This window comes from Hippopotamus amphibius, chromosome 5 (assembly GCF_030028045.1).
Source record: "Hippopotamus amphibius kiboko isolate mHipAmp2 chromosome 5, mHipAmp2.hap2, whole genome shotgun sequence".
Taxonomy (NCBI): Eukaryota; Metazoa; Chordata; class Mammalia; order Artiodactyla; family Hippopotamidae; genus Hippopotamus; species Hippopotamus amphibius.
Window position 1 is genome coordinate 154,770,895 of NC_080190.1, and position 72,089 is coordinate 154,842,983.

A 72,089-nucleotide genomic window follows, 5' to 3' on the forward strand; every position below is an offset into this window, starting at 1 on the left:
TAGCTAAAAGTAGAGCAGTCCTCTCTAGTCTATGAAAGTCTTCTTCTTTGAATATCCACCTATTTATAAGCTCCCATATTTATCAGTGAGGGAAAAGGTGAACTATAATTTCTAAGCCAGATGAGAAAAAAAATCAACTCTTGAGACCATAGTCTCCATGAGAAAGGAAAGCACAATATGATTATAATATATGAGTTATTTTTTAAAAATTTCTCTTTATCTGTTGCTCTCAACATTCATTGAGTTACCAAGCCCTATACATTTGTTTTCTTCAAGATCAAAAGGAATGGGAACACAGATTGAGCTCTAAAGATGTTTATCACAGTGTTATAATATTAGAAATTTTAAATTCCCAACAATAGAGCATTGACTAAATCACATTTTACATATAAAATATGTGATGAGTAATCTGCACTAATTTAAATTTTGGTATAATAGTCTGTTCATTAGTACGGAAAATATTATATGCATCGTTGAGTTTTTAAAAAATGTTGGAAAGAACAGGAATAGGACATCCAAGGAAAAATACTAAGGACTAATGCTTCAAACTGTTACCAGTAGATTTCTGTATTTAAATGTAAAGAATGTATTTTCATTATGCACCAGGCAATGCTTAAAAAAGAAATAAAAGAGGTGAAATAGATTTAGAGTAGTCTAAATAGCTTAAAGAACACCCATTTTCAAAGAATCCTAGAATCCAGAAAGTACATTAAATATCAAGTCCAAACTCACTTTATATGCCTGTGGCAATTGAAGTTGCGTGATTTGCTCTGTGTCATACATCCGGTTATGACAAATGCGGAATTTGAGGCTTCTAAAGCCATTCTATTAATTCCCACTATTTTCCTATCACTGTTAACATGACAAATGTATCCACTTTGGACATTTTAAGCATGTGCGAAAATGAATGCACCTTCAAAGCTTGAGAATATTCAGCTTTATGGAATCCAAATAGCATTTTAAAGCAGTAATTTTTAGACATAATTTGTATTTGAATTTCTTTTGTCCCCTTTTCAGTGGGTGACTATTAGTCAGGGTTCTCCACAGAAACAGAGCCAACAGGGTATATAGCTCTCTCTCTATCTATATCTCTATCTATCTGTATATATCCATATCTAGAAAGAGAAAGATTTATTATAAGGAACTGGCTTACATAATTGTGGAGGAAGAGAAGTCCCACAATCTGCCATCTGCAATCTGGAGGCTCAGGAAAGCTGGTGGTATAGCTTCAGTCCAAGCCCAAAGGCCTTGAGAATCAAGGGAGACAATGGTGTAAAACCCAGTCGCAGTTCAAAGGCCTGAGAACAAGGATAAATGATGCTGTAAGTTCTGGTCCAAGTGCAGGAGAAAACCAGTCCCGGTTCAAGTGCTCAGGCAGAGAGCAAATTCTTGCTTTCTCTGTCTTTTTGTTGGCTGAGGCCCACACACTTCGGGGAGGCCAACCTGCTTTACTCAGTTTACCCGTTCAAGTGCTAATCGCATCTGGAAACATCCTCACAGACATGCCCAGAAATAGTGTATAGCCAAGTATCTGACACCCATGATCCAGTCAAGTTGACTCATAAAATCAACCATCACAGTGACCTTGGGAAAACTGCTTAACTTTCCTGAGCCTCAGGTACTTTGCCCCATAAAATGAGGGCATTACTATCTATTCCACAGGGCTATTTTAAGGTTCAAATAAGATAAACAAGTTAAGAGAACAAGCCTATCCTTGCACATAATGATTATTCAATTGATGCCAGTTCCTTTCCCTCCCTTTCCCTGTATTGCTTATTAAAAGATCGGTTTAGTCCATAAGCCTGTTGTTATTGGTTGAATTGAGTCTCCGCAGGCAAAAAAAAAAAAAGAAAAAAAAATTATATGTTGAAGTCCTAACCCCCAGTACCTTGTAATGTAACTGTGTTCAGACACAGGGTTGTTACAAAGGTAATCAAGTTAAAATGAGATCATTAAGGTGAGTCCTAATTCATTATAAATGGTATGCCTATGAAAAGGGAAACATTTGGACACAGAGACACACACACAGGGAGAACTCCACATGAAGATTGGAGTTATGCTGTCACATGCCAAGATACTACCAGAGGCTAGGAGAAGGGCCTGGAACAGATCCTTTCCTGGTGTCTTCAGAAGAGGCATGGCCTTGCTAATACTTTGATCTCAGATTTCTAGCCTCCAGAATACTGAGACTACACATTTTTGTTGTTTAAGCCACTTAGTTTGTGATACTTTGTTACAGCAGCCCTAAGAAACAAACCTACCTGTACTTCTTAGATTGACCATAATTTGAAATGGCATCTCTGAGAGATAATTCTTCATTAGTTCTTATCAGTGTAAGTAAGGTTCTTATTTTCCAAGTTCAAGGAAACTAGGTCCAAAACCCCTTCTGGCCCAACTCTTAGTTAACATGCCTCTTCAAGAATGGAGAAGGTAAGAAATCTCCCTGCTGTATAATCTGGTTCTAGTTTTTCAGACTCTTACTAAGCCTAGGCTATTTGTACAGGTCGTGGGTTGATGGAACAGACAGGTAAGTAGATAGATAGTTAGATAGATAGATGATAGATGATAGATAGATAGATAGATAGATAGATAGATAGATAGAAAGGTAGGTAGATAGGTAGATAGATAGATGATAGATAGATAATGGATAAATGTAGAAAGAGAGAAAAAGAGATCTCTATTTCTATCTGTGAATCTACGTCTATATTTGTAGTTATATCATCTATATCTGTTTCTGGCCTGCTTTTTAACAAATGTGATACCACAGCTTTTCTTTCCCCATTTTATCAAAAACTTGCTGAAAGCACCATTTTAGTAAAATCGTCTTGTTGTACTCTCATGCATTTGTATTCACTATGATTTGCCAGCCATCAACAAATCATTAGGCAATTGATGTCCCTTCCCCTTTGGGCCATATCTTTTAAATAAAGCTTTGTCCACATTTCTGAATATTTATTTCAGACAATGTACCAGAAGGCCAGTTACTAGGGCAAAGGCTATAGACATTTTTAATATTCTTGATACTTATTGCCAAACTGCTTTGCAGTAAAATGGTGTTCTTTCCTTTGAGGTTTAATCCCAAGACAATTCTTTGTAGGAGGAGAAGGAAATAAGGTTATGGAGAGCAATGGGAGTATCTGTATTTAACTGCCACCAGCAGCAGGTAATGAATATTCTCTTGTGAAAAAGCTCAAAGCCATGCATAATGATTACATAATACGTAGGTAATTCAAGAAATCTCTGGCTCAATCTTTCTGGAACACCAACATTTATGTGCAATTTGGATATTAAATTATATGTTCATGCACTGAGCTGAAGGTACCTCTGTCCCTTTTACTCTCTGAGATGTTTCTAGTGACCTGCACACTTGAGTGTTTAGTTCAGAGATAATTTTCAATCAACTGTTGTCACTTGAAAATAAACAGTCTGGACAATGTATGGTTCATTTGGAACACTGAGAAAATAAACAACCTAGGATAAGCTTCCTTCCTGTCTTTACAGCCCTTTTTGGAATGTGTGTTCCAGATATTTCCCTTTCTTCCCCAAAGAAGAAGGTTTTATTTAAGATAAAGCTGTTTATTTGACACTCCTGGGCAGCCCTTTTTTGAACCACAGCAATGGGTGGCTTTGGAGCCCAACTTCGAAGAAAGCAGTTCATCCTCCTGGGTCTCTTTCTTCTGCAAATTCAGAGTCTGGGTCTGGACATCGATAGTCGTCCTACAACCGAAGTCTGTGCCACGCACACAATTTCACCAGGACCCAAAGGTGAGCAAAGAAAAACTAAATTTTCACATCTAGTAAGTAAGCTCTCTTACTTCATCTCTCAGCCCCACTCTAGTTCCCAATGACTTTCCCTTCCCTAGAGTTCTCTCACTTTCCTTCCATTTTAGAAAAATCAATGTCTTGTTATTTATTTAAAAATGCCCCTTGATGTAATAGAACATGGGGAGGGGTGGAAGCCTGGGGCAGGGATGTGGTGAATTGACCCAGGGCAGGGGAACCTCCATCTTCCATGCTGCTCTAGGGGAGATACACCGGCAAGACGTTAACCTTCAGGAATCCTTTCCTTAAGAGCATCTCTGTTCGTGGGCTGTTTTTACACCAACTGCTTTCTCATACTGATTCTGGCAAAGCTACTAGACAAAAGCTCAGTAAAGTAAAAATGAATTTTTTTTTATATGTCATAAATTAATGGGCTCCTGGGTTCCAATGAAGAGGAAAATTTTCATCAGAGACTGGAAGTGGTATAGAAATGAATGTTTCTTTATTTGAAAGTGGAGTCTTTAGGGCCAAGTGCCTCCAGCTGAAGGATGATAGAATATTGCGAACATTTTTGCAAGTAGAGCCAAGGACCAAATGTGCTTCAATCAACTGGTTGATAAAAAATGCTGCTGTTTTCTTGGTTTCAGCTCTGACCCTTTTGTTCTGAAAGTGGTCACTGCAGTACAAATTCGTGCTTCCTCATTAGTAATTCATGCTATGTTTCTCCAGGCTAGAGGGTGGAAGAATTGCAACTGCTTAAAATTTTAAGTAGAAAAAAAGGGTCTTTAAAAAAAAAAAAACCAGGAAAACATTGCCCCGTACTTGTCAGTTATTTAAATATGTGTTGCTTAAAGTGCATTTTTCTTAATCAGTGAATTAATTTCCTCCTAAGATTGCAATCCAAGTTTTAACCTTTGATACCATAAAATAAATGCAGGGAAGAACAATGAGACCTTGGGGTTTCCAAATAATTTCTTGGGTGAGTAAGTGAATAATGCGAGGGTAAATGTTCGGAAAAGAAAGTTTCGATTAGAAATAAAGTATTTACTTAAAACTATTACTGGACTTTTTACATAGAACAGAGGAAACTTTGTATTATTCCTGGGGTTTCATGGAAAATGCTAAAAATTAAAATTTTCCTGTCCCTGCAAATGGGAGAAATTCATTTGAAAATAGAACTCTTAAGCAGCTTTCGTTGCAGAGAAACTGCAACTGTCAAACTGGAAGAAGAATGGACAAAGCATTGTTAAAATAATGTCCAAAATGTAGTGTATTCCAATTCAACAATTCTGTTCATTCCAACTCAACCAACATATATTGAGTACCTGTTTAGTGCTAAGCACTATTTTAGGCACAAGAGATGCATTAAATTACATATATTAGTGTCATGAGCAATGGAAAGGTAAGTAATTTTGGGGAGCAGAGGGCAATTAATATTTGTTGGATACCCATGTGGTGTCCACCGTGAGTCTTCCCAGCCGCATTTTTTAACTTATCACAAAACTTGTCCCTTCCCATTAGAAGCTCTGTTAAGATTTCAAACAATATAAACCTCTTTAATTCTCTTCCCGAGCCTCTATAGAAATTATGAGATGATTACAAGCCATAAATGTGACACAGTGAAGAAGCAAGTGCTCCCAAGGAAGAAAGACTTGAGAAGGAACCCTCTAGAACCCCAGATTCCAGAACTAAGTCTGTTTTGTACTTGATTACTTCTTCCCCTAGAGCCTGGGGACTTGGCATCAAATGGATTCTAAGTTCTTATTAAAGAGGTTCCAAGATTCTGGAACGTACTGAATACCAGCTAAGTTCCAGGTATCATGTGGGATGCTAATGGTTTCAAGCGAAGGAAGAACTTGTCCTAGAACTTGTACCTGTGTTGCAAGCTGGTGTTAGAGTGCAAACTCTTTGGGTCAGTTAACTCATTTTTAATTTGCAAATTGCCTATCTGTGCACAACATATATAACATCAAAAACCTATTCATCACTGCCCTTCCTCTGCTCTATGCCCTGTGCTAGGCATTGTGGATACACCAAAACACATGTGTTTTTTTTTTTTTTATCTTCTCTCAGGATATAAACTGCCATCTCCCCTACTTCATCCTGTCATGAACATGGTGACAGCTCTCTCCACCCCTGAAAGAAGCAGATTTGTATATTTGTTTCTACAAAATGAAAAAAAAAAAAAAAAAGCTTGATGGCTAAGTAAACATTTTAAAGAACTGGATTATTGCCTTTGTTCAATATATTTTTTCTAAGAGCAAGCTGGTCTATATTTTTCTCCATAACTAATCATCTCAATACCATATTTACTAGCACTGTGCTCGGAAACTTCTAGATACCCCTGAGAAACAGACAATTAAAAAAAAGGAGTTTTCCCTAAGTTCATTTGGAAGACTTAGATAAAAATGTAGAGAGTTGCAAGTGGAAAACCATTAATGCTACTCTGTCATATAATATGTTTTCTAATACAGAGACATCATTTTTTTTAGCATGAATCCGTTTTTTAAAAAAATACATCTTTATTGGAGTATAACTGCTTTACAATGTTATGTTAGTTTCTGCTGTACAACAAAGTGAATCAGCTATATGTGTACATATATCCCCATATCCCCTCCCTCTTGCGCCTCTCTCCCTCCCTGTCCCACCCCTCTAGGTCTTCACCAATCATCAAGTTGATCTCCTTGTGTTATGCAGCAGCTTCCCACTAGCCATCTAATTTACATTTCATAATGTGTATATGTCAATGCTACTCTTTCACTACGTGCCAGCCTTCTGTTCTCCCCTGCGTCCTCAAGTCCATTCTCTAGGTCTGCATCTTTATTCCTGCCCTGCCACTAGGTTCATCAGTACCATTCTTCTAGATTCCATATATATGCATTAGCATACGACGTTTGTTTTTCTCTTTCTGACTTACTTCACTTTGTATAACAGACTCTAGGTCCATCCACCTCACTACAGATAACTCAATTTCATTCCTTTTTATGGCTGAGTAATATTCCATTATATATATGTGCCACATCTTCTTTATCCACTCAACTGTCGATGGACATTTAGGTTGCTTCCATGTCCTGGCTATTGTAAAGAGTGCTGCAATGAACATTGTAGTACGTGTATCTTTTTGAATTATGGTTTTCTCAGGGTATATGCCCAGTAGTGGGATTGCTGGGTCATATGGTAGTTCCGTTTTTAGTTTTTTAAGGAACCTCCATACTATTCTCCATAGTGGCTGTACCAATTTACATTCCCACCAACAGTGCAGGAGGACTCCCTTTTCTCCACATCCTTTCCAGCATTTATTGTTCCTAGATTTTTTGATGATGGCCGTTCTGACCAGTGTGAGGTGATACCTCATTGTGGTTTTGATTTGCATTTCTCTAATGACTAGTGATGTTGAGCATCTTTTCATGTGTTTGTTGGCCATCTGTATGTCTTCTTTGGAGAAATGAGACACCATTTTTTATTACACTATTTCCCAAGCTTGACTTAGTGGGAATAAAGACATTGGATTGAATCTGCTTGATCTTCAGGATGGTATTACATCTGTTTATGTTTCAGTTGCTATATTTGCAAAATGAGCTTCATCACAGACCTGTTTTAATAACATCAGATAATCAATGTGAACCTTAAGCTGTGTAGACATCGTGAATAGATACTTAACAAATTCTATTTATCTTTCCTTCTCCTTCCTATTTGTCTAAGTCTATTGAGTAGCAATTTTGAGAATGAGCATTGCTCCAGTTATAAAAAAATTCTTCGTTGAAAGCAGTTTTAATTTTTCTTTCCATGCCTTAAACTTAATTTAGCTTAGTAGGAAAATGTTCTCTTTTTTTTTCCCCCTCGTTGGTGGTTTCTTTAAACAATTTGTGTGAAATTCTGACCTCTAGTGGTTTTACTTGAAAACAGCAACGACAAGAAATTTTAACAAGAACTGTTAAAAAGAACTGTAAAACCAATAAGAAATATTTGGGTGATGCTTCACAATTTCCAAGGAACTTTCAAATACATCATCTTGTTTTAAGTTTCACAATTGCTCTACGTGGTAGCAATGATTTTGAACTTAAAGATAGGGAAACAGTCTCTGTGAGGCCTAGTGGAGTTCCCAGGGTCTTCCACAGAGATGTTGCAGTCATGCAATTTGAACTTGACCTCTGGCCTTCTGGCTCTGGGTCCCCTGTCATCCATGACATCTACTAGTTTCTATTAGAATCATGTTTGAAAATACAGCCCACTGACCTCTTTTTGATAAAAATGGGTAGGACGCTGCCTCAGAACATGAAGTTCATGAAACTTCACAGCCCAACATCGGACTGGACCCTTAAACATGCTGAAAGTGACAGCGTGCCTCCTCTTTGAGAATGAACTCCACCACTTCATTCATTTGTTTGGAAATTAGTGATATTTCACCCTATTGTTTATTTTGGCTTTTATTTTAGGAGGTTTTTCTTTCAATGACATTTGACTGTGTGTCTGTGTATGTGGTCTCAAAGCTCCTTTGAGATCCACCTGGCTTCTCCTGACTTCTCCCACTTTAAACGACTTGTCCCATTCTTGACCCAGGATCTTTGCATTTGACCTTCCCTCTGTCTGACCCAAACTTGCCCCAGATCTTGAGTTCCTTCTTCTCAATCTGGTTTTAGCTCAAATGCCATTTGCACAGTAGGGCCCTGCCTGAGGACCTTCACTCTCTGTCATTGTTCCCAAGTCATTTTGTTACTTTCACAAACTTATTACTAAATGAAAATCCCTTGTGTGTTTCTATATTTACAGAGTGCAAGCTTCATGAAAGTAGGATCCCTGTTCATCTTGCTGAGTGTGTTTTCCTACTGTCTGTAAGAGTCCCTGACACATAGCGATTGCTCAATAGTTTTGATGAAATAGACGAACCCAGATTTTCCAAGATCCCCTGACAGCTCCTTGAAAATACTCTCCAAGGATGTCTTGCAGTTCCCCAAAATGTGTTGCAATGCTTCCAAGAAAATAACTGCTCTTGGGGGACACTGTCATTGTTCTTTGACCATTGAAGTCAATGGTCAAAGAACTTTCCCTCCCATGGCTACTGGTTGTCTATAAGCACAGCAGTGCCACTGCTTCCTTGGTGCTTCTGTCTCAGTGTGGCCTGACCACTAACTCAGTGCCACTTCACTCAGTAAGGAAGCCTTTCCTTTGCTTCTGAGGGCACTGCAGCTTTACAAGTAACTGTCATGACTCCACACACGTGGCCTGTGATGAACTCAACAGGGCCGAGAAAGGCTCTATCCCCTTCAGTCTGACTATAAAGACAACCTCAGTCATGGTGGTGGCAGCAGTAATACTAACACACATTGCACAGATGCCCTTGGCCCAGCACTATGTGAGTGCTACCCAGCCATTTTTAAAATGAACTATCTCAACAGACTTTGAGAAAGAAGACACAATTCTCATCTGACAGAGGAAGAAACTGAGGTTCAGAACTATGAAGTCACTAGTCTAAGGCCACACAGCTGGAAGGTGGTGTGTTGGAACTCAACTCAATTCTAGTTAGACTCCATGCTCCAGTCAGAGCACAGCACCGTCTGACCACCTGGAGGGGCCCCTAAGCAGTGGTGACTGCATCACGGGATTTTACAAGGCAAGATGAAATATCAATAGCTACTCCAGTTTTTGCTCAATGGTGCCTATGGAACCCATGCATGGGTGGACCAGGGCACACATCTGAGTGCCAGACAGTACGAGGTCCACGTGGCTTTGCCGTAATGGAAACCTCTGCCTTCTGGGATAATTTCTTTCTCAGAAAACCCTTTACCTCTAGGAAATGGACTTCAATCTGGCCACTCATGATTTTTTCTGAACATGGCTCTGGATCCCAGCAACTGACTCACTTGACTAATTTCCCAGGGGAGTTCTTGGCCTCCAAACAGATGGCCAGTGTGCCCAGACACATCTGGGTCACTTTCACACTCAGCTGTGGGAAGTCTCACAACCTGTAAAGTAACTGTCAGACATTATTTGATTTAACCCCAGTTACTTTTACATTTGTGAGAATGGAAGCCCAGAGAGGTAAAATCACTCGGTCTAGGCCACACAGCGGCTCATGGGCGGCAGAGCTAAAACTCCTCTTCCAGATTCCCAAGCCAGTCATTGTTCCATTCCACCATGTTCTTTCATTGTCCTCATGTTTTATCATCCTCATTCGGCATGAAATGATCCTTCCTTCAGTTTTATAAATTAACATTAGAAAAGCAGGTCAACGTATAAACATGGTACAGAATTGTTCTAGCTCGGTCACCTTGACACCAGTTAAGTTGCTGTTTTCTTTCTGGTGACTTAATCAGAGAGGTTAAGCAAGTAGGTATTTCCCCAAAACCTTTATATTAATTGTATTAATTCAATGGATTCTTTCATTAAGAGTTTTAATATGTATGTTATGCATAAGGACGGACCAAACGTTTAAGTGGCTTGGCTTTTTCAACTTTATATTCCAGTGGGTGGGTGTTCTGAACCATTTTTTCCTCTCCTTTTCCCTTTGAATAGATGCCAAGAAAACATTTCAAGGTTAAGTCAGGAGGGGAAGAATAAAACTCCCATCAATCAAAGTGTGGGCAAAGATGTGTCAGGAGGTACTGAATGGTAATGACCAGAAGAAAAAAAAAATTAGTTTGTTTCATTTAATAAAGCTGTATCCTTTATCCATGCCATTTCTCTCCCCCAAACCCTCTTACGCAATAATTTGGCTATATATCAGTTGTTACTAAGAACCATGCTAATAGGTACTTGCACGTTTGTAAAGATTATGGGCTTTGGAGACAGAGCATATGGTTTTGAATTTGAGCTCTGCCACTTACATACCTAATGTGATCTTAAGTTTCAGTGTCCTCATTTTTTAAAAGGAGATAATGATATTGCCAATCTCTTAATTTGAAAATTAAAACAAGTTTAGCATATAGCTCAGCTATCATCATTCTTTCCGTTAGCTTCCATTGCTTTACTAGTCACCATAAGCCTCCTCTCTCCCCACATCCCTAAAGAGAGACTCATAGGTTGTAACCTTGGTTCTACAAACAGAAATCTACCAGGGAAATGCACCACTTTCTGCTCCTTGCTGCCATTTCCTGCCTATTTTAGTCTCACTGCAAAGTCACCTTTTATTCATCAGAAGCTTACCAACTTGAGACCACCCTTTCTCTTCACTAATGTTACTTTCTTTCTGTAGCTCTCCAACTGAGCCTGGGGTTTCTTACCAATTAAATAGGAATAGTAATAGTGTAAATAACCCCTAAGGATGTAGTAGGATTAAATGAATTAAGACACAAAAAACTAAGCCTCAGTCTTTTTATCTGTAACATGGGTTAATATGGTGTAAATACTTCATAGGATTGTGATGAGGAGAAATGAGTTAAGCCACATAAAGCACTTAGCACCACCTCTGACACATTGTCAAGGACTCTTTAAATATTAGAAAAACCATAGATTAATAAAACCCATGGGAGAGCAAGAATGATTTTTCTGTTTCTTTCTTCTCCTCTCCCTCCCCCTCCCTCCTCCTCCTCCTCCTCCTCCTCCTCCTCCTTCTCCTTCTCCTTCTCCTTCTCCTTCTCTTTTTTCCTTTACGGAATATTTTCCTTCAGCCACTGTCTGTGCCCTAGGTAGGCAGTTCTGTTGGTCTTAGGTCATTAGCCACACGTGTAGGCCAGGTACAACTTAGTGTCTCTTGTTCTTTGTGTTTATGAAATGCTGCTTCTGGAAACTTTCTAATTCTGTTAGAAATGGTTTTTTTGGTCTTTCCACATCTTTTCAGGATATTCTAACTGGTAACCAGTCTGTCTGGTTTTTGCACTGCTAGTTGATCTGCAATATTCTATAATTTTCCAAAGATCTTCCAATTATATTTTACAGCATTCTCTGCTCTTTTATAAAAGAATTATAAATATATGCTGCTAAAATCTGACACTCAGAGACTCAAGTGAAGTAGCATCTGAATAATTTAATTGTTTTCAAATTGTGTATCATGATTGTTCTTGATTTGAAAATGCTGGAAGCATCATTTCAGGTCTCTTGACAATACTTGTGTCTGTGAAATAAATTATATAAACATGAGTCTTTAAAATTTAAAAAGGGTTTATCCATTATTTTGCTTTAGCTCCACTGACATATTATAGAAATCATTATCCCTATTTAAAGAGAAGGAAACTAAAGCACAGTACTCTTGTTTGTGACCCTTCTGAAGGTCATTTATGTGACATATCAGCCAAAGATGGGTGTATGTATAAGACATTACAATATGAGTTGAAGTCAAAAATATTGTACATGGTGTTGTTCTGCCTGGCTTAGGATGAACAAATATCTAGAAAAAGATTTTGATATTCAGAGCCAATAGCTGTAACAAAGTCATCTCTCTCTCATCAGACCACATGCTGAGTGACCAGATGACAGGACAAGCAAAAGGAAGAGGCCCATATGTCCAATGGGAAGTTGGGAGATGGAGTGAGGCAGCAAGTGTGACAATGTGCTCCAGACCAAAATGAAAGTCCCCAAAGAGACCGCCAACGCTCTTGGGGCATAGCCAGTACTACAACATAGACACAGATCAAATACACTGAAATCAAGCTCACATGGCGTGTACAAAAACAAAGGATATGACCTGCTTTCCTAGATTAGAGTACTCTTAAGGGGACATTATATTTGTATCAAAATGGGCAATTTTTGATTAACATATATATATCTATATCTATACTGAGAAATAAAATATTGTCTGCTATATTAGTAAACAAAGGATGCCACAGTCATCAACGATTACAGCCATCTCAAGGGGCAGCTGGTGAGCCCTGAGGGATCTCAGGAAGGAAACAAGGAACACCTGCCATCTAGCAACCATCAGACTGCAGCCACTCCCTACATGAGTCCTGAGGGAACTCAGGATGTGAAAACACAGGATACAGGCCCCAGATAGCTGAGGTGCACATCAAAGGAGTGATTTCTGTGAGCCCAGCCTCTTGCATCTTTGCATACATAGAAAAGAGCTAAATTCCTTAACTTGAGATATCTAGTTTTCTTTTATTAACAGTAACCTTTTGTTCTGACTACCTGCCCTTTGTTGCAAAATTCCTATATATCTTAGCTCCCCACCTGCCCCCTCGGAGCCGTTTTCTCAGGGTTACTTGAGATGCTGCCTCCTGGCTTGAAGAACTCGGTATGCCCACTGAATAAAACATAACTCTCAAATGTTAGGTTGTGCATATTTTTCAGTCGACAATATCTATATCTATATCCATCATCTCCTGATGATTAAGGGAAGCAATGCCACATGGGTATTATTCTAATGTCACCCAACCATACTAACATGGCACGTTTTCCTGTTCCCTCTTTCTGATTGACTAACGTTTTAACTCTGAACAAATGAGTGAATGCAAAGCTAAAATGTCCAGCATTCAAGGCTGCCAGGGTGGTCCTGTGCCTTCCTAAAAAGTTTTATTGCTGGGAACTGAATCTACCAAAATGCATCATTCCACTGCCTGTCCTCCTATATCCCTTTCTCTCTTACCTTTTGGAATGAGAAATATGGGTAGGGGTAGGAGGTTAGGGCATAAGGTTCTGCCATGTCAAGCAGCATCACTGGTGTTAACAAAGTTGATGATTCAGTTTTCTGGTCAGTAGAGACCTAGTCTTGAAGCACAGGTGTTCAATGGAGGAGGAGCTAAATGTTATTCTACCTCCTTTCGGGTAAATAGGATTGATCTGATAAGGTAGAAGACAGAATTATTTTCCCTGTCCTCACTCCAGTGGTTTCTATGTAAATATTCATATGCTTCATTATACTTTGTTGACTTAATTTTCATTGTACCTTGAGTTTTCCTTCTCTCTTTCTATCTCTTTTTTTTTTCTTTTCAGTTTTCATAGCTCTTCTGTAGGTGTTGTGATGTTTATCAAGTCTGATCAGCCAAATGATCATTTAAACCAGAGGAGCCAGTGGAAGTTTTTGACTAGGAGAATGACATAATTAAATTTGTTCTTCAGGTGGATATATCTCTTGGGAGGGGTGACGATAAACTGAAGGATGTGAGAAGCTCCTGGTGGAACATTAATTAAAAATAAGACATACATTGGAGCTGTTGGATGTGGGAGAAGGGGGTGTATTAGAGAGCTATTTCAGAAGCAAAATTGGCAGGCTATAATGAGTTCCAAATGGTGTTTGAGCCGCCTGTGGATATCCAGATGGAACCGTCCAGTAGGCAGTTGAAAACAGAGATCAGAAATAATGTTTGGCATTTCTTCGCTACAAAAGTTAATCACGTGACCTATAGTCTTGACTCTTCGTTCTTATATTTTGTCTTATTCAGTGGTAGCAGGGAGGACTGCCTTTCTCACAGAGAGTTGGCATAGCCACGGACCAGGATGTTTGTTTATATAATAGCACAGTTATGGCTTACACTTGATAACTATACTATTCTTTTTCTTTGTTTGTTTTTGCCCTACTTTGTACTGAAGGAAAATTTAGACAGACTATTGTAGGTTACATCTACAGAGTGTTGTAAACCTTTCAGTGCCAGAAGCACAAATCTCTAGAAGCAAAATTACTTATCAGCCAGGTGCGGCAAATCCACAAAGCCAAGGTGTGAGCTAGAAGAGGTGCTGCTTCCCCTTGGCCTCTTCTTTGTATCCCTCTAATTTCTTTTTCTTTTTCTTTTCTTTTCTTTTCTTTTCTTTTTTTTTTTTTTTTTGGAGAGGGGTTCTCATTCTCTTTATTTTATTTTATTTTAATTGGACTATAGTTGATTTACAATGTTGTGTTTAGGTTCAGGTGTACAGCAAAGTGATTCAGTTATGTATAGGGGTGTGTGTGTGTGTGTGTGTGTGTGTGTGTGTGTGTACATATACATATATCTTTTTCTCAGATTCTTTTCCCTTATAGGTTATTACAAAATACACATCCCTCTAATTTCTAGTGGCTAGAAATTCTAGGGGCCGATTGGATGATACTGTCATAATGCAGTATGTTGTTGAAAACTCACTGCGTTCCAGCCACCGTTTGGCCCTTCACATGTTATCATCACATTAACTTCTCTCCACAACACTCTGAGGAGGCTATTTCACTGTTCGGATTTACTAATGAGGAAACTGGGGCTGAAAGAATTGAAGTAGTTGCTAAATTCTCACAGCCAGTGAGCGCTGATCCCAGGTGCCCTGTTCTTAACCACTGCATTGCATTGCAGAAACACAGCACTCAGTCCTAGATGGATGGGACCCCTCCTCCTTGCATTCGTTTCTCCTGACTTGACTGTGAATGCATTTTAATAATGAATGATATGTTCAGACAGAAGAAAACCTGCCCCACAAAACTTAATGTTGTATTTTTCATTAAGGATAATGTTAGTTGTTTTTTTTTCTCCTCCCTGTTACTCAGACGTGCAGTGACTGCAAAGGACTTGCAGGTTCCAAGTAGGAATTCTTTTCAACCCAAAGAAGCCTGAAAACAAAGAGTAGGTGCTTTGTAATTCAAGTAGGAAAGATTGTAGGATTCTTGAAATTCTCACTTTCTTTGCTAGGTTACACAGGAGTGAGGTGAGGGGGGCACTGAAGTTTATGGGTCCCTGCAATTGACGGGGCACAGTAAAAAAATGGGGCACAGTAAAGGGATTGGTTGACATCATAGCCAGGCATATTAACAACCGGGCTTGGGCGATAGTTAAGCACCTGATAAACATTTTCTGTTATCATTACTGACATTGAGATTGTTGATTTAAAAAAATGCACAACGTGAGAGTTGCGAGTTAAGTTTTATTTGGGGCAAAATGACGACTTGCAGCCGGGGAGACAGCATTTCAGATAGCTCTGAGAAACTGCTCCAAAGAAGTAAGGGGGAAGGTCAGTGTATATATGATTTTGGTGAAGGGGGAATACATGCAATCGAGCACATATTTTTTGTAGAAGGTTTTGGCGAGTTTCGTGAAGGTTACTGCTAGTCACGAGGAGCAGTCGTCACCATGAAGGATTTTAGTGTTTTTCTAGATATGAGGAGATACAAGAATTGGGCTCATAAAATCAGCTCCTGAAAATATCTATCCGAAGACCTGTTTCACCAGTTTCACCAGTTTTTCGCAGAGTACAGAGCACCTCATTTCTGCTCTCCCCCCTGAACTCCTTTCAGGGGGTGTTGAGAATTAGCAGCTGCAGCAACACACGATTTAATCCTTGTAGAAGCAGATGGCAAGTGCCAATAGCGAGTGCCAATTTGTAGTTGACAGTATTATCATTGTGATAAATTAGTACAATATACATATCTCCTTCCATGTTGTATTTCCTTGCATTTGCTTAGTGTATTAATATTGCAAAGCACTTCCATTTTATTTTCTTATTTGATCTGTTATTTTGCCATCTGGGAGAGAGCAGTATAGATGAGGACAAGCCCAGTCTTCTTACCCCTACATCATTGATCTTTCCAAAGGCTCACCTTGTTAGATGCCAACAAAACATGCAGCAATTTCCTTTTCATAACATTCATGATGTTTACAAGACCTTGCTCAGTGCCTCATTCCCACCAAACTTTTAGGCTGAGATCATGACTTGTCCAAGGTAGTGTTGTATCCCTAGGCGCCAGCATAGTACTTTGTAGCTGATAGAAATTCAGTAAATACTTGTTCAAGGAATGAATGAGTGAGCACATTGTGAAGTTTGAACAGCTCTTCAGAACAAAGTGTAGAATGTCTGCCCTTATCATAAGGAACCTATATTTTGAATTTAAATAACAATGAGTTTGTAAATAATACTTCAAGGCAGCGATTAGAAAGTAATAACAAGGGACCAGATGGTGAATTACCAAGGAAAGAATTTTATCAATAAATTCAGAGAATTTAGAATTTGATTTGAGACAAGACTCATTGGTAGGGTTTATAAAAGGAGAAAAGGGTCCCAGTTCCTTTATATTATTTATGATTTGTTTTTTTAATTGCAAGAGTAATTCAGACTTGTTGTAACACGTGGCATGTATAAATGTATACAAAATAAAGATGTATAAAGAAAAAGCTAATGGCCTCTATTTCACTGTGACACTTCACTTTCCAGATCCACTTCTCTCCTGTAGTCGTCATTAACAGCTTGGTATTAACACTTTTCTCTATATTTGTTCTGTTTATTTGTTCTTTCTTCTAAATGAGATTATATGCATATGACTCTCTAAAAGGCATCCTTTAAATAATATAACATGGAGCTCACTTTCTCAGAGATCTTTCATTATTTTCAGTAGCTGTGTAATGGTCCTTATGTTTTCCTTAGTCTCATGATGATAAACTTTCAGATTTTTATGTTTTTTTGGTTTTTATCACTACAGGCAAACATTCTTATATCTACATTTGTTCTTACAGTTTCTCCCATAAAATAGATTCCCTAAAGTAAAATAGAGTGTGTGGATTTTTTATTTTAATCATTATTGACAGATTGTTTTCCAGAAATATTGTAGCAATTTATGTTGCCAAAAGTACTGACTGAGTGGTCTCGGTATCTGTGGCAACTTCAGAGGCAATTCATCTTTTTAAATTATCACTAAATCTGATGACAAAATATGTTACAGACATTTACACATATATATGTTTTTCTGACTAATACTGAGTCTGAGCACTTTCACCCATCATTTACTGTTTATATTTTTAGATTATCTTTTAATTTCATTTATCATCTTTTTTGCAATGCAATTTGCAGAAATTTTTTGTATGCTAAAAATATTAATCATTTTTTATGACTTAGTGTTTGATTTTTTCCTTGCCTATCATATTTTTGTTGATAAATTTATATATTTATGTGGTATCTTTTATCATATAAGAACTTTTAATTTCTCATATGGTCATATATGTCTTTTATTTTATAACTTTTTTTCCTGAGGAGATGAATTTCAAACAGAGAGAAAACCATGTGCCTTTTTCAACGGAGGCACACATTGAAAGACATTTTAATGAACAATGAACAGACAAGCTGGGCAGGAATAGAGGTTACACAAGTCATGTCAGAAGATAATGCCAGAAAGTTCCATCGATGCCAGTCTGTGAAAGTCCAAATGCTAACCTAATTAGTTTGGACTTGGCCTATAAACACAGATGAACTGCTGAAATGTTTTGAATGAGGCAATTTTATCATGAAAATGTGATTTTGTAAAGAGTAGTCTGCAACATGGTTTGAAAAAGTGAAGTTCAGATCCAAAGAAACTAGTATTTCAACAACTATGTATTGAACAGACACTATTCTGAGCACTTGAAATCGCCAATGAATAAAACACCATGAGGACCATTTAGGGCTCACCTGCAAGGAACACAGGTTAGTGTATGAGGACAGGAAGAGGTAAAATAATGGCAGTAGAGATGGAAGGAAAAAGAAAGAATGGATGTGAGAAGAAATAAAGATCAAGATGGGAGTTAGGAAGGAGGAAGAGTCAAAGCCAATTTGTGTATTGAGCCTGGGAGATTAGAGCATGGCAGTGATATTGGAGGATGGGCAAATCAGAAGAGGAAACAAAAATATGATATGGAGGGAACAGTAGAGACAGATGTTTGTGTAAAGATCTTAACTTACAATGGGGTTACAGCCTCATAAATCCTTCCTAAGTGGAAAATATCATAGTCGAAAATGTATTTAATACACCTAACCTAGGGAACATCATAGCTTAGCCTAGCCTGCTTTAGACATGTTCAGAATACTTACATTAGCCAACAGTTGGGCAAAATTATCTTTGTAAAAATAAACTGTTGAATATCTCATGTAATGTATTAACTACTGCACTGAAAGTAAAAAACAGGACGGTTGTCTTGGTACAGATGGTTGTCAGTGTATTGACTGTTTACCCTTGTGATTGCACAGCTGACTGGGAACTACAGCTTGCGGCCACCACCCAGCAGCAAGAGAGTATCGTACTGCATATCGATAGCCTAGGAAAAGAGCAAAATTCAAAATGTGAAGTACAGTTTCTACTGAATGCATATCACTTTTGCACCACTGTAAAGTCCAAAAATTGTTACACTAAACCATGGTAAGTCGGGGACAGTCTGTATTTGCCTAGGCTGCCTAACTAGATTATAAGATGTTACCATAGATCTCCCAACATGCTGAAGTCAATTCATTAATCAGCCATTATTGAGAATATTTCAATCAATTACTAATTAATTTGACTGTATTTTCATAAAGCTCACATTTATCCATCTTGTCTTTAGGGATGTTATGCCTTTAACTTTGAAACCTTTATTGAGAAAGTGCCTATTGTATCCGAGATCCTGTGCCAAGTTCTAGGGATACAAAGAAAATAATATGTCATCCCTGACCAGTCCCATGATCTATGACACAATATGGAGGATGCTATGAAGTCCGATGGGAACTACCTTTGGAGAACGAGATTAATCCTGACTGCTAAAGAGGCAGATGGGGCAGGAAAGTCTGTGCTGAAAAGACTCTGGGGTAGAGGAGGTGACACATTAGCTGGACATACAGGGTGCATGGAATTGGACAGAAGATAAAAATCCACATGAGTTTTATTGATAAGAATGTTTTAGTATCAGCCTGCCCTAATACATTGACAAATTTGTATTTTAGGTTATTTTCTTCTGCACTAGCCTTGAGATATAAGTTTATTCTGGTGGAGCCCAATGCAAGGGATCCCATTTACTTCTTCTGGAGAAAGAATAGGGAGAGTTTTAGGTGTGAGCAGGTAGAGTTAGATGTTTTCTCCTTCATGTTCCCATAACTGCTACTCTTCCAGCACTTATCATGGTGTATGTTTACTTGCCCATTCTCTCCTGAAGTTTTGGTCTCCTCATAAGAAGACCCTGATCAGTGTCTAGTAGTTATATTAGTAAGGAAACTTGTGTTTGCAAGTGAAAGAAACAAAAACAAATCAAACAAACTGGTTAATCAAACGAAAAAACAGAGGAGAGAAGGGGAATTTATAGACTCATGTAAAAGGAGGGTTTCCTGCTGAACTATATACAGGCTCAAGTGATCTGTTCAGAATCAAACACACCTTCATTCTGTTTTCCCCTATAATGACTTCATTTTAAAGAGGGTTCTTATTTCACGGTGGTAAAATAGATTCAGATACTTCAACAATAGCCTATCCTCTCTGCAACACCTGCAGAAAGAGCAAGTCTCTGGTTTCGAAATTCACAACTGTCTGAGTTATTAAGAAGACTTAAGTACAAATTGAAATTTGTTGGCTCTTATTAGGCCACATGTCCATTGCTGAACCCACTAACTATGGAGAAGGTTCAAACCATATGGACTGAAAATAAGGAAGTGTTGTTTCCTATGGAAAATTGTGGGGCTGCTATCAGAAGCACAGGTAGAAGATACCAGGTAGGAGAAAGTAGTAGATGCCCACTATACACACGTTGTGCAGATTAATGAGTGCACACTCAGTGAAAGGGACTCGTCTATGAACTTTGCCATCCATAATATTATTTAATATTAAAGTAACTCCATGAGAAAAGTGTAACTATCTTAATTTTCCAGGGTAGAAAAATTGAAGCAGAGAGGATAATTATTATTTTTTTTAATTTTATTTATTTATTTATTATTTTTGGGGGGGTACACCAAGTTCAATCATCTGTTTTTATACACATATCCCCGTATTCCCTCCCTCCCTCCACTCCCCCCCACCCTCCCTCGAGTCCCTCCCACCCTCCCCGTCCCAGTCCTCTAAAGCATCTTCCATCCTCGAGTTGAACTCCCTTTGTTATACAACAACTTCCCACTGGCTATCTATTTTACACCTGGTAGTATATATATGTCTGTGCTACTCTCTCGCTTCGTCTCAGCTTCCCCTTCACCCCCCGCCCCCTCCCAATCCTTGAGTTCTCCAGTCCATTCTCTGCATATGCGTCCTTATTCTTGTCACTGAGTTCATCAGTACCATTTTTAGATTCCGTATATCAGAAAGGATAATTATTTAGTATAAGAACAAAGAACTGTTAAGTGGAGATTTAGAATTTGCACCTAGATCTCTGTGACTGATTCATTTTGCTAGGGCTGTCATTACAAAATATCACAAACTGGGTGGCTTAAACAACACAACTTTATTATCTTACAGCTCTGGAGACTGGAAGTCCAAGGTCAAAGAGTTGGCAAATCTGGTCTCTCCTGGCCAAGACCACTCTCTTTGGCTTGCAGTTGGCTATCTTCTCACTGTGTCCTTACATGGCCTTTTCAGGGATGTGCACGTGCATCCCTCATGTCCCTTTGTGTGTCCAAATTTCCTCTTCTCATAAGGACACCAGTCAGATTGGATTAAGACTGCCCTAAAAGCCACAACTTAACTTAACACCTTTTAAAGGCCTTATCTCCAAATCTAGTCCCATTCTGAAGTGTTGGGATAGGGCTTCAACACATGGATTTTGTAGAGAAGATGCAATTCAGCCCACAACAGACTGTAAAACTCCTGTTCATCATACCAAGTTTCTGGAGGAAACTTGAATGACAGTCCTAACTTGAATAGACTTATGGTTCTGAAGGCTGACCCCTTGGAAATTTCACCTTGCTTAAAAGCTGTTACCTTGCATGTAAGATTCTCCCTGGGACAGCTTTTCTCCTTAAAGAGATGCAGTTTCCTATGGACTAAGATGAACATAGTTCTTCGGTAACCATATCCCTACTGTGGACAAGAATAAACAGTATTCTGTGAACGCGTTAAATGTATTAGGAGAAGTGTAGATTGTTTCCAAGAATGGTCTTATTTCAGGCACATTCATCATAACTAGGTGAGGTAATGTTAGGGAAGAATCTCAGAAAAATCTCTTAGAGGACCTGTGTGCTACCACCACATTTTTACTAATCACAGAGAAACAACATTTCATTCTTTATTGTTCTTAAGTGAGAATGACCAAGGTCAGGGTCTCTCCTAACAACAGATGAGCTGCCCCATGGCCAGGAAGATGGGAAACACAATGTTTACAATTGATTTTTCATTTAGAAATCATGCTTGCTTTCTCAATTTTTATGTTTTCATTAAAAGAAATATGAAGAAAATTGCCCCTCAGAGTCTCAAATAAAAAGAGCTATAATGAAATGTCACCATGGATCTGTAATTTCTCTGTACTCTACACCTAGTACTATCTTTGGGGGATCAGTAAGCCACACCTGGTTTTAAATTAAAGATAATCTTCTCCTTAAAAAATTTTTAGAAAATATATTCAAAGATAATCTTTTCCTATTGGCTCACATTAACCAAGTAATGGGTACCAGTTCTAGGGTGTAAGACCATTTAGACAGTTAAAGAATCCCACTTTCAGGCAGTGAGCAGGAGCCGTACAAGTAAGACTAGATGCGGGATAAAGGAAGTAAGAGACTTTATTACTGATGTCTTCCCCTGCCTGCAATTTCCATCCCAAAGCTATTAAAATGAATCAAAATACCATGTGTCTCAGAGTAAGGAAACAGCCCTCAATTTGGGAGACTAAACTTGTAGGTACACTAGTTATTTCCAGTTACAGACAAAACAGAAACTTTGAAAGGTTAAATATTACACCTAGTTTCACAAAGCTGGAAAGTGATATAATTAGGACTTGCTCTCAGGATATGTAAGAGTGAAACCTGTGTGCTTCATCAATATATCATCCCAGCTTCCCAGGAACTGCTGTCTTCTATGAACGACCAGTGGAAATTTATCTTCTTCCAATCACTCTGGTCATGGCAGTTTCTCAATCTATTAGCAGTCCTTTCAGAAGAGAAAGTGAAATTATTTGTCATGATTTGTTTTCAAAGAATCTAAGTTTACTCCTCTGAATGTCTTCTCTTTCTAAGTGCTTGCCTCTTTTTTTATTAGATTATATACAGCACAGCAGTATGGGCTCAAGATAAATGAGATCACAAAACACTATGGAGGGTGACTTTTGCAAATCCCTGCAGCCCGCTAAGAAGTAAGGTTGATATAATGATATTTTGTTTACATAGGAGAATGCTCTTACCTTTTAGAAACACTTGCTAAAGTGTTTAAGGTATATAGGTTATGAGGTCTACAATTCACTTTTTTTTTAAAAAAATCACTAAAAATACATAGATGAAGCAATGACAATTTGTTAATTGTTCAAACAGTAACGGGTATGTATTTATTTAGCTATCTTTGTGTGAAAATCTTCATAGTAACGAGTTAAAAAAAATGCATAGTCAAATAAAAAAGTAAGTAATGATTTTAAAATAAGGATTGAGACAGGTTCCAAAGAGATGACATTTCATCATCATCATCATATCCTTTTTGTACCTGCATTCTGTTCTCATTAAAACAAGAACAGATGCGTTTACCAAGCACCAGACACCATGCTGAACACTTCTCATGCATTGTCTCCTTTAGGCCATGACAATCCCATGAAGCAAGGAATTTTTACTGCATTTTATGGAGGAAACTGAGACTCAGAGAAATGAAATGACTTTCTCCAGAGCTCTTTTCACCAATGCAGTGCACTCCTTTTGCCTTAGAGAGAGCCATGTGGATGTGACTGGGTTGAAAGGATCCAGGATGTATGGGGAGGTAGGAGGAGGCACAGAGAGACTGTTAAGATGGGTGAATAGAGAAAAGGCAAACAATAGCAGATCCCAGGAAGGCCCCAATTTTTTTTTTCCTTTTTAAAAAAAATTATTGGAGTATAGTAGATTTACAACGTTGTGTTAGTTAAAGTGTACGGCAGAGTGAATCAGTTATACATATATCCACTCTTTTTTTAGATTCTTTTCCCATAAAAGTCATTACAGAGTATTGAGTAGAGTTCCCTGTACTACACAGAGGTCCTTGTTAGTTATCTATTTCATATATAGTAGTGTGTATGTGTCAATCCCAGTCTCCCAATTTATCCCTCCCCCTCTTACTTCCTGGTAACCACAAGTTTGTTTTCTACATCTGTGACTCTATTTCTGTTTTGTAATTAAGTTCATTTGTACCATTTTTTTAGGTTCCACATACAAGCAATATCATATGATATTTGTTTTTCTCTGACTTACTTCATTCAGTATGACAATCTCTAGGTCCATCCATGTTGATGCAAATGGCATTATTTCATTCTTTTTTATTTTTCAGTGAAATAATAAGATGTTATTGAGGAAGGAAAAGTACTGGGATGTGGTCCACTTTATGACCTTACTAGTGTATTTCATATATATGAGAGGTCTGGAGAATAATTGATATGAATATTAAAGTCTCCAGGAATGAAGAGCCAATCAGCATACATGGAAAGAAGGTGTAAGTAGGGTTGCGGAGGACATATTTTAGGTAGGAGTCTGACCTCATTGATAAAGGACACCATAGCACCCATGTCACTCAATTCCATGGTTGACCAGGAGGAGGACTGTTCACAACCTCCCCTCCAGTCCATAAGATTATTCTGGCCATGGGAAAAGTACAGCTTTCAGTGAATTTTCTTTAGCATTTCCAAATCTAATTCACTAATTTTTAATAATTACTTCCTTTGAGCAGGGGTAATGACCTCAGTTCAGCTATTTCATTTCAAACTAGAATTTAATTTTAAAAGACTTTTTTGCTTGCTGGGGAAAAAATTGTACCTAAGAAAATTTGGTCAACTGTGTGCTCTGCTGGAATTCTGCTGGAGAGATTATCACAGCAAGCTGGTGGCCTTGGCGAGCGGGGCAGGGGGAGGAGGTACTGAAACGAATCATTTTTGTAAAATTGAAATTAGTTCATTACAGTTGATAGCTTTTCATTTAATTTTAAAATGTAAGTGGCTATTTTTAAAAGAAGAAAAGGAAGTCTAAATTGCCCTACTAATCCAATGAAATATTGCCAAGAGGATAAAAGCAGACAACTGTGAGCCATCTAGGGGATCCTTTCCAAAGCTTGCTTTTATGCCTCTCTGCTATTCTCATTTTCTTATTAAAACAAGTCCCAAAGATCAAATGAAGCTGGGACCCAAGCTGAAGGCAAAGGTTCAAGTTGTTTACCCCATCATTGCCAGCAGCCCTCTCACCACCAGGCTGGGATTCAAGCACACAGGTCAGAAGAATAATAATCCTATTTTCACCCTCCCAGGTCTCCGTCAGGAACCACCAGGGAGCAGCAGATGACTAAGTCACTTATCCGGCTGCCTCCAGTTAGATATTTGCTTGAAAATGAATGGGGAAGCTCACAGGTAGGGAGAGAGAAGAAATAACGGCACCAATAATTCACATTAGTATGGTTTTATGACTCACAAAACCACATACATGCTTGCATTTGACCTTGCCTTTTGGTGAGCATGACATGCATCTTTGGTCCCATTGTTTGGAATAGTGATCCCCAAACCCAGAAATGTTAAAACAGAAATTTGTTCCCAATCATACACCTTGTTCAGAATACAGGCTTTGAAGGCATTTTCCCTGGTTTGAATTTTGGCTTTATTATTTATGAGGTCTGTGACCTTGGCAAGTTATTTAATGTCTCTTTGACCTCATTTTCTCATCTGCAAAATGGAGCTAAGAATAGTATCCGTCTGAAAGGTTGTTGTGGGGATCACATGATAGGATGCATGTCCAGTACGAGGAACTCTTTTGGTGCTTTGTATCCAATGAACATTATCATTCTATTTGTAAAGTGTTTTATGGCTCATAAAACATATCTGGTTCAACTATATTTATTAACCCCCAGGGCCAAACACTTTGCTAAATTCTGGTGGTAGAAACATCACTCATGAGCCCAGTTATCCCACAGATCACAGATAAGTATAAGGGGTATCACAGAGAAACAGACTCACTCTGTAGAAGGTGGCGTTTTAAACAATGAAGATAATTAGAAGAAGAATTTAGCCCAGCCTGAGAGTGTCAGAGAGTGCTTCCTGAAGGAAAATATTTTTCTAATTTTACCTTTATTAAAACTCTTTGAAAAAAGTATTATTTTGTCCATTCTATAAATGAGTGAAACATAGGCCCAAGGTCAAGGACTTCCCAAAGTCCCTCAGGTCACGAGTGGCAAACCCAGGTCTCCTTTATAGTAAATTACCTCAAGGATATGTTCCCTATGAATTAAGTCATTGGGATATTGAGCTGGTTTTGTCTTTCCCACTATGTTTCTTATTTAAAAAGGAACAAAAACTCACTTTCTGTACTTCCTCTTTTCTCCCTGAAAAATCTGGCAGAGTGCCAAGTTGTATAAAATCCGCAATCTGCTAAGAGTCACAAAATCCTGGACTGGAAGGGACAATTGTTTGTTAGCAGGGATCTGGAGTGGCAGAGACATATATCTTGTTGAATCCTAGTTCTACCACTCACAAGCTCTACGACAATAGGGTAATGACATCGGTGAGTCTGATTTTCCATTCATAAAATGGAGCAGTAATTGTTTCCACTTCCTAGAATTGTGTGATGATCACATTAACACAGTGCTGGCACACATTATAACTGCCCTATAAACATTCACTAATCACTTTAGCTAGAGAAACACCATCTAGTTCATCCACTTCACCCTAGTGGTGTGATCACACAAATCATCTGTGCATTTTTTTTTAAAGCCTTCCCCAGAAGGCAATACTAGAGTTTCATGTGTGAAGGGTTCCAATGCCTGACCAATCTTACAACCTGGAAATCTACCTGATCCCCTTAAAATATTATTTCTTTTAAAATATTAACATTCTGCTCTCAGAAAAAAAATAGAGGATGGCTGATCGTGCTTTTTCTGGATAAATGAATGAACATCTCAATATTCTTTCTCCCAGATGAATCTAATCTAATCCCAGGAATTCCATTTTTGTCTTTCAAAAATCTGTCATCTACCACTTTCCACTGGTAATGACCAGGACTCCTTCCTGTCCTGAGATTGCCGTGGTGATAAGGCAGGTAGCTGGGCTTAATAATATTGTGTGTTGTGCTCTTTATTTTCAAAGCACATTCGCGTGCTTACCTTGTTGACCCAATACAACTAGGAGAGATAAGGAAGGCAGGGATTATCTCTGCATTAAGGATGAGGAAACTGAAGTATAAAGGAAAGAACAACAATAGCCACCATTGCTAAGCATTGATTACATTCCAGGTCTTTTATACATAGTATCTTATTTAAACTTCTCAAGAGCCTTTTTTAGCAGGTGTTATTAGTTCAATTTACAGGAAAGGAAAATGAGACTCATAAAGGGAAATCACATAGTCAACTTTCTCCAGATACTGAATGATGGAGCTGAGAAACTCAAGCGCTATCTCACCCCAAAGCCAATAAGTTCAATCATTGACTTTTGAAAATTTGTTTAACCTGCCAGTGACTAACATGACATAAAATCAGGATTCCTGATTCACAGTTTAGGACACCTTCCATCAAACCACTCATTCAGTCTTTCTTGACTGGGTGAGTTGCTAGAACTAGACCCACCTATGACTAGAATAGTCACTGTTCACACAGAATTGCTTTGCAACTGTTCCCTATTCCTAGCTAGTCTTCTGTTCTTATCTTCCAGGTCCACGCCTATGCAGTCAAAGAGTAATAAATTTATATATATGTTTACATATGTATCTATTATATATTTATATAATGCATGCGTACATAACACATATATTTGTATTATATCTTTACATACAATGTACATCAATATGTATGTATATAGATTATACACATGCACAGGCTTCCAGAATTTGCTCGATTCTCCAGCAATAATAAAGATTTGCTAGGCCAAACAAATTTCTCAGGGATTTACCAATAAGGATAGTTCTTTAAGCATAGAGTTGGATGTGTATTGTTTCGCAATTTGGGGAATTTCCTCGGTGAAATCTGAAACTGTCCCCATACACAGAGGGCGAGATGAAGAAAGAAGCAGGCCACTCCAGATTGGTCAGTGGGAGGTTTAATAAGCAAGGGAAGTTACAAGGCTCTTCTTGAGTGGCCTTAAGACAAGTAGGCCTTTGCACTCACCCACCAGGATCTTAAAGGTTCATACAGACGCCTTAATTGTGTTCAGGCATGTATTCAGTGCAGGTGGTCTCAACACCTTACTCTCTCAAGGCTGTGTTCTTGAAATGGCTTGGGCTATGGGAACTGGGTGGAACATACATTCCAAAGACAGGGGAGAGGGTAAGGAGCCTCTGATTGCCAGTGTCTAGCTTGCTGGTCAACCAGTGGTCACATCTTCTTGATTACCTCCTCCAACAACATGGGAGAAGTGAAAGAAAAAAGTTAATGGGAGTTTCTTCTCTTTCTCTGAGTGTCCAGTTCGTGTGGGTCTATACACATAATCACATCGAAGTTGCCAGGCAAGCGCTGAGCTGAGGGATGGATTCCAACCATGTTCAGCTTCCCCCCGGGGCGTCTGTGCTTATGTTACTATGTGAGCTGCTCCATTCATTCCTTTTCCATTTCAAAAGGAGATGATGGTGAGAAAGGAGATCCGGGAGAGGTGGGAAAGCATGGCAAAGTGGGACGCATGGGGCCAAAAGGTAGGTAACATGATGTGATTTTGACACTTTTCCCTCTCTCTCTACTGAACTTGCCCTGGAAGTTAGCAGCTTTCATAACACCCTCTGCTCCAAATATTCATGAAATGTACTTCATATATGAATGTACTTGCCACCAGAGAGTTCCTATGAGATTGCCTGTGAGCAAACCTTGAACATATTTCTCAGGCTGCATCCTTAGGGCTGACAGGAGAGGAACACCCTGGGAGCCCTGGGGAACAGCAGTCTCCAGGAACATCTAAGAAACGATGAGTTTTAGAAACACAGCTGTGTTCATCACTGTGTCTCCCCTCCAAAGCCGTCCTAAGTAACCCTGTTTGTCTGGCTTAGAGTGTGAGGGGAAGATAAGAAAGAGCAGAAAGAGCTGTCCGATCCATTGATTTACTCAATTTTCTTCAAGAGCTCTCGGCAAGTGGTGGGGTATATATGGGAGGAGTAGAAGCAAAGAAAATGAGAATAACACACAGGCTATTAGGGATGTTTCTTCTCACAAGCCAAGACTCAGCCTCGCCAAAATACAGCTTCTAGATTGTGATATGTCACTGTGTGTCTTCCGAGCAATAGAAGTATTCCTTGCCAACGGCTACAAGATGGTGGCCCTAGACCACTGATTTTAAAATCTCCAGTAATTTAAAGAGAAGGAAAGACTCATGGGCTTTTGAGACTTCAATTTGAGAAATGGTGATTTAAACTCTTCTTATTCTACAAATATGTATAATCAATTGCAAAATTATTCTCACAAATAGATAGCTTTATCACTGGTAAGTATTTTTTAGATAGGCAGTGATTAAAAACCAAAATTAATAACAATCTTGTAGGAACTCAGTGATCCCTGATTATATTTTTTGGATAAAAACTTGGTGGGAAAATCTCTGATCACTAGGTTTTATGATTGTAAATTCCCTCCGCTTTTAAAAAAATGGCTAAGCTAGTCCAATCTTGTTTTAAGGTAGCAAGGAAATAGAATCCCAAGTGAAGCCAAAGTGGATCTCGGCAGGAACAGAATTAGAATAAAATGCAAGAATTCTTTCACTCAGCCCCTTATCTGACCTTTAGATTAAACATCCTCTGCTGTAGTTCTTTAGAAATATTGCATCTGTAAGCATTTTAAGATCATCAGTCCCAGTACTGTCATACTCATCCACATTTTAATTTTAATACATACATTATAATGCCATTAAAATAGTAATATAGCATGGATGTGTGTTATATACCACAGATAGAAGAATGCACTTCTCAGTATTTCCTTCAAGTGAATATCATATATTAGGCACATCATTAAAGGGAAGATAAAACCCTAGGATATAAAGATGACATGCTTTGCTTTTTAGGAATTAAAGGAGAACTGGGTGATATAGGAGACCAAGGCAACATTGGCAAGACTGGGCCCTTTGGCAAGAAGGGTAAGCTATATTTTACTATTCTCCAGTAGCAATTTAAAGCCAATTGAACCTACCCTTGATATATTTTGAAATGTTCTGTGTTATGAAAAATGACCTCTTTTCTTTCTTTTAAAATATGAGTTTTCTCTTTCTTCCTATCTTGGCGGTTCCTTCCATCCATAAGCAATGTGTCTTTAAAAAAGGGCCTTGAGCAAAATTCAACTGAAGTTCAGGAACAAATTCAAACATAAAGTTCAGTTAGTCTCTACATAGAACTCTCTCCTGGCATCTACTTGTTATCACCCTCTATACAATTAAAATGGGTGTCATGACCATGAAGCACACACAACTGTAGAAAACAATTATTCATAAAACTCAATGTAGCTGAGGACAGTATACTATTCCTTTTTAATTTGAGTGGAATAATAGTAATTCTGTGTCTGAGAGCTAGTAACAGGATAGGAATTTGAAGAGTATATATGTGCATCCTTTTGTTTTCGTGCACATCCTGATCCTGCAGATTCCTGCTTCAATATTAGAAAACAGATGTGGCCTCCTCTTTATTATCTAAGTACTGTTTTCTATCTTCTTTTCCTAAAGCCCCACAATGGTATCAGGTTCTTATTGCTTCTGATATTCAGCCATTCATACAGACATTGTTCTATTGGTTTGAAGATACTAAGTGATCACTTTTTACTTGGGCACAATTTACTTGAACTTAGGAGCTGCTCACACGGAGATGATTTGCATCACAAGGACATTTTAAGCAGATACTTGCAACACTTGAGCTCCCCACAGTAGTAATGGGAGGTGCTTATAAAATTATGACCTTAGGACAGTATGTATTCCAGTGAGTTTTACGCAGTTATGATTTAATACTGCATCTTTACATTTGTTTACATTTCTCTCAACTCGGAGGGGCACCATGTATCATTTGTAATTGTGTGTGTAAGTTTTGATAAATTTTAACTTTCTATAATCAATTTGTGTATATTTTATGCTATAAATGCTAAAAATAGCCTAGTATCTACGTATATTTTATGCATTCATGACATACATTTTTCTTAATTTTTTCTATATTTCTAGGCTACGCAGTTTATCTGCAAGTTGTTTCAAATTGTTGCAGATCTCCAAAAATTTCCCCAATGTATTTGTTCTAAACATTTGCACATGAGTGAACCCACACAGTTCAAACCTGTGTTGTTCTAGGGTCAATTGTATAATACCAAATAACTATAGGACTACTAGAGGAACCACGTTGGAGGGTAAAGCAAGATTGGTATTGTTGAGGTCCGAGTGCAGTTTGGAAAAGAATTTCCAGACACAAGGCAGAATGTAAGGAAGATAGAGCTTATTAAAGAGAAGGGACACTGTAAAGACAGTGGGACGACTTCCTGGCAGACCAGGGAGAGCCAACCCTCTTGTTGGCTCACAGCCAGCTTTTATAAACCCAAGACAAAGAAAATTCCTGCTAGGAAAATGGCATTAATTGATTGGTCAGTATGCCATAAGGCAAAGGGTGTCATTAGGTGATTGGTCAGGTTGCTAAATATTGGATATTTACCTAGTAAGGAGTTGGGGGGAGGGGAGGGGCTCTTCGGCCAAGGTCAAGGGAGCCCTTGCTGACAGCTGCTATTGGACTCAGTCCAGGGGCTTCTTTTGTTCTGTGTCTTTGCCATAGGCCTCCACAGGTATGAGGAAGAACTGGCCAAGCTCTTGAAGAATAGTAACATGTTTACGGAAATGGGGATAAGGCATTTGGGGAAGATGCAAGAGATAACTTGCGCAAAGGTACAGAGTGGGGAAACTCAGTGCTACGGGTAATAGAATTCTGCAGGCTTGGTGTCCCCTCCAGGCTTCCATACGTGTTCAGCAGCTGCATAATTAAACTTGCAGTGTGTTCTTATGGGCGGGTTGATGGACTTAGGGCTGAGCTGAGGGTGCCGCCCTGCTTCTCTCCTTCTGTGGCTCACAACACCTTTTCTCCCCACTCTTTCCAACTCATGCCTTTGAGAAGTTTCCTTCGACCTGCATTTGAGGGCAGAGATAGAAGGCAGTGCCCCTGAAAAGAAGCTATTACGACTACTTTTGATCTAGTCGCTTATATCCACTTTACATTGTATATTCCTTTGAGGTTGAAATCCTGTTGAAATCCTCGAGGGAATATACAATGAAGAAGAAGAGCTACATGGACTCCTCCCAGTTCATGAATCCTGCTGTAGGATGTACCTGTGGTGGTTTTACCATGAAGCTGATGAAGTTTTGGCTTCAGAGCCCCTAGCTTGTTTGGATCTTTCCCAAGATACTGAGAGGAGCCTCAGCAATGGATTCACATGACAACACATCTTGGTGAAATTTGTAATCTCAACTCATCAAAATAGTGCCTCTCAACATTTTTAAAAATCAATGCATTGCTAACAAGCCTTTTGAGACATATTGCCCTCTTAACAAGCTTTTTAGACATATTTTTCCTAATTCCCCCCCTCCATAAAATTTTAACACCACCCATGGACTGTAAGTTTGTGTACATCTATACTTTATACATTAAAAAAGAGTAAGATTTTTTCACCCCTCCTGCACTGATCTTTGCCTCCTTGAGGTGACACCGTCCCCATCAGAATGCATGGATTAAGATTACTGCCTCCTGCTCCAACTTCCCTCCATCGTTCTTCTCCTTGTATCAGTTTTTGGAGTGGATACAAGTATTCTGGGAGCTAGCTAAGAAGAACTTGAGTGGGGAAATATTTTTATGGACTTAATGGGATAAATCTGTGCTGTTTGCAGTTACTTCCATGTACAGTTAAGTTCTTGCTAACAATTCCAATGTAGGAGTAGCTTCCAAGAATACTCCTACCACCTGCTGTTCAGATTTATCCAAAGGCATAATGAAAAATTGCAGGGGCAGGGGTCAGATCATCATAGGAATGTGTCCAGGGCCTCTAGCCCAAGAAGTGTGTACATTGTGCAAAAGAAACAAGGTTTGAAATGTACAAGGCCAGAGTTAATCTGTGGAAAAATTTTCCAAATCTAACAGCTCATATATGAACAAGACTTTACAGAGGTATTCTCAAATTTGACAATAGTCTTAATTTACATACACCATCAATAGCAAATTGTAAAGGTGAAAGAAACTTCTTACATTATTAATAAGAAAAAATTCAATTTCTGCTACAGGCCATGAGAGATTCACCTGCATTAATCCTTCTGCTAAGAATTGTTGAGGCCAGAAACATGGGTTGGAAAAGAATTTCCAGACACAAAGCAGAATGTAAGGAAGATAGAGTTTATTAGAGAGAAGAGATGCTGTAAAGACAGCGGGACGACTTCCTGGCAGACCAGGGAAAGCCAACCCTTTTGTGGGCTTGTAGCCAATTTTTATATCCTCAAGACAAAGAAAATTCTTGCTAGGAAAATAGCATTAATTGATTGATCAGTACACCATAAGGCAAAGGGTGTCATTAGGTGATTGGTCAGGTTGCTAAATGTTGGATATTTTACCAAGTAAGGAGTTGCGGGGCAGGCAGTGCTCTATTCAGCCAAGGTCTTGGGGTGGGGTGGGGCTGTTTGGCCAAGGTCAAGAGAGCCCTTGACGACAGCTGCTATTGGACTCAGTCCAGGGACTTCTTTTGTTCTGTGTCTTTGCCATAGGGCTCCATAAGAATGACTAGTTGAAATCGATGAATTTAGAAAGTAGCAGGATACAAAATTAATGCACAGAAATCTCTTGTATTCCTATACACTAACAATGAAAGTGCAGAAAGAGAAATTAAGGAAACTCTCCCATCTACCATTGCAACAAATAGAATAAAATACCTAGGAATAAACCTGCCTAAGGAGGCAAAAGACCTATATACAGAAAACTATAAGACACTGATGAAAGAAATCAAAAATGAAACAAACAGATGGAGAGACATACTACGTTCTTGGATTGGAAGAATCAATATTGTGAAAATGACTATCCTCCCCAGAGCAATTTACAGATTCGATGCAATCTCTATCAAATTACCAATGGCATTTTTCACAGAACTAGAAAAAGAAATCTTACGATTTGTATGGAAATGCAAAAGACCCCGAACAGCCAAAGCAATCTTGAGAAGAAAAGACAGAGTTGGTGGAATTAGGCTTCCTGACTTCAAACTATACTATAAGACCACAATGATCAAGACAGTATGGTACTGGCACAAAAATAGAAAGGTAGATCAACGGAACAGAATAGAGAACCCAGAGGTAAACCCACACACATATGGGCACCTTATCTTCAACAGAGGAGGCAAGAACATACAATGGAAAAAAGACAGCCTCTTCAATAAGTGGTGCTGGGAAAATTGGACAGCAACATGTAAAAGAATGAAATTAGAACACTTCCTAACACCATCCACAAAAATAAACTCCAAATGGATTAAAGACCTACATGGAAGGCCAGACACTATAAAACTCCTAGAGGAAAACATAGGCAGAACACTCTATGACATACATCAAAGAAAGATTCTTTTTGACCCACCTCCTAGCATCATGGAAATAAAAGCAAGAATAAACAAATGGGACCTCATGAAACTGAAAAGCTTTTGCACAGCAAAAGAAACCATAAACAAGGCTAGAAGACAACCCTCAGAATGGGAGAAAATACTTGCCAAGGAAGCAACGGACAAAGGATTAATCTCCAAAATATACAAGCAGCTCATGCAGCTTAATAGCAAAAAAGCAAATAGCCCAATCCACAAATGGGCAGAAGACCTAAATAGACATTTCTCCAAAGAAGACATGCAGATGGCCAACAAACACATGAAAAGATGCTCAACATCACTAATTATCAGAGAAATGCAGGTCAAAGCCACAATGAGGTATCACCTCACACCAGTCAGAATGGCCATCATCAAAAAATCTAGAAACAACAAATGTTGGAGAGGGTGTGCAGAAAAGGGAAGTCTCCTGCACTGTTGGTGGGAATGTAAGCTGGTACAGCCACTATGGAAAACAGTTTGGAGGTTCCTTCAAAAACTGAAAATAGAACTACCATACGATCCAGCAATCCCACTACTGGGCATATACCCAGAGAAAACCAAAATCCAAAAAGAAACATGTACTATAATATTCATTGCAGCACTATTTATGATAGCCAGGACATGGAAGTAACCTAAATGCCAACCAACAGATGAATGGATAAAGAAGATGTGGCAGAGGCCAGGGAAATGGTAGCATCAGCGAAGAAGGGTCCAGTCTCCCGTTGCAAATGGAGGAGATGGCGTGGATGTAGATGCAGTTCCCTCTTGGTCCCAACATCTAAGTCTTAATTACTGTGAAGTGGCAAAAAGCCAATAAAATTAGAGGAAGACAGAGACACAAAAGAATCAGACGTTACACTCACCTTCTTGATCTGCTGGTTGAGAATTACCCAGTGAGCCAAAGTTGACCTTAAGTGGTTCATCAAAGTGAATCCAAGCATGCTGCAAAGCAAGCACTGATTACAAGAGAAGGTGTAGCCAACCACCGCTCAGTTTAAGCAGCTGCCTGAGATGAAGAATGAAGGTTGGGAAACCACAGCAAGTGTCAAAAGAAATGCCAGCATCAGAGTCATGTAATTTGATTTCATTTGTTTTTGTCTTATGGAATTCCTCTCTAATAGGAATAAAGATGTTTAGAAGGAAAGGACTTGTTTTGAATTCTGATTAATTTAGAAGATCTTCCTTCAGAGGGCTTGTATATTGTCTATGCTAACCTGTTCCTGTGTCTGAGTCAGAGGCCTTGGAAAGGTGAGGTTATAAAGAGTAGGGGGGGTGGATGCAAACCTCCAGTGTTTTACCTTTTAACACATTAGTGGAGCTTTATTTTAGGGGGAGAAAAAAAAAAAAAGAAATGAGGCAGGATAAAGGACCCAGGGCTACCCTTAGATTGGGCAAAGAGCATCTGAAGGCCACAGCTCAGGGAGGTGGGGAATGTATGAGGACATGAGAGGTATTGAGGAGATGGGGATGCAAGAAACAGGAAGAAATCGTCTTTTCTCACAAAACCCTTTATTTTCCTCCCCGCACTGTCCTCTGCTTATTTTGCTAATGAGTGATGATGAGTTGTGCATTGAACACCTGCTACAAACCAGGTTTGCTTTAAGGCACTTCATGTCCAACCTCTGACCAATCCATCAACTGTCCTGGGAAAACTTAAGATAACTCTGCATAGTGAAATGGTCTGTGGTGGTCTAATTAATGTGAACTCTCAACTTATCAGTGAAAATTCACTCAGGTGACTGTGAATCAGAAAAATAGTATCCACTAGAAGGACTTAGAAATAACATGTAGAGAAATTGTCATTTCCTATGTCTGGGCACATTTATTTTTGATTGTTTATACGGAATTTATTTTTTGTTTTCCAAGTTTTGTTTTGTTTTTTGTTTTTTTTTCATAAGAGAGGCAGAAAGAGAATGAATTTCCGGAAAGCTGACTACTTGAAAATTATTTGCTAGTGAACACTAGCAAGCATCAGATTTGGTGGCTTTACAAGAATCATCAATTTTATATTACATGTGGTTCTCAGGTTGTAGTTCCAGCATTTTATACATGAATCCAGTCTGTTTTATGCATCCTAGAAGGCTGAACTGCTGATAATTAGTTTTCTGCCATAGGCATTCTAACTTTATATCAAAAGATATGTGTGCTGTCCCTTTGCATGTAATGTGACTGAGTTATTTGTTTATAGGAATTAGTAGTTAGTCTGTTTGCTTTGAGAAGAGGGGACAGTTATCTTCTCTTGGGAGAGATCAGCTTTCACCTCTAGTCTTATTATAAATCTTTTTTTCTTAGAGATAACAGGTAAATCGCATTACTCATCTGTATTGTTATGCTTTGAAAACTTGAAAGAACTTTATTGGAGAGTTTCAGGTATTTTATTAAACTTTATTGTAATTTACTAGACATAAGCTATTGTGTGGTAATTATCTCCCTTATAAGTAATATATGAAATAAAATATTAGCAATGTTAGCTCATTAAAAAAATAAATAAATAAATAAAGAAGATGTGGCAATATATATACAATGGAGTATTACTCAGCCATAGAAAGGAATGAAATGGAGCTATATGTAGTGATGTGGATAGACCTAGAGACTGTCATACAAAGTGAAATATGCCAGAAAGAGAAAAACAAATACCATATGCTAACTCATATATATGGAATCTAAAAAAATGGTATTGATGAACCCAGTGACAGGGCAAGAATAAATATGCAGTTGTAGAGAATGGACTTGAGGACACAGGGTTGGGGGTGGTGAAGGGGAAGCTGGGACGAAGTCAGAGTAGCATAGACATAGATACACTACCAAAAGTAAAATAGATAGCTAGTGGGAAGTTGCTGTATAACAAAGGGAGGTCAACTCAATGGTGGGTGATGCTTTAGAGGGCCAGGACGGGGAGGGTGGGAGGGAGTCTCGGGAGGGAGGGCATATGGGGATATATGTATAAATACAGCTGATTCACTTTGGTGTACCTCAAAAACTGGTACAAGAGTGTAAAGCAATTATATTCCAATAAAGAGCTTTAAAAAAATGATTAGTTGAGTCAAAAAAATAAATAACATATTTGAAGGCATGAGAGGGAAACCAAATTGAAAGAGACTTCAGGAGCCATGATCTGGAGGAGAAGGGAGCCATACTAAGGTCAGCTCTTCATCCTGTGCTACTTTTTCTCATTTACCAATTCATACTTGAGGCAGCATTAAGAGATTAAGAGGCTTGTACAGAAAGCTGCTCAAACCGAATTGGGAATTCAAGGCCTGCAAAGAAGAGTGGCCCAGGAAATGCTCAACACACAAAAATCAACTTTGTTTCTAAATACTAGAAACAGTTTTAAAATACTAGAAACAGTTTTAAAAACTGAAATTAAAAAGATTAAAAAGATTCCACTTATTATAGCATCAGAACGATCAAATCTAGGAATAAATCCAACAAAAGATATATAAGCTCTCTACAACAAACACTACATGATGATAAAGAGAGAAATTAAAGAATATCTAAGAAGATGGAGGTAAAGCTACATTCATAGATTAGGAGACTCAGTGTTGTTGAGATAATTAATATTATTAAGATGGTTCCCAAATTGATCTATAGATTCAATGCTATCTCAATTAATATCCCAGAAGTAGTTCTCTGGGACTGTGATAAGCCAATTCAAAATTTATACGAAAATGAAAAGGACCACAAATACCCAAAGACAATCTTGAAAAATAAAAACAAAAGTGAAAGATTTAAATCGCTGAATTTAAACATTTATTATATAATTAAATAATAAAGATAGTATTGATTTAGTGCAGAGACAAATAGCCCAATGGAAAGGAATACAGTGTGCAGAAACAGACTGCAAACTTGAATTATGCAAAGATGACTTTTTTTTTAAATGGGAAATGGTGTACCTATCAATAAATAGTGCTGTCAATTGGATGTATATGAATGCAGCCAAACATATAGAGCACATAATGTATGGGGGAAAAAAAGAATCCTGGAGGTACAAAATTCATTTATTAAATAAAATGTTATGAGTTTTAGTGAATTTTGTAATGTGGTAATTGACTACTTTTAAAATTTAGTGATTTAGTTTTATTTCTTTTCTTATAAGTATTCATTTTTATAAGTACTTCTCCATTTGTAATTTTGTATTTTTTTAAAGAAGTCTCCTCAAATTGTATAATCTTCAGATAAAATACATCATAAAGCTGCCTCTAACTATATCAGCCTCATTTAACAAATGGTTAAAGGGATGGAAAGATGTAGCCAGAGTGTGGGATGTTGCACTTCAAGATTTCTGAGATGCACCATGTTATATAAGGTTAAGATCTCAAGTATTGCCCTAGAGATGGGCAAAAGTGGAGTGAGAGGCTAAGTCATTGCCATGAACACGTACAGAATTCAAGATCTTCATGTTTCAGTGAGTTATTCTAGATGTTGCACTTTCCTAGAATTAGATGTGCCAAATCTAGATGTGACCCCAACCAGGAGAGTTGAAGTTCATGATCTTGAGCCAAGTTTTAATGCTTTCCTAGAATAAGACTAGGTAACTTTGGAAGGAAGAGTGGCAGATGACAGACAAGGGGAAGAGTCAAAAGTTTTAGTATGATTTTCTGAGCCTCAAAATGGATGAACTTCCAAATGTTGGAGAAGTAACAGTCTGGAATGGATAGGGTTAACTAACCTTCTCTTCTTTAGGCCAGTTCTTCTTTCAAACCCATGTGCCTGTGCACCTAGCGCACACCTCCATCACTTGACGTATCGTCATGGCTTATTAGCTTATCTGTTTCATTCAATCACTGTGAATTTCTGGAGGAAACGAATGAATGAAAGCTATATCGGGTCTATTTGTTTAAATAAATATAAGCTATATGTGAGGATCCTGCTTTTTAGTCATTTTATCATAATGTCTACTCTACAGTAGAAACTTTCTAAATGTTTGTTGCATTAAGGATGAAAAAATAAATGATATATATTATTTCCTGTGATGTGACCCTCTTTTCTACTCGTTATTTCTGCAAATATCATGTTCTCTTAGCATCAGTTTTCACTATTGGCTAAGATTTTTTTCTCCTCCAGAGATATGCCATCAAAATTTATGAGCATGTCCTGGAATTTCAAAAAAAAAAGGAAGTTCAGTGTTCTGGCTCACCGGGATTAATTTCATTTTTAATCTGTACTTTGAAATTTATTGTCCTCATTTTGTCATTGGTCCTTCTAAATTTTTCACTGACTCAGATTAACCTCAACTTTCTGGGCTGACCTTAATGTTGTCACTTGAATGGATAAGCTAGCTTTCTGGATGTCAATATTTCATTTCAGGAATAGGAAAGGATGATTTAGTATAGGTAAAGTCAATCTCATAGCAAAATAGATGCTTTAACTTAAGGTCAATAATCCTTTTACAGTGAAAGTATTATGTTTGTTTAAATGCAACCTCTAAATCTTCAAAATACAGAGGTGTTCTCACTTATGGGTCAAAAATAAGTTTTTATGTATGGCTTTAAGCCAGATTTTGTTTTGGGGAAATAGACATGATGAGCTCACATCCACTGTGAACTGGCTAAGAAGTTGGCATGCTTTCCTTTACCATAACTCTGATTTAGGGGGCAGAAGCTAACACTGGTTGAACATCCTCTAGGAGGTAAGCATAGACCTAATCCCATGATAACATTATCTAATTTATCCTTGTTAATAATCTTATGACTTTAGGTACTATTCCACTTTAAAAATGAAGAAATGGAGGCTTAAAGAAATTAAGTAACCTGTCCATGTTTAGCTAGTAAGTGACAGAGTTAGGATGCAAGCCTTGGTTTTTTAGACTTCCATGGTTTTTCACTCTGCCACACTGCTTTGACTTTCCCATCTGTTAAAAAAGGAAAATAATTCATGTCCAAATACTGGAAAGTAGTCACCGTGCTTACATCTTCTCAGAAAAGAAAATCCATGTATCAATTCAAGAACCTATTTCCCACATTGTTAAGATCCAGCCAAAGGCTACTGCTTCAGTTATCCTTCTCTCCTCTGATCCACAGCTGTCTTTACCTTCTCTGAATACCTACCAGGCATTTCCTTTATTTCACTCCGTTAGTGAATAATAGCGCTAATGTCTCATCTCTTTGTTCTCTTATGTACACTGTGTTTTCCTTAAAAACCTATCATTTTCTAAAGCAAATACTCTATGTATGCTTTTTTAATGTTCATTATTTGGCTTAGGCCAGAACTAGGATCATAGCAGAACTAGAATCAATTTTCAACCCATGTTGAATTGAAAGGGATTCACATATAAAGAAAATAAGCTATCTTTTAATTAAAATATTAGGCCATATTCGTGTAGTCTTTCAAGTCCATATTGTTTTTGGTGATGACAGGACTGGTATTGCTTTCAACTTTTTATAACATTTTTGAAGACTTTGCATCCCTGCATTAAATCGTTGGTTAAGTTACTTGAAAAGCACCATGAACTGGGCCATCAGAAGCGGTTAGGTTTCAATGCCAGCACTGCTGTTGAATTGCTGGATGTCTTTGAGCAATTTATTTTGCCTCTGACCTTCATTATCTTCTGTTGTAGAATCAAGATAATGATAGTACCTAACTCATAGGATTTGATATAATAATACCTATAAAGTATCCAGACAGTACTTGACAAATGATTGGCACTCAGCAAACATATATTCCCTTTCTTCCATTAATCTCAAAATCGAGTCTTATCTTTTCCAATTGACATATAAGGGAAATGAGGAGTTTGCAGGACACAACTTAGGTGTGTCCAGATTAAACCTCCTCATCAGTGTGCTCGGCATATTTTGATGCTTTTTCCCAGCTGTGCCTCTGCTGTACATAGTCCCCTACCTTCGCCTGCTGAAGCTCCAGTGCCATCTCCTCAGGAGAGCCTTCCTTCATCCTTCCAGCTGGAGCACTCTCTCTTCCACCCTCCTCCTACATTGGACAGAGTATGTTATCTCTGTTTATGGTCTCTCTTGCAATGTTCATCACATTCCGTTGTCATAGATTTCACCGTTGTCTCCTTTCATCCAAGTATAAGTTCTGAGGCATTCCCCTGCATACTCACACTACATTCAGGGTTTCAAGGGCTGCCCTCCTTTTGTCTGGTGAGCTCATGAACGTCTGGCACCACCGTAAAGAAAAGTGTCCACATGGGTCGATTTGGAAAGGCTCAGCAAATCCTTGGGGCCCTAGCAGGCATGACTTTCTAAATGATCGATGGCCAATAAATATGGGACTCAATGAAAAGCAGTTGGCAGACAGTGATGAAAGAATAGCTAGTAGACAGGCAACATGGGGAACCCTTTGGGTTTTAGAGTAGCTTCCAGTTTTTCCCTTTTCCTGGGAAAAGAAGGGGTTAGGCAGACCTTCAGCACTGACTCCATTCCCCCTTACATTGCCTTCTTGGTCATATACCCACATCAGTATCCTACAAGAGTAAGCCTCATACTCTTCTCTAGCCTGAATGACCTTCATCCTGTATTCATTCCCCTGAATTCTTTCTTATTCTCTTTCCAGATCACCATTGAAGCATAAACTCTGTTTTACTTCTATCAGGATCTTCTCTTTTGATTCCCCAAAACTTCAGCCAAACAGTTCTTCTTATAAATCAAAAGCTTTTGCTTTCAATTATTGTGTCTGATGTGGGCTTCAAGAGCTTATTTTGAAGTTGAAAAAAAAAACCAACATTTTTTTTTCTGTCTGCTTTAATAATTCTGATTCTCTGAGAATTATTTTATGGATGGCTCTGACTGAATAAGAAAAAGGTCACATACAAAAAAGAGCAGAAAGCAAAATTATCAAGGTTGATATTTCAGTATAATATTTTTGACATGACTTTATATTTGGATATTTGCATATAGCACATCTCTTCCAAAAAAGTGTAAACTCTTTCAAGCCAGAAGTTTAATCTTGTCTCTCTTTATATCCTTTCAGAGTACCAAGCTAGCCTTTTGTCTTGCATAGAGTAAGTAAATAGTAAATATTTGTTGAATTAAATTGAAAAAGCACAGTACATGTTTTTGAAAATCCAAGGGCAAAGCCACATGGAAGAACTTGGGGGCATAATAAATATACAGACACTGTGTTGTGCTAATCATTTGATGCAGATATATAAACCTATGGCACTTTTTAAATTAAAAATGTGCAGAATATTGTATTAGCTTTGCCTAGAAGGCCACATTATAAAAACGTGTTAGTAGGACCGGTGACAAACTTAAATGTTTATACATCCATCTGGAATTCTGCATTCCATCTAATTAAATTATGACTAGTTTGATTAGTTGCAACTGTGCAGCCAAGTGAAAATCAAATTAGTTTTGTAAAACCAAGGAATATTAGTTGGAGATATTGCAAGTGAAATTTAAAACCTCTTTCCTCTTATTTTAGGTTTACAAGATATTCTCTGCCAAAAATAATTCTATTTCATTATATTTTATGCATTCCATTCTATTCATCAATAATACTGTTTTATTTAGTTGTTTTCGTGGCTATTTTTTTTTTCCTTCAGGTGACAAAGGGGAAAAGGGTTTGCCTGGGATACCTGGAGGAAAAGGCAAAGCAGGTATAATATATTCAGTTGGTTATTGTTTTTTTTTTTTTTTTAATTTTTAGCATCATTCCAAATCTGTTCACCTCAAAGATGAATATATTTTATAGAAAAACAATAGTCTTTTCAGTGCGATTAACCTCATTTTCCTTGGGCCAGAGGAAAGGGAAGAAGGAATATTTCCTCTCTATCTGCTGGTGACTTTCTGAGCCCCCGGGGAAGGGGAGGATGGTACATTCCACCCCTGCCACACTTACCTTGAGGCAGCAAACCCAGCACATCAGGAAGCATCCCTCATTCTCCTAGACCAGGAGGAAAACCCACAAGGGCCACAACAATAGGACCAGAATACCTTACATTCCACCAGCATCTCAACCAAATACTGGCCAAGCAGTTTGCCAGCAGCAAATTGGCCTGATCCAATGAGGCCCCAAATTACAGAACATGCCTCAATGGCTGAGAGTTTCTCCCTGATACTGAAAAAGAGGTCTATTTCCAGCTCTTGATGTAAGGAAAGAAAGCAGCTTGTTCTTAGCGAGCTTCAATTATTTCTATCCATAAAGGTATAGTGAAGACTAATTCTAAGAGCTGTTTTAAATTCCTTATATTTAACTGTGAATATGGATAAATAAAGCCACAGATATTTTTTCTTCCTTTGGCTAATAAAATTCGTTTTGCTTTTCAACAACCAAAGAAAAAAGCAAATGGAAATGTTGACATGAAGCAGCCAATAAATAGGAAAAGGGAATCATTTGGATTTTTTTTAACTTTTTATTTTATATTGGGGTATAGTTGATTAACAATGTTGTGTTAGTTTCAGGTATATAGCAAAGTGATTCAGTTATACATATACATATATCTGTTCTTTTTCACATTCTTTTCCCATTTAGGTTGTTACATAATATTGAGCAGAGCTCCCAGTGTTATACAGTAGGCCCTTGTTAGTTATCTGGGAAGCATTTGAATTTTACATAATTTTCCTTACAATTCTTTCTCTGCCACATAACCAGTAGGTAGCTGAAAAGGTAAATGAGCAAAGGGGAATTAATGACATAAATTAAATTCGTAGTAAATCCACAAATAGGACAACTGGCTCTTGAAATTGTAAGATGGATCTATTCACAAGATTTAAACTTAGTCCTTGAAACACTGAGCTAGACTCCTAATGAATAATTAGAATTAACATTTATTTCATTGTGAAAGGTTTCTCCTGTCTTGGGAGAGTTGTGTGAGCCAGTGAACAATGCAGTAACAGAAGAGAAGACTGGCTAGTCTTCTATGTTTTTAAAAATCTGTAAAGATTTTATTCTAAGACTGGAGTGGTATGTTCTGTATTTGACAAAATTGCCAAATGGTCCACAATATGTGTGCAGTGGTTTGTCATATTTACTGTTCTTTTAAAAATCTGTTTTAGCACTGTGTCTTAACTCATTCAAAATATTTTAAAAGATATATTGCGAATTCCTAAAGACAACGTATATTGGAAACCTTGCCCTAAAGACGAAAAGCATAGCTGTTCGCGGAGACACGTAGCCAGACTAGAAAAGGACAGTAAATATTGGGAAGCGGGCAATTGCTCTTTTCAACTGGTCTGCATGTACTTCAACATGAATTCACAGCTTTATCATTTAAAAGGTACTGTCTGTGATTGTGGAAGGTACCGAAAAGTTGTTGGACAACTGGATATCAGTGTGGCTCGCCTCAAGACATCGATGAAGTTCGTCAAGAATGGTGAGTCTATTCTCATTTGCTTTATGCTATTCACCCATGGACTTATCTCTTTCAACACTACAATTCCAGGACTTCCATGGCAGTCCAGTAGTTAGGGTTCTGCCCTTCCACTGCAGGGGGCACAGTTTCAATCCCTGGTCAGGGAATTAAGATCCAGCATGCCTCATGGCCAAAAATACATACATACATACGTACATACATACATACAAAATTTTAAAAAATGAAATAAAATCTCTTTCTTAAAAACAAAATAAAACACACACACACACACACACACACACACACACACACACACACACTGCAATTCCAATATCCTTAGCAGAAACTAACTTAATTTGGGCAAAGGCCTACTGAGATAGTGCCATCAGCTTAAAGGTCTCTTAAAATCCTAATTATCCACTCACTCTAGGACACTTCAGGTCCTGTGGACATATGTATGTGCATTCCTATGGGTAGAAAAGGGTCCTTTAGTGAGAGAGGGGAATGGAGAAAAGGCAGAGTTTGACTAGCTGGGCCTTAAGAAAAAAAGAGTCAAACAACCAGCATCTCAAAAGATAAAAGTAATAATAAAAACAATAGTGGCTTTCTTGAGTACTTGAAATAATAATAATTTTTGTGATTAGGCTGAAGCTTAGAGAGATTCTCTGGCCCATAGATACAAAGTAATGAACAGTGAAGCAGGGATTTGAATACAGGTTTCCCTGGCTCCTCTATCCTCAGTGCAAATCAATAGAAACATTATGCATTTCTCTAAATTGTGCAGTTTTCCATGTTAGTCATTTTTGTTTTCCTTTGTCTATTTCCTCATTACAATTAGCAGCAAAGCCCTTAAAGTGGGGCTTTATGTGCTCTCTCCTGAGACAGTATGAATGAGAGAACTGTTTTAGTTACTATTACAATTGGGTTCACTTTGTTGTGCTTTTATTTATTATAACCCAGCCATATTTAGTGTACATTACTGGAGGCATACAGATGCCATCTTGTGTCCATTCTTGTCTTATAATACTAGAGGCATAGGAAATGTTTGATATTAACTAACCCTCAATTATAAGTCTGGTTATAACCTGTACAGAAGATGCTGCATGTGACATGACTTGGACCCTAATGAATAAACCAGACCCCAGAGGTTTAACATAGCACAATATTTCTTAACATTGGAGTGCTCATAGATTTATTTGTAAATTTTAACTTATAGACCCTAAAAAGATATATGTAGATGCCCCCAAAGGCCAAAACATATATAGCATATTATAAGCTTGGGATGATTTTGAGTCCCCAGTTCTGTCCTCTATCTTATTCAGAAGCTCAGTCTACTTCATATACCTTGAGTGAAGTATAGACCATCTCAACTGATGTATTTTCACAATCTAGGAATTTGGCCCAAAGTGGAAAAACTTCTGTATTATTTCTGTATCAATCCAATAAGCCTTTACCACCCCCACACTGTTGTAGGCACAGGCTAGAGACAGCGGCAAAGACATGGTCATTGGCCTCAAGATGTTCACAGTTCAGTAGAAGAGACATGCAGTTAGACTAGAATGTGTCAAGTGCTATGAAGTGAAAGGGGCAATGAAAACATAGGGGAGAATGCAGAAGAGCACCCACATCTGTCCAGGAGCATTGGAAAGGCACTTACAGGAGAAAAAACTTCCACTGGATCTAAAGGCTGAGTAGGAATTTGCCAGGTAAAGCAGGAAGAAGACCTTGCAGGCATGAAAGGCATGGAAGTGGAAGAGAGAAGGGCATGCCTGTGGAACTGTGTGTGGCAAAAGCATAAACTAGAAGGGGAAAAATTATCTGAGAAGAGCTGGGTAACAGTTCATATAGCACCTCTTTGTCAAAATAGCTCTCTGCCTCACATAGTGTGGGAAGTGAAGGAGGAAAAGACAAGGGAGGGCCAATGACAGGAGTTTGTTCTCCATTCAACAACTAGAAAGGTAGAGAACATCTTGAACCAGTGCCCACCTCATGATAGGGTCTTGCAAAAGAATTGTTAAACATTGAATAAATGAATTTAAATCTAGCAATATTATATACTTAGCATTTCTCTTTTTAAAAGATATCTAATCACACTCTTCTTTTCCTGGCTGCAAAGTCATAGCAGGGATTAGGGAAACGGAAGAGAAATTCTACTACATCGTGCAGGAGGAGAAGAACTACAGGGAATCCCTGACCCATTGCCGGATACGGGGTGGCATGCTAGCCATGCCCAAGGATGAAGCTGCCAACACGCTCCTGGCTGACTACGTCTCCAAGAGTGGCTTTTTCCGGGTGTTCATTGGAGTGAATGACCTCGAGAGGGAGGGTCAGTATGTGTTCACGGACAACACTCCACTGCAGAACTACAGCAACTGGAAGGAGGGGGAGCCCAGTGACCCCTATGGTCACGAAGACTGTGTGGAAATGCTGAGCTCGGGCAGGTGGAATGACACTGAGTGCCATCTGACCATGTACTTTGTCTGTGAGTTTATCAAGAAGAAAAAGTAACTTCCCTCTTGCTGTATGTTTGTCATTTCCCTGTGACTACCGTGGCAGTTATTTTTATCCATCCTTTTCTGTCTAATTACACTAAATTTGTTCTGACTCAAGGCAAGTGAGAGATGCTGGACTGAGGCCTGGAATGTCCATCACCATGCCCGTCCATGCAGATTTTGAACGTTTTCATACCACAAGCTTACCAGGTTATGGGTCCCAAGAGAGAGCTTGAATTGCTAGTTGTGCAGAAGGTGGTTGTCTATGTCTCAAATGAAATGCTCTCTTTTCATTTGCTCTGCCACCTCTCCCTAGAGCCCTAGGCCACTGTCTATCTAGCCAAGTGGATAATTGGACAGTTGGTTGGGGATGATTAGGCTCAAAGCCAGACATATGAGAGGTCCTTCTGTTAGGAATGTCAAGGTATTATCTGGCTTTGAACCCAAGATCCCCAATTCTTTGACTAGTCACCCACCAGGGCCATAGCCACACTTGCAAGGTCCTCTTGTTTGCATAGACTCAGAAATACTTCAACTCTAAGCCTCTATATGAGGAGCTTCTAACTTAGTGCCCTGTTTCAGACCATATATATATATATTATACACTTTTACATTCACATTTATTTGTCTAATACAACGGAAATACAAAGGAGAAAGTAAAGTCTCAATAAGTAAAGACAGAGCTAGCTTTTTTCAGCTTTTTAAACTTTTCATATTTTACTCTTAAAACTACTGTTGTCCAACAACATTTATATATCGCAGTGTTTCCACATCAAAACTGATGGCAAATGTTACATGTCTGCAAGGAACTTAATCTTTTTTTCCTAATTGCTAATGCTGCAGTCAAAGCTACGAATATCATTTGCTTAAAGTACTAATGACCTACAGATAACTTTTGTGCTTCTGATTGACAGCCTTCACTGAAGCATACCAAGCTTTGGCCCCGTGTCTGTAGATCCACAACTTAATTCCAGGCTTCCAGATATTAATCCTCTGATCTGAAAAGAAGGGAATTCTAGAAGTTGAAAAGGAGAAAAGAGGTTGGTTCCCAAACAATATTATTTTTAATCCTCCTGTTGAATTGCCACCTTCTATTAATATGGCTCCATTTTTCTTCATCTTAGGTTTATCATTAGCAGCTTTCCTCCCCTTGGGTGTGGAGAATGAAGGAAAGGGTTTGTGAAACCTTCAAAAAACACTAGAAGCTTCAGAGTGGTACCAACACCAAGTCTCTCTCCTCTACCTCTAATATATCATTCATGGTGACATTTTGTAGGAGGCCCTTTATTTTCTTTAACTGTATGTTGTAAAAATCTCACATCAGTGACGTTTTCAAGTCCTATGATATCACAAGAAATGTGTCAAGTGTGGAGTTTGGAACATGCCTAAGACTTACATTTCCTAAGCTGGTAAAATTCTACTTTGAACTGCAGATCAAACCTCAAAGCGGCTCTCATTTGAAATTTAAAATAAAAGTTCAACAAGCCCCTAGATTATCCCCTTATAAACTGCTGCTCCAGTTATAGTTTGTAACATATAATTAGACTGTTCAAAATGCTGGCAAAACAGTTAATGAAGTAAGAGAAACAGATCAACAACATATGTTCACCTTAAACCATCTGTCTATGATTTCGACCATGACTAACTGGTTATGAGATAGGATTTAATTAGGTTATTTGTGTGAGTTTATTGTGGGTCACAAACTCGGGTCCTACAGGGGCCGTACAGATGACATAAATAAATGAAGTTGAACAGGTGGGGATCCTGGTACACTGAACACAGCTTGCCCTCCTCAAGGAACCAACTTCTTCTCAGTCGCTGCTATTTTTTGCCATGGAGGACCCAATGTCACTATGTGTTCTGATACTTAAGAGAAGTCAGAAAGCTAGAATTTTATAAGATACATTTATATTTTATAATCTCAGCAACTAATCAATTCTTAATCCACATTCTAAGTCATACAAAACAGTCTGCTAGCCAAAATTGTGACCTTTCCACTTCTCACCTCTGGGGAAAAGTTCTGAAGGTTCTAACTGTGTAAGACGTCATTAGGGCATAGTGACATCAAAGTCAAGGTTTCCCATTTATACCTCATTCAGTTCAGCTCAATAACAGGAATTCAGTCAATGTCTATTGTTCATCAGATGTTAATAAATTAGTTACTAATTCAGACTTTTGAGAATGTGGTTTTGAAGGCAGGGCAGTTAAATCAAAGTTACATAGCAGGACACCATATCAAAACCAGTATCCTTGCGTAGAATGCCAGCCAAGAGCTTGAGGAACAAGAATCTAGAAGCACTTAGAGGAAAAGAAAGGGATAAGAAAAAAGGAGGGAGGGAACAGACAGCAAACATTGCCTACAGGCAGCTCACAGTGGGATCCATATTCTGATTTGATCTAAGCCCCCCAAGTATGAATATTAATTGTGTGTATCATCAGTGCTATTCTTATTTCTATTATGGTTATTATAATAATAACAACATTTCTCTCAATGACTCATCTTTGCCGCCAATGCTTCCAAGAGAAGATAACAGAGTTTCAAAGAATAGGATTCATCCTGCAACCTTGCCTGGGAGACATCTTGAAGGCACCACACACTTAGACTTGCTATGAAACTTACTTTGTGCTTTACAAAATAAATGCCTTCACATATCGTTTTCCATGTAATCCTGATAAATTCTGTGACGTACAACGGGCAGACATTTTTACTGCTGTCTTTCCAATGAGAATGCTGAAGCCCAAGAAGCTAAGCAATATACTAAAATCAACTCATTTGAGAGAAAAGCAGGATTTCAGCCTGCCGATTGAAACTGTCAACTCGTTCGAGAGAAAAGCAGGATTTCAGCCTGCTGAGTGAAACTGTCAGTCCAATGTTCTCTCCAGCCTCTGTTTTTTGCTCTTATACTGAATGGAATTTCATCCATGACTCTCTTGTGATAACAGAGGCTCAAGTAATCTCTCTTGATTACTTTCCAAAGTTAAAGATTAGGGTTAATTAACAGAGATGCTGGAAATTCAGAAACTAACCTTACAAATATGGTACTCACTGGTTTCTTCTTAACCTCAGGAATGTCTGCATGTCATTAATGTTGAGGAGGTGACTTAGTATAGTGTCACTACAGTTTTACAGATAACTACAGATTTAGGGAAAGCAAGGCAGATATATTAAAATTAAGATTTGCCAAAAGTAAAAATGGGCAAATAATTATTTTCCCCATGAGAGAATAAAATAGATAATTCCCTTAAATAATTAGCATTTAAAATCAATTTCAGGGACTTCCCTGGCAGCCTAGTGGTTAAGACTTCACATTTCCAATGCACAGGGGCACAGGTTTGATCCCTGGTTGAGGAACTAGGATCCCACATGCCGCAGGGAGCCACTAAAAAAAGAAAATCAATTTCATTCTCAAAAGTTAAATGTATATTCAGCTTTTCAGGATCACTATCTAGGCACTTCCCAAGGATGCCATAAAGGTTCCAGGGGAAGAAAATTAAAAATTTATTCACAATTGCACAACGCTGCCTTCTCAAAGCAACACACTCTGTAACCAGAGAAGAAGAACTATCTTATGTCCAGCGTCATTGCCCAAACACTGTAGAAAGATATACATCCTGTGTCAAGATAGAGATAACAAACATTGATTACACTTTGGACAACTTACCCATGAAAACTACTGGCCTTTAAAAAATGTATTTTTTTCTGCTTAGATGTATGTTGCCCAGATATGAGCTGCTTTAATTGTTATTAACCAATTAATTTTTAGCCCCCTGGATTGCATACCTGGAGACAATGACATCTATGAAATCGGAAAGGTTAATTAAGTAACAATGCCCACTGCATTTGCCACAGATACGGTATACATAAATTTTTTTGAATATGGACTTTCTTTTACTGCATCACTAACAGATGGTCACACAGTCCATATGTGAAAGTTTGGGGTAATTTTCTAACCCCATTAGAAAGTTTTTCCTTACAGTAGAATAAAATCCACTTCTCTTTAATTTCCGTCTATATCTTTGTTCTACCTTCTGCTGTTTATAACTCTGAGAGGTCCAACCCTGAGACGAGCTGGGGCAGGCTCTTAATGAAAGTACAGATCAGGGCAGGAAGAACTGTCCTCTCTGTGGCACTGGTTACTAAGGTGGATACCCATTTTTACACATTTTTCTAAATGTATATGTTATGCCCCACTCTTAGTGAATTCAAATTTTGTTGGCCAGGTTTTAGAGGCACAGATATAGAGTAGAACTAGGATTCAAAGTCATGTGGGGCATCTCAATTATAAATAATCTACGAGGGTGAGTCAAAAATTATCCACACTCTGGCTGTAGAATTTATTTTAATTAACTTTTAAAAAAGACAAATACATCATTTTTTGACATAATCTCCTTGCTTTTCAATACACTTTGTCCATCTGTCAACAAGCTTTCATATTCCCTCATTAAAAAATGTTTTAGGCTGAGCTGCAAGCCACAAATGCACCGCTGTCTTCACTTCATCATCAGAAGTGAATCTTTGTCCTCGTAGGGCTGCTTTCAGGGGACCAAACAGGTGAAAGTCCAATGGAGCAAGATCAGGACTATAGGGAGGATGCTTTAACACCTCAAAATGAAGTAATCCACAACAGACTTAGGTTTCAAAAAGTTTGTGCAAGATTGGTACCAAAACAACTCATGGAAGAGCATAAACAGAAGCCTTTGGATATCTGTAAACAAAATTTGGACCAATACTCTAAGGAAGGTGAAAGTTTCTTCAGGAGAATCATTACTGGAGACAAGACATGGATTCATCACTACAAGCCTGAGAGTAAACAGCAGAGCATGGAATGGAAACATCCTTAATTGCCAACCAAGAGAAAGTTCAAAAGTCAACCATCAGCTAGAAAATTGATGCTTACAATTTTCTGGAATTCTCAAGGGCCAGTATTGGAACATTATCAGGCAAAATGTTCAACAAGCAACAATGCTTGTTACAGTGGGATGCTTACTGAAGAGCTGAAGTCTGAACTTTGGATTAAACGCAGAGAACTGCTATCCAAGGGCGCTGTGATGTTGCATGACAATGCACGTCTGCACATTTCTGCCCACACTGTTGACACTCTGCAGAAACTTTGTTTTGAGATGTTAAAGCATCCTCCCTATAGTTCTGATCTTCAATAATGAAGATTCACAAAGTGTATTGAAAAGCAAGGAGATTATGTCAAAAAATGATGTACTTGTCTTTTCTAAAAGTTAACTTCTACAGCCAGAGTGCGGATAATTTTTGACTCACCCTTGTATTTATTAGGAGAGGGTATATGGTGGACTGGGTTCAACCCCAAGGGAGGCGGCTGTTAAGAGGTGAATGGTAAGACTGCATTGAGAGCGTTCAAGGCAGGTGTCCAATGCCAGTGGGATGAAGTCCAAGTCAGAGTCCAGGTGCATGAAACCTACATGGTGAACAACTGGCTTAGGTGGAGTAGAGCTCACTAACTCATTACTTCATCAAATATGGAGCATTTACCTTGTGATGAGGGCTGGAGACACAATGGAAAAGAAAACAGATCAGATTTCTAGAAAACAGAACCAAAAACAGAGCTCTGAAAACAGAACTCTCCTTGGGCTCATTGAACATCAAGGTTACCACACTTAAGCCCAAGAGTTAATCCATTGTCAGGGATGGAATATATAAACCTATTCTATTTTTACTCCTACTTCCTCTCCAACATAACACCTCTTCAAAATTACACTGAAATAAGTTGGACAAAGGGAATTTTTTTGTAAAAGTACCACATTACCATTTCTTAAAGAGCAACATTGACACATCTCTTCAAATACATTTATACATTCCTGTAGGCTGACTAATTTTAATGTGAACAAGAAGTTCTCATGTCATTGTGTATACTCACCCCCAACACTTGCTCATAAGACAGAATATATCCTCACGGTCGTGTGTGGATGAACATGGACACCTGGTAAATGTTCCCTGCTGCATTATTGTTTTTTGGTGACCTACACCTGACATTCAGTAAAACCCAAATTTGCCACAGGCTGTCATTTTCATGACAAAATAAAGACAGGTAGGAGGAAGGGAGGAAGGAATCAGGTATTTTATATTTTATTAAAATGTGAGTTCAACAACCTCGAATTAATACCATGTTGGCGTCGGCAGTTGGGAAATAATGCAGATTAATATGTATACACACAATTTCAAAGCTATATAGTACTTTGGCCTCTGTGGTTTTCACTTTGGAACCCTTAAACAGATGAATTTATCAAGAGCTAAGCCTTATCCTTTGTGCACACTGGGTTGGTGGGCTTTGGGGGAGGTGATAGAGATGAGAATTGCCTACAATCCCCTCTTCGATATATTGATAGAACGTGAGTTGGTAAACTCTGCTGTGGTATGTAGACAGGCACAGAGATTGCCTAAGTCTTGAGAAAATGAGGTAAGTGGAGACATCGTTGCTAAACACATTCAATTTAAATCCAATAAAGTCTAGGTGAATATTTTTACTAAGTGTAGGACACATAATAGATAAGAGACTCTTTCCTAGGAGACCACAGTTTCATATGGATATTTCCTCAACCAATTCAGAGAAGATGATTCTGGAGAAAACTTACTGGAGAAGCATATGTGTTTTACAAATAGATGCTTTCTGGAAATGTTTATGTTTTAAATAATAATGTTTCAAAATGTGTTTCCCAAGACTCCCTGATTTGTCTGATCTTATCTTTGACTCTGTTGACATTGGTACTTTTCAGGGACTCAGTCTCAGGTAAGGATGAAGGATTTTTGTACAACAAAATTTTTAAAAGGTACAGTAGTGTAATGCCCCATCCAGTCCCCAATAATATAGATTATCTGAGGGAAGAAGAGCTCAGGTATTTTTTTTCTTTTACACTTTCAAAGATGGAGACACAAACATATATATTTACCCCCTGCCCTACTCTTTTTATAAAAACTCTCTGTGCAATGGTATTTAGGCTTAGTAAACCCAGAAGAAATATTTTTAAACTTCTTAAAAAACTGTGCTTTTTGATGTTTCATTCCAGTGTCTCAAACGGTGTTTTTGGGTCCTTTTGAATCCATCAGCATAAATTCCTCTTTTATCTTTCTCATCAACGAAATGTGCCCAATAAGACTTTGATTCTTTTACCACCAGGTACTGGGCTTTGCATTGGCCTACTCTGACATGAGGAGAGTGCTTGTTTTATTATCCTTGTTTCCTTTCCTCCCATATAAGCTGTTAGATCATTTTTACCATCCAGGTCATGAGGCTAAACGTCTTAAATCTAGATCAAAGAAATCCAGGATGAACTCAAACACTGAAGAAATAAAACTCATCGATACTTTATTAATTACCAAGAGTGATAGCCACCAAGTTATACATCTGAGCAAGTTTCCTTTCTATTTCTCACCAAGATTCACTCAACACATTGGGAATACTCAGCATCCCACATGAGGAGAGTAATACACTATGTCTAAGAAGTCCCGAGCAATCAAGCTTCCTTCTCTTCATAAGACCTTGTCAGAAACAATTTATGCTACTGTATAAGACAACAATTCTGCCACTCAGCAAGCCATGTCATATATGCCTAAGGAGCACGTTCCAGAACTTGAAATTCTGTGCTAGCAATTTTACAATTTCACTTAATTTGAGTATGTGTCATAACATATAAACATTTCCCATTCATGTTATTTTAGAGACTTTTCATGGGCAGCGCTGGCCAGAGTCCCCCACAGCAATCCTGGGTGTAGAGCTGGGATTTGAAGGTACAGAAATGGGAAGAGTTGCTTAGAGTAAGAATGTGCAGTGAGGAGAGCAGAAATTCCGAGGCCTGAGATCTGAGTTGTTCTAATATTTAAAGGTTAGGAAGAAGGATGGAGTAGGTTTCTTAAGGTACATTGATAAAGGGTGGACAAAGAATAGTAGTAGAATCAGGAACATTTCAAGAAGGTAATGTCAACTTTATTGAATGTTTCCGAAGAGTTCAAGTACAAACGATTCCAAAATACCTGTCGGATTTATCAACATGAAGTCTGAAAGGAACTTAGCAAAAGAAGTCTCAATAGAATGAGGGAGGCAGGAAACAAAGCAGAGTTGGGTTGATGGGGAAATGGGCTGCAAAGAAGTAGAGATGGTAGATATAGGTAATATTTTCAGGAAGGTTTCCAGTAAAAGAGAATTGAAGGAATCCAATCAAGAATAGAGGTTGGGGGACTTCCCTGGTGGCACATCAGTTAGGAGTCTGCCTGCAGATGCAGGGGACACAGGTTCGATTCCTGGTCCACAAGGATCCCACATGCCACAGAGCAACTAGGCTTGTGTGCCACAACTACTGAAGCCTGTGTGCCTAGAGCCCAGGCTCTGCAACAAGAAAAGCCATCACAACGAGGAGCCTGCGCACCACAACGAAGAGTAGCCCCTGCTCTCCACAACTAGATAAAGCCCAAGTGCAGCAACAAAGACCCAATGCAACCAGTAAAAATAAATTTAAAAAAAGAATAGACGTTGGACATTGTCAATCAAAATCATAGAAATAACTAATATAATCGGAATGCTTTTCAAACAGAACAGGATCCTATGGTCCTCCCTCCATGTCCTCAGCCTGCCTTTTGTCTATGGAAAAACTTTAGCCAAAGAATAAGTTTAATCAGAGACGTGAGAAAATGCAGAAACAAAGGAAAACAGTCAAAGGAGACCAAGTAATAATAGCTTAGTCATTAAGCAAAGTCAAGGACTTTAGTTCCTCCTTAAGGGCTAGAGATAATATTCTGAGCCATATCCTGCGAGCTGTCTCGCAGATACTGAAACCCCCACCAGGTCGAAGACATTAACTACGTGAGGACCCGTCGGTAGCCATGACATAAGCTGCTGCATTCCAAGAACTAGACTCAAGGAAATGGGAACAAACCAACCCTGGGACTGAAGATTAACTAAAACAATGAAGATGCTGTTGGTCAGACCACTGCATGACCAATTTCAAGAAGACTGTCAGAGCTGACTGTGCTGTTTCTGCATGTAGCCCCCTCTCTCCATCTATAAAAGCTCTTACCCACTGATTGTCTGTGGCGGAGAGGCAGCTTTTGGACAGAAGTCCATGGCCCCCCTCCTCCCATTTACCAGCATCTGAAATAAAGCAAACTTTCTTTTCCACCAAACTTGCCTCTTTATTTGCTTTTGAGCATCAAGCAGCCAGACCCCACTTTCAGCAACACTATGTTAAGCATTTTATATATGATTTCAATTTAATCCACAAATCAACACTATGTGGCATACATTATTAGTATCTCCATTTTACTTTTGAGTGAATTATTGAGGTGCAGAGATTAAGCAGCATCCCTAAGGTCACCCTGTTAGGTGACAATGCAGCCAATTCAGTCCAGTGCTCTCATTGTTAAACCAATGCACTATTCTGTCTTAGCATATGGTAATGCGCCTATTTGGAAAGTCTAGAGTTTCTGCTATGGCTTTGCTACTTATATTCTAGGTGACTTCTCACTACTCACTTGACTTTTCTGGGCATGTTAGAGGTATGTACAACACATGTACTGATGGATATATGGAAAAGAGGAAAAATTATACCATAACATTCCTGTTTCATAACACCTCCATCAGTTGTGAACAGGTTTGAAACTTAGGAAACTATCTCCATGCCTCAAAAGGAACAAACAGATATTTAAAGAATTCTGACAACTACTCTTTTTTTCTGTTCTTCAGAAGGCAAGGAAAATTACAGCCTCACATAAAAAAAATGACTCTGATAGAGATAGAGTGTTCCAGGGGGATCTGGTAGAAAATGCTTAAAGTCAAACATGATGAAGTTCCTGAAAAGAACCTTGAGAAGCAACTGCTCTGACCAAGAGGAGGAAAAATGACATAATTGGGATCCCCTGGGCTGGAGTGTTGTGATCCTGCGATGCAGTGTGGCAGGAAGATGGAGAGCTCAGGTGTCATCTTAAAGGACATTGTGAGTGCCACTGGAGGGAAGTGTGGCCCTGTGGGTCCCCCTTAGTGAGGATGTCATGTCCTTTGTTTCAGATTCTGAAAACATTCAGGTCCCAGTGCTGTAGACACAGTATTCTAGCCTGGAAAAACTACTCCCTATCTTCCTCTTTTATTACTGTGATGTATATAGTGGGATATGCTGCTTTTATTTAATTTTAAGAATGAAATATCACTTGTTGTGTGATGGCAATAATGTTCTAGCCTTTGCAGTTCTACATCATAGAAATCTTGCCTCCAATCCTTCGCCTACTCTTACAGTCCTATGGAATAAAGCCAAAAATTCATAATATAACATACTATGAAACTTAGATACTTGAAGAACAAATATGCATGAATATGGCTTCTGCCTACATTTTCAGCCCCTCTGTTTGCACATACCTCCAAATCTGCACATGTACAAGAAGTTTCCACCGCATTTTCATCTCTCCGATTTGTGTATGTTGCCTTTGTGTATTTTTCCCTGTTGTCTGCTTAGCAACTTTTCACTCATCCAGTGAAATGCAACTCACATATCTCAGCTTCCTAAGACCCTCAGGGGTTTCTTCCACTGCTCTCTCTCCACACGATTCTATATGTTCCTGTCAGGGCCTTATCTATAGAGGCCAGTGATTATACCACATTCATCTTTGTAGCACAATGGCCAAGGAAATTGTCTAAGATGTAATAGATAACCAGTACACGTTTGCTCAACAACTACCTTATAAAGGGTGAATCCAGAACAGAGTTCAAAGTCTCTTGGTGTACCTTGGTCCTGCTGTGTACAGAGCAGCATTTTAGGAACAAGGGGTGCTTTATTCAGGGTCCTTATGGGAAAGAGATGGCACATGTAAATGAGGTGATTGAGAAGACTTGAAAAGGGAAACTTTTACAAAGGTGTAGGCAAAGTTAAGGGAAACCACCAAGAGGTGATGAAACATGTAGGGCAGTAACAGCTGGGCCTGTAGGGCTAATATGAAGAATGGGTTACCAGATCTGGAGAGATCATGGGAGAGCAACCCAAGAGGAGCTGTGGCCTTAGAGGTAGAAAAGCAACCTGCTGCCAGGTAGGGAGGGAAGTCAACAGATAATTAGCTGACTAGCATCTCCTAGTGCTCTCTGTCCACCCATAAGTGCTTCTCATAGGCCAATCCCAACCAGAAACCAGAGCATAAAGGATCCAGTTGCCATAGGCTAAAAATCCAACCTTCCAAGGCTCTAAACATGGTGGAGCCAAGTAAAGATGGAATTGAAGGGCAAACAAAAATATCCATCACAGAGACCAGAGTCCAAGCTCTCTTCTTCAGCAAGCAGAGGCTGACGATGGCCTGTTAGGGATTCTAGGAACTAGGGTAAGATAAGGAAGTTGGAAGATCATTGAAATTAGAAAGGTAGCAAGCAGTGGACAGTCAGGATCAATACAGACAGTCTTAACAAAGCATCAGAATAAAGAGACAGGCAGAATGGTGGAAACCAGATGTGAGAAAATGGGCCAGAAGACTCTCTAAAATAATAGAGTTGGTTGAAGAGACTTTTCACAAAATGTTTACAGGTTTATTCATAGGAGAAGAAGGAACTACTAAGTCTACAGAACTGGTTCTGGCAGATGCAAAGGGGACTAAAGTTATGATTCCTAACTTTAAGAGCCTTCTGAGTTGCCAATGCAAAAGGGTCAGATGGAATTCAAGTATGCCCTCTACCCCTTGGCATATCCTGGCTTCTTAGGTCTCCAAGAAAATCATTCTGATCTCCAGTCCTTGAGAATTATTTTTTTTAATTCCACAAGACCCTGAAATTCTTTGCGATCATGGGCATCGTGATATGTACATCATGATGACAATGAAATGACAATGAAAATGTATATATACCATTATGTGTTTAAGTTCTTCAAAAAGTTGCCAATAAGTTGGTTATCATGAGTCTATTTTAATTCTAATCAAAACTCAACACATAGGGCAAGACTCCAAATTTTATTCTCAATCACAATCAGCTCAATCAAGCAAGAGTCATTTGTGCAAGTAGTGTGGTTACTCTAGAAATGTGTTTCCTCATTCCCTCTGCACCACCACTTCCGGGCTTGTAGCTCTCCCTCTGTACTGCTTCAGGCCAGAATATCTTAAGAACAAGAAAGAGAAACTCAACTCAGACTCACTGAAGCAGGGAAGCAGGGTGAGAAACATAGGGCTGCAGCTGGACTGTGGCTCATCTGGATCCAGGACCTGAAAGGACTCTGCCTTCCCTGGGTTCTCCTCGTCTTTGTCTCCTTACAGACGCTCATCCCATGATGGAATGCTGCTCACTTGTAAGCCTCCTGTAGATTCTCATTCTTCCTCTTCACCAACCTCAGGGAAAACACAGTGTGGCCTGCTGACTGTGACACAATGTCCCCTTGTTGTCCCCAAGTAGCTTGGTTTTGGTCTTATGTCCACCACTATGGCAGGAGAACAGGTGGGGGGGGGAAGGAGTGAGTAACAATGCCATTAACTCGTGGACTCTCTCTCTCTTCCTGTATCTCTTTTTTTCCTTTCTATGTTTTGATCCATCTAACATCCATCTTTCTATCTAGAAATATACCTATCTTTGCATGGAGCAATAATATTTTGAATTATGTTGATTTGAATTGAACTGAAGGGCTGAATAGGAAGAAGGAAAAGGAATGAAAAGGGATAAAGGACATAGGTGTGCCATTACTCCACCTTCACTTTGCCCAGGAGACATCATACATCACAATAAACCACAATTACTTGTAAGGAGCATTCATCCTTAAAAGTCCTAGACCTGAATTTTGTTCTTCTACCCAGAGACTTAAGACCAGTGGGATTTTAGATATAAATATCTAAAGGAGGCACCAATATCCATCCTGCTAGATTGCAAAATGCCTCCTACACCCCTTCTCTCCTTCTGTTCCCTCTCACCTCCCAATTTCTCAGTTAACTACGGCAGGCAAACTTGTCTCAGCCAAGTGATTCAGCCCAGGGAAGCTGAAGTTTGCCAATGCTGCAAAAATAAATTTATTTTCAGTTCCATATCTCCTATCAAAAATTCATCTAAATGTCACAATCTCATCTACTATATGGTGTGTTTATATTAATATAAAACAATGTGCCTACCGGGTGTTTCACGAAGAATGGCACTAGGGAAAAGCAGACCGTATTTCTCCTTTGCACCATACCTCTTTGGTATACTGTTTGAAATCTCAGTCCAATAAGCATGGCTGTGCTACTGCCTCACACAGGAACCAAACTTGGGTAAGACCATGGGGATAGGATTGCCAGCTGGAAATCAATTCGATCTGTGCAGTATCACTTTCACATGTACTGAAATTTAACTGCCCTGAGTGTTTTGACGATTACTAGACATTTCCCTAAAGAGGAACTCGCAATTACGGCAACAGCCATGAGATATTTCAGGTTGTTATAATGTTCGTGGTGATCTTATTATCTATTTTCTTAACAAGCTGACATTTTTGAGATGAAAAAGGCTTTTTCTATGATTTAAAGTAGCATATGGCTGTTAAATTGACACCTTGTACCTGGCAATGTGACAGAGCCGTCAGCCAATCTGAGAATCTAAAATTGTTCAGGCTGCAAGAATTAATGTGTGGGTGCTCTTTTATTCTGCTCACCTACCACTCTCATTCTTCTCCTTTGGGGAATACATTTGATACTGTTCTTTACCACCCCTGGTTCTGTCTGCAGGGCAATTCCTCCTTGTTCATCATTCTCTCTGGCAGAGTCTGATGTGGGTGTTAGAGACCACTCCTTCTTTGGGGGTTGAATAGCCTTTGAAGCTTGACTCTTTTCTTCGAAAGTTTGGGACCTATAGGTTGTTTTAGGTCTCGTCCTGCCAAAGGATTTTTTTTAAGCTACAGTTGTGGTTTCTTTAGCAATGCAATTCCTTCAAAAATTAGTAGTCTTCAGATCTTCTTGCTTTAGGTTCCGTCAGCAACCACACATAAAAGTCTTTGATAGGAAGAATTTTCAAACCTGATGTATTTCTCTGCTTCCTCACTTTGTGCCTGTCCCATCCCCTTTCTTTGAGGCTCTCTGGAACTGTGCTTGGGAAGTCTACAGTCTTCATTTGTCTTTGCCCAGATTACTTGATTCAACTGAGAAGTTTTTAGACATTTTCTTTGAATGTCTTCTGACATCTCATCTTCTTTAATTATGTGGCATCTTCTGACATAGCAGGACCCCAATTTCTGTACTCTACTCTCTTTCAATTCTACTTATATACTGGCCAGTTTTTTTCCAATTTTTTTTTTTTTTTTTTGGTAATAACCTTCCTTGCCAAAGGCAGCCAATAATAGCCAATAGACACTAGTGCTCTCATCTTATTCATCCATTTCTCCTAAAACTACAAGTTAAAGCAATCATTCTGTCTCCCGAGTTACTAGGGGCAACAGTTTTTTTCAAGTTGTTCTTCCACAGTATAAAAAGAATAGCTAGTTTCTCATATATCCTAGTCTTTGATATGGACTTTCTTGATGCCTAACAATGAAGCCAATGTCATATATTATAACTTATTTTAAAGCAATCTGATTCCAAGTACCAATTTCTTTATTAGTCAGGATACATCAAGATATGTGTAAGTAAATGTACTCTCAAGTCTTAGTGGTTTAGTGCAATAAATGTTACAGACAGGGGAGTCCTTCTCCAGCTCTTGGTGGTCCCATGTGGAACCCCTGGCTTCCTAGTTGCCACAAAAGAGAGAGATTTGGAGGACTGCAAAGGATGATTTTAAAGGCCAACCCTGAAAGGAGGTTTGCATTATTATTGCCTACATTCTTCTGGCCAGAGCTCAGTCATTGGGCCCTATCTACTTGTATGGCAATCTAGGAAATGCAGCCTTTCTGTGTGATCTGGAAGAGGAAAATGTTGTAGTAAACACATGCCATTGTCTCTGCTACCTGCAACTACAACCTAGTAGTTAAGTGTAATGATTGCAATTTTACTGTATAATGGTCATGGGACATTGAGCCAAGTTACTTAACCTCTGTGTGCTTCAGTTTCTTCCCCTATAAATTGAGGATCTTGAAAGGGTAGCTGCTTCAGATGGTCATAGGTTTATATATATATAAAGTAATTAAAACAAGCCTGGCACACAGTAAGTGCTATGTAAGGTTATACAAGTGTTACATAGCAAACTGTTGAAATGTTAGTACAGAGCACACCAGGATAATTAGCAAATGAGCCATTTTATAATGTCTATTTGACTAGAAAGACAGATATTTAAAAATCCCAGCCCATGTGGCTCTAAGATCAAAATAATGCATGCCTCTCATTCTGTGTCCTTTTATCTTAGCTCATTTCAATTTTGCATGATTTATTTTAGATTGTGTGTTAAACCAATGGGATGAGACACTAGTGAAAGTTCTTCAGATGGGGTTAATCCAGTACTCACTCAAGGAGTATACTTCCTAAAAGTTGTAGAGGAATTATCTGATTAATGACTGCCAAATTTACCAGGAATTGAATCCGTATGAGAAAATATTGCCTTTCATTCATAAAATGACTTATTCATTTATCAAAAGTTAATAACCATTTTGTATGTGCCAGACACTGAGGTTAAACAAAAAAACTATAAATAATGGATTTTCCCTATGGTGGTAGAAGCAGATTGTGTGCCTATGGAGTAGAATTCATTATTATCTACATTTTAATAAGTAAGAAATTGGAGTTTGAAAAGGTACCATAGATGCTCTACTTTCTCCACTTAGCACAGGAAATGATAGAGTCAGGGTTTGCATCCAGGACTGTCTCATGCCAGCACCCACATTCCTTATCCTCCTCCAGCACATCAGTCAGGGTGCTGACAGAAAACAGCTGGTACACTCAAAATGGATAAGTCAAGGTGAGTTTTATAAAGGCACTATGAACAAAAGTGTGGGCAAAGTATGGGGAAACACAAGGGATAATGTAGTACACAAGGGCCGGTAAAAACTGAGTGAAGTTCCCACCTGTAGATCTGCAAGGGAAGAAGAAAAAATGATGACAGGAAGTCAGAAAGAGGGGGCTACCTGTCAGAAAATGAGAACTTAGGTCCATTAACAGATGAATAGATAAAGAAGATGTGGTACATATATAATGGAATATTACTTGGCCATAAAAAAAGAGTGACATTATGCCATTTGCAGCAACATGGATGGACATAGAGATTATCATACTGAGTGAAGTAAGTCAAAGAAAGGGAAAATGTAGTGGCTAAGGAATAAATCAGGAACTTGGGATGAACATACACACACTACTGTATAAAAGATAGATAACTGACAACGACATGCTATATAGCACAGGGAACTCCATTCAACATTCTGTGATAACCTATAAGAGAAAAGAATCTAAAAAAGAATGAATATATGTATATGTATAACTGAATCACTTTGCTATACGCCTGAAATTAACACAACATGGTAAATCTATACAATATACAACTATATGCTCAAAAAATTAAAATTAAAAGAAAAGGAATATGAGAACTTAGGTCCAGGATGTAGCAAACTCAGTGTGACCCCACAGGGAAGGAACTGGGGCCATAAACACTCAAAACTTCCCTCCCTTGGATCTCCTGCCAGTATTTCTCATTGGCCCAAAGCAAGTGGAAGCTGGAGAGATGCTGTTCAGCCTCCAGAAGAAAAGAAGAAGATGGAAAAAGGAGACAGTGAATTAGAGGGAAGCATTAGAAGATGCCCAAAGTTGAAAATGGAGGAGAATAAATCTGAAGTGGCAAACAAGACAGTCATCACAACCACTTTCATAAAAGTTGCACTCACCTAACTTAACAGCTATTTTTTTCTGCAAAGTTATATTAGTCAAGATTTTACAATGGATTTAACTTAATCTTCACAGAAACAACCCTCCTTTACTGTAAATATTACCTCTGTTCATTAATATTTAATTATTTTATTATAGTAATAAGTGAACTGGCAAAACAGATTTGGGAACAAACACACTTGACTCTTAGTAAGCACATGTATCAAAAGTTGACAGCTGAAGCAGGCAGGCATACCCCAGATGCCCACTCTCTGCAAGAATTCAGTGACCAGTGGAAAGGGTCCTTGTGATTTACCAAGTAATGAAGTACACCAGTAAAACCAGCAAATCAGATTGAAAAGGCAGAGGAGAGAGCTTCTAGTGAAGTTCTATGCCAAGCATCTGGTCACTTTGCTTGATACCTTAAATGCAGAAACATTTGTCTGGCTAGATTTCAAGTCATTTTTTATAAACTTTTCTATAATATCAACAATCTTCAGTTTTTTATCGAAGCTGTCAGTGGTGGTTAATTTCTGTGCAGTCCTCATGTCTGAAAATTTCATAGGTCAGCAACTCCTCCAACTGCGTGACTGGTCCATTTTAACAGACCAGTTTCTCAGGCAATATCAATGATTAATGAATCCTGTGTGGTGAACTAGCAGCTTGCTTGGTGTTTCTGAACTGGGTGCTTTAAAACTCATTACTGGTACCTACTGAAGCTTTTCTAATGGATTTAAAATAGATTGCACTACTGTTAACATGATTCTGCTCTTATGTGATCTAGATTTTCACGTTCCTTGTTTGGGTGTTGTAACTTATTATTAGGCACTATTAACAGACATGCATTAAAAAAAAGTCAATCTACATTCCGGGTAACAATTTACCATGTATCATTTAGAAAAGAAAGATATTTACTATAAAGTTACATGTCTAAATAATGGACATTTGACACAAGATAGCACTCTTTTAATGTAGAATTTATGTGTTTAATATTATAAATAAAACCAGGTCTATACAAAAATAGTGCCCTAGAATACTCCCTATAATGGATATTGGTTATTTGCTCAATATTTCTTCTTCCATGTGGTTGTGATTGGGCTGGTAAACATATTACTCTGTCTCTTCCCTCATGATGGGAACATGCTCTAGGCTGGACAAGCAAACAAACATCTTGTCCTAATCTCTGTCATTGATTCAAGAATGTGACTCAAGCACAAGGCCAATCACTTTTTGTCAAGTTTTAACCTATGGATAATGGGAGATATGGTGTCTCTGTCTTCCTCGGGATTATAAACAATAAAAGTAATGGAAACTAGAGTTGTCACAGACATCTTTCCTTCTCGAATGGAGGAAGCCACTTATACCAGGACAGAGTGGGAGTATCTCCTAAAGATGATCACCTAATGTAGTATATAAAAAATACATTATTACCAATCCTTTGTCTGATGTAAAGTATAAAATCTAAACTTTCCCTGCATTCCTATATGACTCATTTATGCTAATTTAGACTTTAGTCTTTGAGGCTTTAGACACTTCTTGGCTTAGGAAGTTCAGGGAAACCTGATGGATATCCCCCAAAGGCTACTTTCTGTAAGGGAGGGAAATTGGGGTTAAGAAAAGAAAGAGGAATGAATGTGAATGACCAGGAAGAAACAAAAAAGAAGGGAAGAAAGAAAATTATAAGCCACAAGCAATAAGCCACCAAATCCGGATTGAAAACCAAATTATGGTCAAACTTGGTGGTTGCTTAAAGAAATAAAATAGATGAAATAGACAGTAGATTTTATATACACATACATATACATACATATATGTGTGTGTGTGTGTGTGTATTTAAGATTTATTAAATCTTCCGCTTTTAAGTTTCATGATTTCAGAAGGACTGATGATGTCAACAGGCAAAAAATGTTATAATCATTCAAGGAAACTGGATGCATTAACAAAAGAGCCACAAGTGAGTAAATAGAATTGCACACAACAAATGGAAAATCATAGGATCTACTCATACTCTGGACTGTGGAGCAACTTTGAAAATACAATATTTACGGTAATAACTTCTAAAGACATTGTCATGACAAAGTACGGCAAAGTTAAAGCAATATCCATTGCACAGTAGAGGCAAATCTTTCTGTTTATTGATACTTAGAACATTGTATTTGTGGAAGGAAGTCTCGTAATCAGAGGGAAGCAATTAAATGGAGACAATCCGGAAAGAAAGAAATGCATAGGATTAGACCCGTGGAAAAGTGAGTGACTGTCTTATTTACACAATTATTGGGAAATAAATTATTTCATAGAAGAGTGTCTAGGTTTATGGAACTTTCACTCTTCAGTGATCAAACTCTTAAACAATGCTAACAATATTGAAGGAAAAGTTTACATACTGAATTTCTATAATTTCATTTGTTCTTCAAAAGAGCATATGAAATGTAAAAGCATTTTTGATAATTGAAGTGGTTACTCTAAATATGAATTACGGTATTGTATTATAAAATAAGAATGCCTTGAGGATATATAAGGTATTTGGAGCTTTTTACTAATCCAGATGTCTGTGCTTTCAGAATTTTGGTGTCTAGATTTTAATATTATCATTCTATTATTATTACCTTCCTCCTGAAACTAATCGGAAGTTAGTGTTTATCTCTTTCTATTATTGCTTGAACACCTTTATGATCTCAGTGACTGGTCACTATATTTGGTGCCCTTATTTGCTAGAGAAGAGGAATTGTGTGTAAACTGGAGAAAATAAATGCAAATTTAAAACCATCCTGTAGTAAATTTCATTGGCTTTCTAAGCTGTACTATTTGCCAGCTCTGTTAGGTTCTCAGCAAATAGGACTTCTCCCCACCCCACCTCTGCTCACTCATTCACTCTTACTCATTTTTGTGTATCTCATGGTGCCCTACATACAGAGGTAGCCTCATGTTTGATGTTAAACTAATAAGGAACAAGGCATATAGTATAAAGACGGAAAGGGGTTGTAAGTTAATGATTTAATAATGAAAATTATAACTATATTAATATACTTGAAGATGTAGCAAAGTGAGAGTAAGAGAGAAACCAAGACAAAGACTTTGATCCAGAAATTTTAGGCTGATGGCAGTCCTAAAATTCAAATTCAGAAATTTCAACGATAAAAGAATTTCAATGTAAAGGCTGAAAATTATTTCAAGAAATATTCAGCCCACACTATAGTCTACAGTACTTCCAAATTACATGAACCAAATGGTTTCAGTAAAGAAAATTTAGTGCCTTTGAGCAAACAAATGACTAACATAGTTGATGATATTTACAGAATAATCTTTAGGTAATAATCATGACCTATTTGAAACCAGGGACCAAGCTTGTTCATTTTTGTCTCTCCTCAATGTCTAGCCTAGCATTGCACACAGCAGATGCTCCAAAAAAAGCTTATTGAAAAAATAACTGTTACCTTTGTAAAAACTTAAAACAAATGGCTGGCTGCCCAGCTACATAGGTGTGCCTTGCATGAATATTTAGATAAATATACTGGGAAAAGAGCATTCATTGGTTGTTTAATTATGAACAAAACCCCTTCATTCTTTGCAAAGATATTTATTATCTTTAAGTTAATTGGATCAATAAGACAATCTCTGCCTTGAAGAAGATTGTAGTTTCTTTGAAGAATACAGCATACAGTATGGTATTGAAGGCTTATTTATTATTATAACATTTGTAAACATAGCTCTTTTAAGTGTCAAATAAAACTGAATTTTATAAAGTTTTATAACATTTTTCATGTTTATTACCTACTTTCATTCAAAATAGTTGATGTAGTTTGTAAACTCTAAAGAACACCATTTTACTTCAGTTCATTACTTTCTGGTTTAAAAGGGCAAAATCTTTGTAAAAGAGATAAAATATGACTTGCCAAAGTTTATAAAGTCAATCCGGGGGGGTGGGGTCAATCTGAAATTAAAGACTATATTTCAGGATTTTACATTCAGAATTAAATTTCTATTATGTTTGTTAAATTCACTCATTCATTCAGTCAGTGCACTAATCATTCCAGAATATCATTTACTAATGAGGAATTTGTGCCTAAATTTCTTTCATTAACATTGTATACTCTGATTTGTGAATAACTTGGTTCAAAACCTTAGTTCATTTATTCTAAGCTATCAAATGTCTGATTACTAGGATAAGTCCACTGCTCGGAAGGGTCTGTTTTTAAAACAATTTAGGCAAAATGCACAAAAGTTTACTTCTTTAGGATATATTGTCTGAGAAACTGTTAGCAAAATGAATTAAGTAACTTTATTTATTACCTGGAAACTAATAAATCAATGGATGACAGCTGTACCTTCTCTTAACATTTCCCTAAGCATAGCATTAATCAAATTTCCAATCTCTTGTTTAATAAGTATACTCACTGCTAGACTCTAAAACCCCCAGGAGCAGGGATGTATTAGTATCGTCTGTCACTTGTGCCCAATGCCACACAAAAGTATCTGACACACAATAACCAGCCCAATAGCTATCAGTTGAACAGAACAAAATTGAACAGGTAAAGTAATATAGAAGTTCTTCCAATCATTTATTGTAAATATAATGAGACATTTCTACATGCAAGAGAAGTTAAAACTACATCAAAGGAAATTAAAATCTTTGATATATTTAATATAAATGTAGTGTTTGGTTCTGATATTGATATATAAGTATGTATGTGCATGTGTCCATTTTGATGTCATCTCTAGATTGTCATAGAGTTTGCATGCTGAGAATGTAATAATAATAATAACAGCAATAATAAAAAACATAGGTAAACAATTAAGTCCTTACTACATGCCAGGAACTATGTGCTTTACATATATTAATTCGTTTAATTCTCACAACTGCTCTACTACATAAGTACAGTGTTATCCCTTTTGACAGAGAAAGAAACAGCCTAATGCTACAGGCACTATAAAATAAATGGAAAGCAATGTCACCTTTACAGTTTGGCCAGCTTCTCATATGACTACAGGAAAGAAAAAAGAAAAAGAAAAAGAAACAGAGAGAGAAGAAAGAAAGGTAATTAATTAATTAGTTCCTGACCAGAATCTGTTAAATACACACCAGTGTAGACCACTCAGCTGGAAATTAGGTTATGTCACCTGTTGCAGGAAGAAAAGGCAGTTTAATTGAGTGTGGTTCTGCAGTATATACACGGCAGTATGTTCGGTAGGTCAATGATTCTTTTTCACTTCAGGCTTGCTTTTTGGTATTGTACAGAGTAGACATAAATGACTAAGTAAACAGAAAATGGCAAATTGCACGAAGTTATTCCAAGACTTCACATAGGCTAGAGAAATCCACAGAATCAAGCTAAATTTAGCGTTAACAAGTGGAAAATAAAAGATCGTATCACAGAGAAAGACAACACAAGGCGGATCTGTCCATTGCCCTTTATGAAGTGAAAACTCAGTTTCTCTTGATGTAAAATGGAAATTGAGTCCTGAAGATGCCTAACATATAAGCCAAATCAGTTAGGTCAATGTTGTAAGCCTATCAACAACAACTTTGTATGCCACCTTGAGAAGAGTGATGTTTAAATAATAAATGTAATTTATACATATATATTTAAATGTGTATTTACATATAAGACATTATAAATTCATATTCATGTAAAATATAATGTGTTGGTCTCTTTATATACGCCAGGTAGCACAAGGAGTACTTTTCATTGAATTATCTTATGTACGGTTCTTAACTACATTTTGATGGTGTTATTTCCTCACAGTGACAAAGGAGAGTTAATAACCTATCCCACGTTACGCAGAGTAAGTGGTAGAGCTCCATCTGAACACAGGTGGGCTGACTGTAGTGCCCACACTGTGTCACTGCTCTATAAACTCTTTGGAAGCCAAGTTGCATTAGACAAGCGCACACGGGCAACTGGCCCAAGTGCAATTACTGTAAGCATTAAGGTAGAAGCAGAGAACTAAGTCGGCAGGTTACTGCTGACCTTGGTCAGATTTGAGCTAAGAGGCCTGACTGTGTCTGTGTATGATCTTCAGGCTGAAAATAAAGAGGCAGACACAGAGCTAGTTAGGAGACTGATTGGCCAGAACTTGGCATCCGTTAGATGTAAAGGTAAAGGGAGAAACAGGAGAATCCCTAGGTTCCTGGTTAAGTGATGAGAAATTGTGCCCCCCAAATGCATAAAGATTTAGGAAAGTAGTTTGTTAATTATTTCTAGTAGGAAAAGGTTGAATCTGAGTTTACTGCCAGAGACTCAAAAGGCGGATAAATATGTAGGAATGAAACTCAGAGAAATTAACTCTGTAGAAGAAGATACTGAGAATTGCTAGCTTGAGGGAGAGGCAGTTATTAAATGTGATTAAACACTCAAAAGTGTATGTAGAGTAGAAAAAAAGGTAGGGAATCAAGGAGAGGAACCCTGCAAATAATCAGCATTTAAAGAGTTTTGCCACTTTTCCCAAGATAAAGGCTTGACTTCTTCAAGAGATTCTTTAATATTTGGTCTTAAATATGAAACAATTTTTATACTAATAAATTGCATTTGGATTCCAATAAGTGTTATTTGAATAAGATAATAAATAGCAAAATATAATAAAAAGTAAAATGATATAAATATATAAATATAAAATAAAAATATAAATATAACAATAAATAAAATGAAAATATAGATATATAAATATAATAAAATAAATTTAATACTATCAATAAATAGTACACAAATAAAATACATATAAAATAGTATATGAAAAATTACAGATATTCTAACATAGACCTGCTGTTTGTGGGATTGCACTATTTATTAAGTGATTTTATTATAAAAAATGAATAGTAGAAAATATTGGAAGTGTAAAGAAACAAAAATATCAATGATTTTACCACTTGATGATAACCTTTGTTTATAAATCAGTTTACTTCTAGTAATTTGTCTGTGGAAAACATAAACTATGCTTACCTTGTTTAAAATAAAATTAGAATAATGCTGTGTATTTAGTTTGTGTTATTATTTTTCTGCTTATTAAGGTAAAACTAGTACGCGCTAAAATTCACACATTTTAAAAATGCAGTTCAATGAGTTTGGGCACATGAATATACCCACCATACCGAGCAAGATATGGAATGGCTCTGTCACCTCAGAAACTTTCCTTTTATTTCTTTTCAATCAATACCTCCATCTCGTGGAAGTCCCTGTTTTAATTTCTATGGCCATGGATTAGTTTTGCCTGTTCTACAACTTTTTACAAATGGAAGCCCACATTTGTTTTGGTCCTGCTTCTTTGATAGCACAATGTTTTGGAGATTCATCCCTGTAACCACCGATATCAATAGTTTACACTGTTGAGTAGTATCACCATTTGCTTGTCCATTCACCTACTGGTAAATATTTGAGGTGTTTTCAGTTTAGGGCTATTATAAAAAAAACCTCTGATCATGTTTTTACAAATTTCATGAACATGTTTTCAGTTCTTCTGGCTTTCAGAACTCTAAGATAATAAACTTATGTTACTTCCTATCACTGCATTTAATTTATTACAGCACCATTAGCAACGAATGCATTTTCTTTTACTATTTTCAGAATTGGCTTACTTTAATGGCCCATGGCACATCAAAACCTCTCTAAACTCATTCCAAATTGCCGCCGAAACTCATATTAATTTAATTAAAATTCCCCAATATGAGTGCCTTAAGTCAGACATCTCTTCTACATGCAAAGTTCTTAAATAAAAGAGCAAAAAAGATGTGTATATGCATGCATGCTGAGAAGCGGGCATGAAAAACTACTAGCAAGCATATTTTTGCCTTAAAACGAACACCTATTATTGATACAAGCATTTCCAATAACTCAAGAAAATCTGCCATTATGCAATGTGTTCAATTTTGTGAAAGTGAGGATACACGTCACATGGTGAGAAGATTGTCTTCTTATCCCACTGCTCTTCAGACAAGTCTAAGCAGCACCGGAAGCTCCCCCTTCCGCTGACACTAAACACCGCACCTGTTACTTGGCATCCCACACCTAATTTTCTTGTGTGACAGCTTTCATTTAGTCCCACTTTCAAATGCTGCAAAGGCATAAACCCAAACATTTTTGCATTGCTCCTTTCCCATTTACACTAAAACCTTACCTATGTGCAGAGGTGTAATTAACATCTCCATTGAATCAATGGCATGGCTGATAAGAGAATATGTAAGATGAAAGAGTGAGTTTTTTGATCTTTGATCTCAAATGCCAAATAAGCAGTAGGGTACGTGGCCTTGATCCCAGATGTCTTTATATATATTGTGCATTTTCACTTCCTTGTGTCAAGAAACAGGTAATGCTTTACCAAGAATGTAGACTAACTGGTTTGATTAGTTTTATTTATTTTTAAAACATATAAGGAAAAGGAACAGAAAACAAATGTTTTCTTTAATTCCTGGTTTCATTACAATCTACATATCTAATACTTCAGTTAAGCATTGGAAAATACATTCAAGAACAATTCAAAAGGAAAATGTGGGGGCTTAAAATTTGACTTTCTTATAGCAACACAGCAAACTTTGGCTCTAATTAAGGATTTAGTTTTATTACCAAGCAATTACATCCTGGTTCATAAAACTTTCTGTGTCGGTCTTGGAAGTAATTTCTCACACTTTTTTCCCCC

At 38.0% G+C, this 72,089-nt stretch overlaps 1 protein-coding gene across 1 annotated transcript; it reads left to right on the forward strand.

The window, feature by feature from the left end:
* Positions 1-3,617: 3,617 nt before the first annotated feature.
* COLEC10 (collectin subfamily member 10) lies at positions 3,618-46,760 on the forward strand. The gene is made up of 6 exons (XM_057736602.1): positions 3,618-3,765; positions 28,030-28,101; positions 29,451-29,522; positions 42,504-42,557; positions 44,178-44,273; positions 46,369-46,760. The coding sequence occupies exons 1-6, from the start codon at positions 3,618-3,620 to the stop codon at positions 46,758-46,760; spliced, it is 834 nt and encodes a 277-aa protein (XP_057592585.1).
* Positions 46,761-72,089: the final 25,329 nt, after the last annotated feature.

Excerpts from the sequence above, each read along its gene's own strand:
- COLEC10 (XM_057736602.1), top strand. The coding sequence starts at position 3,618 with ATGGGTGGCTTTGGAGCCCAACTTCGAAGAAAGCAGTTCATCCTCCTG. Across the intron at positions 42,558-44,177 it reads TGGAGGAAAAGGCAAAGCAG|GTACTGTCTGTGATTGTGGA; the intron begins GTATAATATATT and ends ATCATTTAAAAG. Across the intron at positions 44,274-46,368 it reads GATGAAGTTCGTCAAGAATG|TCATAGCAGGGATTAGGGAA; the intron begins GTGAGTCTATTC and ends CTGGCTGCAAAG.